The sequence below is a fragment of the Diceros bicornis genome, chromosome 6, assembly GCF_020826845.1.
Source record: "Diceros bicornis minor isolate mBicDic1 chromosome 6, mDicBic1.mat.cur, whole genome shotgun sequence".
Taxonomy (NCBI): Eukaryota; Metazoa; Chordata; class Mammalia; order Perissodactyla; family Rhinocerotidae; genus Diceros; species Diceros bicornis.
In genome coordinates this window covers 55,520,838-55,580,927 of record NC_080745.1, presented here as the reverse complement: position 1 = coordinate 55,580,927, position 60,090 = coordinate 55,520,838, and the positions used below count along the sequence as shown (strand labels likewise).

At 41.1% G+C, this 60,090-nt stretch overlaps 2 protein-coding genes and 2 long non-coding RNA genes across 5 annotated transcripts; 2 read left to right on the top strand and 2 right to left on the bottom strand.

The window, feature by feature from the left end:
* The first annotated feature begins 1,416 nt into the window (after positions 1–1,416).
* LOC131407238 (uncharacterized) lies at positions 1,417–6,347 on the top strand. 2 transcript variants are annotated; one of them, XR_009220467.1, is made up of 4 exons: positions 1,417–1,905; positions 2,467–2,611; positions 3,303–3,371; positions 3,591–6,347. It is a non-coding gene; the product is annotated as an uncharacterized LOC131407238 (long non-coding RNA). The 2 variants fall into 2 exon arrangements; XR_009220466.1 differs by having other exon boundaries at positions 3,543–6,347.
* A 7,679-nt stretch (positions 6,348–14,026) lies between these two features.
* On the bottom strand, positions 14,027–27,412 carry IFIT3 (interferon induced protein with tetratricopeptide repeats 3). The gene is made up of 2 exons (XM_058543499.1): positions 27,270–27,412; positions 14,027–15,890 (listed from the first exon to the last, which is right to left on the bottom strand). Exons 1-2 carry the CDS (start codon positions 27,272–27,274, stop codon positions 14,543–14,545), a joined length of 1,353 nt encoding a protein of 450 aa, XP_058399482.1. The 5' UTR covers positions 27,275–27,412; the 3' UTR covers positions 14,027–14,542.
* On the top strand, positions 16,008–25,659 carry LOC131407239 (uncharacterized). Its single transcript, XR_009220468.1, has 3 exons — positions 16,008–16,403; positions 23,361–23,487; positions 25,420–25,659. It is a non-coding gene; the product is annotated as an uncharacterized LOC131407239 (long non-coding RNA).
* Positions 27,413–32,144: 4,732 nt separating the features above from the next.
* On the bottom strand, positions 32,145–38,793 carry LOC131407235 (interferon-induced protein with tetratricopeptide repeats 2-like). Its single transcript, XM_058543497.1, has 2 exons — positions 38,633–38,793; positions 32,145–34,912 (listed from the first exon to the last, which is right to left on the bottom strand). Exons 1-2 carry the CDS (start codon positions 38,635–38,637, stop codon positions 33,511–33,513), a joined length of 1,407 nt encoding a protein of 468 aa, XP_058399480.1. The 5' UTR covers positions 38,638–38,793; the 3' UTR covers positions 32,145–33,510.
* Positions 38,794–60,090: the final 21,297 nt, after the last annotated feature.

Genomic DNA, 60,090 nt, shown 5'->3' with positions numbered 1-60,090 from the left:
GATGCCAGCTTGACTTTCTGAGTCACATACAAATGCATACAGGAAAGGGCTCTTCTCTGATTGGACCATCTGATATGCAGCTGCTGTTCAGCTCTGTAAAGATCTCTCAAAAATCTTTTTCCTCGGAGCCGTCCTGGTGGTGTAGTGCTTAAATTCGGCGCGCTCTGCTTCAGCAACCTGGCTTTATGGGTTTGGATCCCGTGAGTGCACCTACCCTACTTATCAAGCCATGCTGTGGTAGCAACCCACATACAAAATAGAGGAAGATTGGCACAGATGTTAGCTCAGGGCCAATCTTCTTCACCAAAAAAATAAATAAATAAAATAAAAAAATCTTTTTCCTCTACCCATCTTAGGCTCATTGGCTGGGGCTCTGCCAATTAGACAGACAAAAACTAGATTAACAAGAGAAAACCAAATAGAAGTTCATTAACATGTGCATCATGCATAGTCATGGGAGTTCCCAGTGATGCGTAACTCAAAGAGGTGGTCAGAACTAGGGCTTATATAGCATCTTAACAAAAGAAAAGTAAATTTGTAGAGAAGTGACAAGACAAAGAAAAAGGACTTTGAGCTTCTAGGAGCTGTGAAGGGGTTCAGAATAGGCCTTCCCAAGATGTGCCGCATTGGCATATTTTGAGGTAAAGGCAATTGAGACCCTATGGGCTCAAGAGAAACTCTTACCAATTTCCTTAAAGAATTTAAGTTGGGGGCCTTGCCCAAAATAAGTTATTACCAAAAAAAATTTTTTCTGACCTCTCTATATGTCAGGGCAAACCTCTAATTACTGGACATCTGCTCTTCTTATTGCCCTGTGAGTTGCCCTCCTTCCCTCTGAGGCCTCAGGCCCCTATCCTATTCATTGGCTCAAGACGGCATATATACCACATTTTACCTTTGTCTCTGAACCTCTTATGTATGTGGGGTTCCCATACATAGATAATTGAATTTGATTTTCTCCTGTTAATCTGTCTCATATCAATTTAATTCTTAAACTGGCCAGAAGAACCTTAAAGGGTAGAGGAAAATTTCTTCCTCCCCCATGCTTGGCATTGTCAGCAGGATAAACTTCCCTGGCTGGACTCTGCTCCCTCTGAGGCTGCTGCAGCTGAGAGATCCTGCGATATCTGACAGCAGAGGCAGAAAGTAAGAGTTCTTGCCCCATCAGTCTCCCAGATTTCTGCCTGCTGCAGGGTCTATTGGAAGTGCGAGTGGGGTACAGTCTTTTTTTCTCTCTCCTAAATTTAGATTCGCAGGAGAAAGTATTTGTGAAACTATTTCGTGGGAAAAAGTGACTCTGGTAAAGATTTGGGGTGAGTACTTTTGCTTTCTGTTGATCCTTTTCCTCTCAGAGATGGTCATTGTTTTCTTTTGTCTCTGCCAGCCAGAGGATGCATATGCATCTCTGCTGGATCAGAGCTTAGGGAATCTAAACACCCTGTTCTGTTCAAAAGGGTGGGAAACACATGAATTATACCTTTGTAAGCAAAATTGAAACATTTATCTTTTTCTCTCTACTTGATCCCTCCAGAATTCAGAAATGTAGTGAGTATTCTTCTTTTCATGGCAATATAGTTATTTGCATAAGTTCGGTAAGAATCTATTCTCCTTGTAGCAGGACACAATTGAAAACTGGTTATATTACCAAGGCTTTGACTGGAATGTCATATTTGAGAGAGAATTTTCATAGACTCAGATAGGACTAGACAGCTTTAAGGAAACAAGATTGAATTTGTGGAGCCAACAAAGCCCCTTGGAAATATCAGTCTGGTGCCTTTCTTATAGGGTTCCCAGGAGCCTTACCAGCTGAGTAAGAAAGGCCATTTCCTGGCAAGCGCAGGAACCTTAGGATGTCTTGGGAACCTTAAGAAGAGAGGAGTTCACCCAAATCTATAGGTATTGCAGGTGAGTTTGATGGCAAGTCCTTGGCTTGGTTTCCTGGCCTTTAGAGGCCTTAAAATTCAATCTAGAGATTCCTTATGAAAGGTTCCAGCAAAGTAGATTTAAAAGAGCGTATATGATCAATCTCTATTCTTGTTGAACTTATGAAAATAAATGGGTCAAATTTATTGAAACTAGACTTATTTTGCAAACAAATTAGTCTTAATTTGACTATCTTCAGTAGAAATGAGGGTGATTTTAGAGAGAAAAAATTATGTTGCTGTAGAAACTATAATATATACTTGTGGATATTAGATTCTAGTTCTGTTAATTGTCTTTGAGGTTTTGTTTTATACCTGTAAACTGGACCAGATCCTGAATTCTAGTTTCCTCAAATATTTGGCTACAACTCTCCAAACTAATGTATCCAATTTTCTCCCACCTTTTGACTTGGAATCACTGAGAACTAAAACTGCCCTTTTTCCTGAAGCCTTGCAAACTGAAGCTGAACAACTTGATATAAATTTCAGAGACATCACCACAATGGCTTATGTATGGACAATCTTTATATCTGTTGTTGTATAGGTCACTCAGAAGGATCATCAGAGACATTCAAGCTGCAAACTAGGAAAATCTGTCAGATTGCCCCTGCCTGCCCTCACTCCATCTGAAAATGCTTCAAGTCAGACATCTATAAATTTCATCTGATTGCCTTCAAAACTCAGAAACGGTCTGCTCCAATCATTAACTGGTGTTTTTCTTTTGTTTCTTAGAAATACCTCTTATTAAATACCTGATTACTTATACCATGGGCCTGACTTTGGGAGCCCACCTGCATGACTGCCTCCTGATATTGGACACTGCTGTTTAATTGGACTGACCCTGTTCTCTAAACTGAGAGACCAGTTCAGTAACATGGAGCAATCTACCAATCCAACTTTTGGAATGTGAAACTTCTCATGAAGTTTCAAAGGTGGGACTGAAGGGGTTCAGAATAGGCCTCCCCAAGATGTGCCACTTTGGCATGGGGACTATTTTGAGGTAAAGGCAATCGAGACCCTGTGGGCTTAAGAGAAATTCTTACCTCTCCCTTGAAGAATTTAAGTTGGGGGCCTTGCCCAAAATAAGAGTTATTACAAAAAAAATTTTATGACGTATCTATGTGTCAGAGCAAACTTCCAATTACTGAACATCTATTCTTCTTATCGTGCTGTGAATTACCCTCCTACCCTCTGAATCCTCAGGCCCCTATCCCATTCTTTAGCTCAAGATGGCATATATACTTCATTTTACATTTTTTGTCTCTGAACCTCTTATGTGTGTGGAGTCTCTGAACCTCTCATGTATGTGGGGTTCTCGTATATGTGCAATAAAATTTGATTTTCTCCTGTTAATCTGTCTCATGTCAATTTAATTCTTAGACTAACCAGAAGAACCTAGAAGGGTAGAGGAAAATTTCTTCCTCCTCCACAGTGGCAAATTGTAGGAAGGTAAGTATATGGGGGAAACTAATGGAAGATAAGGGCTGGTTAATAAAATTTGTTTGTGTAGGCTCTTTCCAGTGCCATCTCATCTCCGATAATAAGATTGTCATCCCCTTGCTGGTACAGGAAGTGGGGGGAGGGACACCTTCACAAGTGGAATTTATGTTCTGCTTTCAGGCAGATGGGGGAGGATACAGAGGTCATCCTGTGTCTGCTTTATCTCAGTTGTCTTCAGCTGAAAATAATCATTATGCCAAAGTGGCGTGTACTGGAGTGGCATACTCTGAATCCTTCATGATACAGCGGCTAATTGCATTCCTGACAAGTGACTCCTGTTGAAAGTTGCAAGTTGGGAGAGGACACATCACAGGGAATGTGACCCCTCCACCAACTCCTGACAGATTGGACTCTCGACTCCTCTCGAGGCTATCTCACTGCTGTTAACTTTCTGTTTTCAACTTTTCCAAATAGTTGCAGTCTGCAAGAATGGATTGATAGCCTGGCTCTATGTCCCTCCCCTTTCTCCTAATACACACACCTTAGTAATGTAGTTTGATTGTTAGATGCAACTGACCCCAGATAACGGTTGTTCTTTTTTAGGCTCGCTGTATAAATGATCAGGACGAAAGGGATGGGGAGTTATATCAACCATTGAGAAAATTTTTAAAAATTCATGATTTTGTCCTGCCCAATCCCTGAAAATGATGTCTCTTTCTGGTTAAGTCGTATAAAAATATTTTTCTGTTAAAACACTTTTGTCCCTCTGCATGTAGTCTTTCCAGTCAAAAGTTCTGGGTGAGAGTAGGAGATAATTAAAAAAATACAAAGTTATGATTGTTGAATGGGAAACTCTGATTTGTAACAGTGAAGAAAAATAAAGACCCAGCACCTGGGGAGGCATGGAGGAAGGGGAGAGGGCTGTTAATGATCTTTATTTTAAAACTGTTCCTGGAAGCTTTCTTTTCTTTTGGAAGGAAATCTCTCCATGCTGCCTTTCCAAGCCCCTGCCAGTGCTTTGAATTCAGACTGCTAAACCTATGAGCACAAGAGACAGCATGGGGGAGTGGGGGTAGGGGGAGGCATCTCTTGAACTTTCTACCCAGAAAACCTGCAATATCATCTTCAATCATGAGGCAGATGAACTGATGTCACGGATGAACAAGTGTTTGGAAACGTCAGGTAGTCCTTCTGAAACCAAGGACTCAACTGAATTTTTCAAAGTGGAAACCGTGGGGCAGGAGGCCCCACAGTGGAAGGCGACACGGGGGAAGCCTGACTAAGATATGTCCTGCTTGGGGTGCCTGAACAATTGTAAACTCTGGTTCCAGGGATACCGTGTGTGTCTTCTGGGATTGTACTTCTTATGTGTGTACTTGATAATCATGACAATACCTCAGCCCAGGAAGGCAGCCAGGTCAACTTCAACTTACTGGCCAGAGTTGTGCTGTGCCACCAGGTAAACAGGTTAAAAGCCAGAAATTTAAGGAGCAAGCCACCTGGACTTTCAAGATAGACGTTTATAATCAATAGGATTTGTTTACGCTGGCAAAATTCAGGATCCCTAAAGGGCATAACTGAGGTCAATACTGTAAGATCTCACCCTGTGTGTGGGATTCTACTGATAATACCTTTGCTGTAAAGACATCTTGGCTAAGGACCAAGGGGATGGGCTGTGCAGAAAAGGGTTAATATAGCAATCCTGAGACTATGATCCTTAGGAAAGCCTGCTTGCAAGATTGGCCCTTGGCTGGCATCTGGGAACTTGGATTTTTCGAGTATTCCCATGATTCCCTAATGATAAAGGTGGTTTACTGTGCCTAAAGTGTTTGTGCAAATGATGTAGTTAATGCCAGCACCTGCTTTCCTTTTAGAAGTCTGAAATTTTAGTATGTGCTAAGCAGAGGGTGGCTATGTGACTAGTCCTCAATAAAACCCTTGGGCATTGAGTCCCTAACTAGCTTCACATATGTTGTCACATTTTGATTCTGGAGGAATTACGCACATCCTGTATGACTCTACTGGGAGAGAATTCTGGGAAACTCGCACCTGGTTTTCTTTGGACTTCACCCCATGCAGTTTTCCCTGTGCTGATTTTGCTTTGTATCCTTTGTTGTAATAAATCTTAACTGTGAGTATGACTATATGTTGAGTCCTGTCAGTCCTTCTGGTGAATCTCCAGACCTGGAGGTTGTCTTGGGGACACCTCATGCCAACTTCTTAGAATTCTCCTTGGAAAAAACAATGCAGCAGGCTATTGGGGAATGATAACTCCATCTGGTGGAGCAAAGGAGAGGCAAGACAGGCCAAGACTGGCTGAGCGTGGATCTCTCCCCAGCCTCCCCAATTTCTTATGAGGATTCCCCTTTGTAAGCCTCTCCTTCCACAAAATGGATGTGCCAAGATTCCCAAACCATGGGAACACTGGCTGGGGACACTGTATCCTTCTTGGGCATACCTGGGTTAAGTGTCCATCCCCTGGTGGATCCCAGTTCAGGATGTTATTGCAGGTATGTTTCCACATAATTGAAGAGAGACAGAGGAGTAGGGACATCAAAACTCTTCTGTTTATTATCTCTAATGAGTCAAATTCTCTCTATAATCATGAGTGAGTTTGGGGAGAGGGGTTTGTGAAATGGTATTTGGTAGAGAATTCAGAAAAAAAAAGTCCTAACAGAGATGACAGTGACCCTTCTGCTCTATAGGATATTCATATAAGGGGACAATGACAAAGAAGTCATATCATTCATCAAACTATGGTTGAATAGAGCTTGGGTTACAGGGTCAATTATGATATTATGAACAAAGGGGTTTGGGGTAAGATTCTGGGTTGGATCCTGAACTGGAAAAAGAACATTAGTGGGACAGTTGGTGAAATTTGAATGAGATTTGTAGACTCTTTGATAATATTTTATCAATGTTAATTTGTTGGTTTAAACAATTGTACTATGGTTATATGCCAGCCCTGGTGGTCTAGTGGTTAAGATTTGGCGTTCTCACTGCCATGGCCTGGTTCGTTTCTGGTCAGGAAACCACACCACGCCTCTGTCAGTTGTCGTACTATGGTGGCTACATGTTGCTATGATGCTGAAAGCTGTGCCACTGGTATTTCAGGGTCACCCATGGTGGACAGGTTTCAGCAGAGCTTACACACTAAGACAGACTAGGAAGAAGGACCTGGCCACTCACGAAAAAATTGGAAGGGGGCCGTGAAAACCCTGTGAATAGCATTGGAGTATTGTCTGATCAAGGGCTGGAAGGTGAGTGGGTGGCGCAAAAAGACCAGGCAGGGTTCCGCTCTGCTGTACACAGGGTCTCTAGGAATTGCAATCGACTCGGCACTAACAACAACTATGATTGTATGGGATATTAACATGACGGGAAGCTGGATAAAGTGTATATGAGAACTCTGTGTACCATTTTTGCAAGTTTAAGTCTAAAATTATTTCAAATGAAAAAGGCTAAAAAAATCAAATTCTAGGCTGACAATTTTTTTCTCCTGGCACTTTGAGAATATTTTTCCACTATGTTCTGGTTGCTATTGAGAAATCAGAGCTTAATCTAATTATAATTTCTTTGTAGATATTTCTTTTCTTTTAGTTACTTTTAAGATCTTTTCCTTCAAAGGCTCTTAAAAGACACTACTATGTGTTTAGATGTGATCTTTTGTGAAATTCATGGATTTGCATTTTTCATTAATTCTGAAAATTTCAGCAATTGTCTTTTCAACTATTACATCTCCTCCTTTCTCTTTTATTTGGCCTTCTGGAACTCTGGCCACATGTATATTTAATTTTCTCACTCTGTCCTCCATGTTTCTGCATATCTCTTTTCAATTTTCCATTTCTTTGTCTTTCTGTGCTGCATTCTGAGTAGTTTCTTCAGATTTGCCTTCCAGTTCAATAAGTACCTCTTTAGCCATGGATAACTTAGTGTTTAAAGAATCTTTTGAGTTTCAAATTTCAATTATTTCAGATGTATTTTTTGAAGTTCTATTTGGTTCTTCTACAAATCTGAATAGTTAAATTTAATAGACTCATTACTTTGTCCCTTTATCATATTTAAATTCTCTTTTTTTAACCTTGAAATTTGCTAAACATATTATTTTATATTCTGCATCCAATATTGTCAATATCTGCAGTCTTTGTTGCTCTGATTTTATAGTTTATGTTTCAGGTAACTCCTACAAATTGCGAGTTATTTATTTGTGTGTACGTTCATTGATTTTGTATTGTGACGTCACGTTCCTTGGACTTTTTCCTTGGGAATTCTTTGAGAACCATGTAAAAAGTGTGTACATAGAGGGGAGTTTTTATTTGCTTTTTTTAGGTGTTTGGGAGCGCTACCAATCCAGAACTGCTTTAAACTAAATTTTCAACTTGAGACTTTTTAAGGCCATATAGGTGGTGAATTTCATCCGCAATTAATCATGCTTCTCCACTTAAAATTAGGAATTATCAGGAAAGACTTTTTTCTGCTCTATCCAGGGCCAAAGGCAGAAAACACATGTGTATCCCTATCATCTAGGTCTGCGAGGTGTTGGTTTTTCTAGTTCATCCTCTGAATGGGTCCTGGCTTTACGTGGGTTCTATGATATAACCTACTAAGCACAGGCCCCAGGCTTTGTCTTCCATATCCTTTACAATGGCCTGTTAAAACTCAGGATTTAGGCCACCAGCATGTGACATAGATCACCAAAGCAAATGAGTACTTGCTTACTCCTGGGGATTCTCATGTTCCTGTCATTTCTGGACTTCCTGGAATTCTCCACTCTCTTCCCAATACAACTATGCATTTATAAAGATATGTTTTGCATACTACCCAGCTTTTTTCATTGTGTTATACAGAGTTTTTTCTGTATATATCTGGTCTGTCTTAATGCTTATAAGAAAACCTATTTAATCTTCATAAAACATTGCAAGGTATAACTTATTATTCCCAAGTTTTATATAGGGTATCTTAGGATCACAGAGTTTAAGTGATTTTTCATAGCGCCACGGAGTTACTAAGTGGTACAGATGAGATTCAAACAGTCCTGCACCCAATACCAGGGCACTTTTAAAAATCTTAATGAAATTTGGTAAATGACTCTTGGACTAATTCCTGAATCAACCTAGAAATTGTTAGGAGTTCCTTCATTTGGTTAGAAAAAGCCCAAGTCAGAAACAAATCATGATAAAAATTGAGATCAGGTAGCCTCCTGAACACAGCTCCTGATAGCAGTGTTCCACACCTAGATACTGCACCACAGGGCATCAGAGAGGAACACTTGCTAGAGGTCAGGCCCTGCTCTCCATTCTGACTCTTGAGTTAGTTGAAAGTTCCCTGTATACTCAGTGACTCATCTCATCTGTCCTCATTGTAGTCTTGGAGCTAATCACGGTCTCTAAACTTTACATTTTCCATTCCTGCTCCTGTGTCTTTTGATGCTTTTCACAGGTCAGTAGACTTTCCAGGGTGAAATAGTTCCTGCTCTTCACCAGCCATTAAGCCAACTACAGGGAAACAAAAAAACACCATAGTGCTTTTTCATATGGCAAAATTGCAAAGGCAGCATCCAATGGCAGAATGCCCACTGCTCCTTGAAAAAGCCAATAGCTGATTTCAGTGCTTCCGATCCCTGCTTGTCAGTGACTGGAGTATACATTGTTATTACAGGCCCAGTCTGGGCAGTGAACATGAGTTAGGGCCATTTTGATTGTCATCTCCTGGTTCTGCAGAAAACGTGAAACTGAGCTAGACAAAGATGCTGGTCAGGAGCTCCAGCATGTAATTAACTTCACCAGCAGATACAAAGGTCTGGATCTCTTTCCTTACCACATCTGGAAGGTGGGGTGTTATGTCCAGCCTGTGTACAGAGAACAGGAGTCATTAGAAAAGCAACTTTACTTGTTCTAACCCAGAAATTGTACCTATCATTTCTTTTTGGACAATTGCCATAAATCTTCTCTTATTTGAGCAACAGGGAGATGGGGAAGCTACTTTTGCTCTCAGCAAAAGTCTTAGAGAGAACCGTGGTCTCTTAATGTGGAAGGAAGCAAGTAGGTCCCATACAGAGCTGGAATATAACTTGTGATCACCCAGGCAGGAGTTAGGAGTGGGGTCCTGCTTTTGGGTGGCATATTCTGTATAGAAAGTTTCAAATAGAATGTTTTGAATGGAGTATTCATTCTTAGTATAGTATAGACTAGAACTAAGCGTCTGAGGTAAAATTTATCTCACCTTCACTTAAAGTTTATAAGCCTGAATTAAAATGTGTACCTCAGAGTCTTGTCCATTAGAAGCTCTCAGTAAATCTTATCTATTATATTTTTTACAATCCTGTGAAAGAAGAGGTTTTAAAAATAACAAAACAAAGAAAATTCCAAGTCCTTTTCTTTTGTTTTTCAAATAATAAAAGAGGAACAAACTCCAAGAACATTTCTCCCAATTCTCTCTTTTAATTACGTCGACTTTGTCAGAATGGCCTTAAATATAGCTTCCCTTTCATCCTTGCTGGGTGCCGTGCTCCTCTCCCATCCCAGCCCCCAGCTCTGAGTTCTGAGTGGTTAGCCGTCCTACACACTTGTCTATTCTGATCCAGTCAAGGAGTCCTATACAAATCAGTATATCCAAGTAATTCAGAAGTAACTGAACTAACAGTTAAATATCTATTAATTAAGTCTATAAACAAATGCTGTCTTCTTCAAAGCAAGATTCCTTTGAAATTTGTGTTCAAGAAAACTAATGGGTTAGAACATTTCGACTCAAAAGAACGTGTCATGGAAGAAGAGAAAGAATTTTCCTCCTGGTTTTGGAAAGTGCTTGTTTGCCATGCTTACCCTCCAGAAATAGGCCCAGTCTGAGGATGCTCAAACAAATGCAACACATACACACCCAGCTTTTATAGGAAATTTTCCTCACAAAATTCCACAAGAGGGAGAGAGGCAGAAATCTCATCCGTGGGACAAGTAGGGAATGTGAACAAAGAAAGGCTGTGAGACGTACCTGAGGGTGATGGGATGGTAGTAAATGTGAAATGGAAATAGGGAAACAATCACAATGGGCAGAATTTCAACTCAAAGCAATGAATCTTAAGGACTGGATAGTGCATGTGGATGTCAGGAGCTGGGGTCAGCTCTGACCTGCTCTTCCTTACAAAAGCTGTCCCATTCCTGGCATTGGCCAGTGATACTGTATCCTGCATATCTGGAAGAGTGTTCTGGATGGTTTTTTTTTTCTTTTTTTTTTGGCTCCGGGAGACATTAGTGCAGCCATTAAGTGCTACAGGAATCTTTATTTTTATGCCTCCATCGGTAGAGCAGAAGTCTCTTTCATTTAAGCTATATTAGGTGCCAGTTTTCTCCCCGGCACTCGGGAGCTATGCGGTGAGTCACTTTCTATCCAATTGGTCATGCAATTCCTCCCCAGTCCTACCTGGAGGGAGAATCTGCAACAATGTCACATTCTTAACTCAAGATTTTCCAGGAATAGAGTATGTATACCATGGAAAATGGCAAATGCTACAAATTAGGGATTTTTTTTTTTTTTTAGGACCATTTGCTAAACATTTACCAGCACACACCTGGCTTTCTATCTCTTGCTCTTATATCAGATGGAGGATTTTCACAGAACAGTAGTATTTTCAGGTGAAAATATTTTCTGCAAGACACTAGCCCTAATCCCTCTATGAGAGAAAGGAATGGACACATGGTGATTCCTGAGTCCTGATGATATTGTCAACACAAATAATCCATAACCAATCTATAAATCTGAATTGGGGTGAATTTATTATGAGCCAGATCTGAGGACCATATACCCCAGGAGAGTCCTTTCACAAAGGAATGGAGCACTCCAAAGAAGTGGGGGTATATGGAGTGGTTATATACCATCAAAGAGCATGTATCACATATGATGGCAATGTCCCTTTTACAGTAGTCATGAGATTGCCCTGTTGGGCACAGCGATTGATGGACACAGCAGGTAACGGGTCTGTTGTCTCAAGCTGGGTGGTCACAGGGTGAGCGCAGCAATCAGTTCTAGGGAGAGATGCTTATCCTTAAGGAAATGCCAATGTGGCGCAAGTTACATCTTTATCTTAAGGGCATTTGTTCTTGTCTTTGGGACACAGCAAATAGTTAAAGCAGATATACAATGCATACTCAATGGCCATGTCAGGCTCTTTTGGAAAAACAAGGTCAGGCCAAATTAGTTTTACACCAAATGGCTCCCTCATATACTCCAGTATATCCTATTGCTTGCCATTTATTTCTCAATATCAACCAAGATTTCCAAGTCAGTGGCCAATGGCTTAGTCTTCCTAGAATCCAGCCAGTGGCTGAATTCAGGGCCCTCGCCTCTGCTTGTTTGTTATTGGAGGATAATTTATATTATAGGGCTAGCTAGCCAATGATTGAGGGCCAGGGACAATTTTAGTGATCCAACTACTAGTGCTGCAGAAACCTTGAAATTGAGTCAGATAGAGAGAGACCCAGAAGAGCCACAAGATCAGGAACTAGATCTGCCTGTTGCTTCACTGGCAGATGGCTCCCCTCAAATCCCTTTTCTTTTTATTTATTTATTTATTTATTTATTTATTTTGAGTGTGAGGAAGATCAGCCCTGTGCTAACATCTGCCAATCCTCTTTTTTTTTTTGGTGAGGAAGACTGGCCCTGTGCTAACATCTATGCCCATCTTCCTCCACTTTATATGGGACGCTGCCACAACATGGCTTGCCAAGCGGTGTGTAGCTTTGGGCATTTACTCTTTTATCTTCCCAGTATTCAGATTCAGAGAAGTTGTCTTGGAGGAGGTGATCCCTGAGCTGAAGGTAATGGCAGTGTCATAGTTCTGGAGTGGAGACAGTGTGTTCCTTTCTTCATCAGATTTTTTTGAGAGCCTTGTTCAATCCAGGCACTTTTTTGGGGGATGGGCATAAAATTGTGAGCAAAAGAGATGGGGTCCCTATCTCCCTGGAGCTGTTATGCTTGAGGGAAGGAGTCCATGGTTCCCCTGTAGAGATTTATCCCCATTCCTCCAATTATCTTTTTTGTGGACTGGCCTGGAATCTGCTAGGACATGCTGTGTGGCCACCAGTCAAGCCTGCCCTACACACACTGGCGGCAGCCTGGGTGGAGGTAAAATTGAATTGGTCTGGAAGCTCTAAGTCCCTACCAGGTTACTAACTGGGTAAGGCGGGGTATGGCCTCAGGTAGTAAGAAGGAGTAGATGACTGCGTAAACCAGCAATTTATGTGATTCCCTCTGAGTCTCCAGAGGCAGAGCTGTGGTGAAATCAGGGTCATACACCAGGAAGTGCAGATTGGGGGTGTCCACTCAGACAAGGGTAGATTGTAGATGCAGAGGCATCTTTTCAATAAAATTGACCAGGCAACAAAATAAATCATAGCCTAGGTAAGTAGGTCAGGACAAGTCAACTGCATCTTCTGGGCAGCCTCAACACTATCCGACGGTGGATGGGAGTCCGAGTGTGGAGGGATAGTGTTGGGTGGTGTCCATAATCCTTTTATGAGTCAGCTGTGTGTATTTCCTGGGGATGAGAACAGGTACCCCTATTGGGGTAGCAGTGTAGGAATCCTCTAATCTCTCCCATCACCACTGGTATTCAAAATCTTTGTGTCCTTGAGCATGTGTGTTTGCACATAGATAGGCAGTTCCTCACCTACCCCAGAGCTGTAGCTGTTTTTTGAGGGCAGGAAGTGGCTAGTCTCTGCCTTCCTATACAACTGCCTTTCTATCTCAGCCAACCTTTCAATATTTGTTCCCATAGTAATATCCCTTATAGGGGCCCAGCAGACCCATCTGGAACTGGTCACAGGAGAGGGTGCTGCTCCAGGTCGTGGCTGGCCAGGAGTCAGGAATTCACTGCTGGGCACCTGGTGGCTCCCCCCAGCCTTGCTAGAGCCAGCAGACACCTCGGGTGGAGGGTCACTCTCACGAAAGTCTACTGCTCCTACAGCCAATGTAGATTATTAAGAAACTTTCCAGGATTCTCTTGCTGCATGAGGAAAGAGTCAAATTTTTGGGACTCTACTCACAAACTAGATAGGACTGCCAGTCCCTCTGTCTTCTTTGGGATCTGGTACATAAGAATTTTCCTCTGCATACAGACAATCAGATGATATCACTAGAAAAGTATACGAGTGTGGACCTTGTGGTGGGGTGGATAGAGGTTGATGGGCTCTTACCTACACTGGTTGGTTGCATGGTGTAAACAACCCTTATGGATTTCCTCAGCTGGGAGGAGAATATATGAATATTTTTATTCACCCTGGAGGGTGAAGATCTTTGTCTCAATGGCCAGCCTGGTACTAGTGCCCCTTATACTCTGTCAGGGAGGCAATTGCCCAGATGTTCCTGGGTGCACAGCAACCCTGGTCAACAACAGCAGCTGCTAACTGGGCACTGGGCTCAGCTGAGGCCTCTGGGCTGGAATGAGAGTCATAGTTCCCACAACCCAAGGATGGGCTGGCTACAGGGTGAGAGTATTAGCTTCAAGGAGGAGCTGAAATGGACATGTTGAGAATAGCATGGTATGGCTGTAGCAATTACTCACCGTCTCTAGCAAGAGAAACTTTGGGAATTAATATTACTCTTAGTCACACATACAAACCACACGATTACTTCTATCCTGAGTTGAAATTTTCAAATTTATTGTAACACTGTTATCAAGAATACATATTTATTGTAGTATCACTATCAAGAATACATATAAATACATGGCTAAAGCCAAGAGCAAGACATAAGGAATTTTCCAGGGTTAGTCAAAAGCTAGTCTTCCTGGAGGCCCAGAAGGCTAGATGGTAATGGGATGAAGGATGAAATTGTGTTCATAGGCAGTCACCAATTATGACTCCTAGCAACAAGGACAGAAGCGGGGCATATCTGGTGAACTGAGTACAAACGGAGAACTCATCAGCATCACGCAGAACTGAAGCACTGTTTCTACTAATAAGTAGTTTTAAGATTTGCAGACTAGAGAAATATGTGTGGCTGGTATGGACAGGGTGGACAAACATGAGAAAACAGCTCTCTAAAAGTGTACCTTAAAGCAATAAGAAAGGCCGCCTTGCTCAGCAAGCTCAGATTGGGGAGCCCCTGCCTTCCCACCCCTCTCCTCATCATGGCCACCATTCCAGGCTCCCTGACTCTCTGTTCCTTTCCCTCCTCTCTGTTTCAGCTCAGGGGTCAGGGAGCTCTCCTAGAATGGAGATGTCGGCTCCCTGGCCCATTTCCTCACTGTTTTCTTCAAGCTCAGATGCTGGCAGGAAAAATCTGCCTATGCCGGAAGGGCTGTTCCTTAGTAGGCGGCCCAGTTCCTTCTCATAACATTCGGCTGCCGGCAGCAGATCTCCATTCAGCTTGTGAATTAATCCTTGGCAAAACCAATAATTTGGCGCATTTTGTGGAAGCTGATTTTCAGCTACGTTCTGTAGTTGCTGACGGTGTTGTTGCCTCTCAGTGTCAGGGAGCTCCTTACTGAATGGTATCTGATAACGTTCGTCTGCTTCCAGGAGCTCAGTGAGATCACAGTATGCATACAGAGAGTTTGGTCTCTTCTCAATAGTTTTAATAAAATAGTCTATAGCTTGTTTCTTTAGTTCTTTAATCTTTTCTCTATTTTCACTAGCTTCAGATTCTCCTGTATTCTGAATTTGTTTGATTTTTGCCCGATAGCAGCACCCAATCTGGTGATAGAGGTAGCCATTGTTTGGTAGGAATTCCGACGCCTTTCGAAACAATTCAATAGCTTTGTCTAGATCACCTTTTTTTTGATAAAATTTGGCTGCCTCGCGAAGGACCTCTGTTTGGCGAGGAGCTTTCTCTAGGGCCTCTTCAACCAACAGCTCCGCTTCAGCTTCTTTGTTCACCTTCTGCAATTTCAGGGCAAAGAGAACTTTGACGTACTGATTGTCAGGACACAGCTCAATGGCCTGCTTCAGAACCTCGGCAGAGAACTGCTTCTGTGGTTTTTCGTCCAGACAGTACGTCGCGATGGCCAGTCCAGAGGTGAATTCCGGGTTGTTGGGTTTCTCTTCCAAAGCCTTCTCAAAATACACCTTTGCCCTTTCATTTTGCTTTCCTCCACACTTTAGCAGTGTCCACCCTTCCTCACAGTCAAGCTCAGGACACTCAATACTGTAAGGATTTGAAAACTTCTCGCACACTTGTTTCACCTTGTCTACATAAATCTGGGCTTCTGAGAGTCTGCCCATGTGATAGTAGACCCAGGCATAGTTTCCCCAAGTGACCAGACTTCGGATTTCTGCTTGGTCAGTGTGCTCTCGCTGGATTAACTCCTCAGCTTGCCGTAAGCATTCCAGGGCTGCCTCGTTTTGGCCTTTCTGGTGTTTTATGTAGGCCAACAAGTTGTACATTGTAGCTCTGAACTCAGTGTTTAAAAATTCAATCTGTTTACACACTCTATCTTCTAGATCCTGTGAGACACTTTCTTCCTTAAATAGGTTCCACGTGAAATGGCATTTTAGCTGTGGAAGGATTTTCTCCAGAGAATTTCTGTTAACTTCACTGTGGAGAAAAGAAACATGGTCACTGTGATGTGCACCTGCCCAGCACTGCACCCTGTGATGCAATTACAGGTTAATCTTGTGTGTCAACTTGACTGGGCCACGGTATGCCCAGATATCTGGTTAAACATTAGTTCTGGGCATATCTGTGAGGGTGTTCCCAGAAGAGATTAGCATTTAAATCAGCAGACTGAGTAAAGCAGATTGCCCTCCCCAGTGTGGTTGGGTATCATCCAACCTGTTGAGGCCTGAGTAGAACAAAAAGGCAGAGGGCAGGTGAATTCGCTCTCTGTGACTTGCTCCTGAGCTGGGAAATTCATCTTCTCCTTCCCTCAACTGGGACTTGCACCATAGGCTTTCCTGGTTCTCAGGCCTTCAGACTCAGATTGGAACTTACACCATTAGCCCTCCAGTTCTCAGGCCTTTGGACTCAGAATGGAACAACACCATTGGCGTTCGCGGGTCTGCAGCTTGCAGACAGTGGATCATGGGATGTCTCAGCTTCTGTAATCATGTGAGCCAAATCCTCATAATAAATTTCTGTATCTCTCATTCTAAATATATATATATAAATATTTTATTTAAATATATATAAAGTATATATTTTTATATTTATATTTCCCTACATAGAAAATATGTAAAAATATTTTATTTAAATAAATATATATATATATGTGTATATATATATATTTTACTAGCTTTAGGTGAGAATCTTTATTTTAGCAAATAAGGGCAGTATAAAAAAATTTGACCTGAAAAGTAAAAGAAGAAAAAAGGATAAAAATAAATATCTTTACAAATTATTGTAGAAATAATACAAAAGCGAGTTAAAATTCTCAATGAGGAAAACCAAAATGTGTCCAATTGTATAAAGGCTCTTCCTTTGCAAGAAATGGGGAAGAAGCTAAAGATCCACTTTGGTTTCACTGCTGAAAAATGTACAAAACAGAAAAACCAGGTGAGGTCAAACGTTGTGAGCCCACCACTTGTGCCTGCCTACTTTTGATCTGAAGAAAGTTGATGACCACAGTGCAAGGCAGAGCTGATGGTAAGACAGCCAAGAGTTCTCCACCCAGGAGTCCATCCTCCATTAACCTTCAAGTAAAAGGTGAAGAAAAACAAGTGAAGTCTAAGCTCTGCAGCTGGCTGACTCAATTTCCTCCATTGTAGTGCTCAAAATAGTTTACTTCTTGGCTAGCAGGAACACAGAAGAGCCTGGAAGAACTGCCTTCAGCAAATGCCTGCTGCCTCTTCCCAACCTTCGTGGGTTGGGCCCGACATCAACCAGCAGCATATATGTATATAGATCTCCTATTGGTTTTGTTTCACTGAGAACCTTGACTAGTACACACCCCTAAGTCATCCTAGAAAGAAGAGGAGGTACTTTTCTCTTGCTTCCTAGATTCGCCTTTCTACAGCTAGGGTCTGTGCAAGAACCCGCAAAGCACATCACTGTGTGAGCAAATATGTAAGAGGTAAGGTAAGGCGATGAGAGGAGAGCACTGCTGTGATAAGAACTGGGAGCTCTTGTCCTGCTCAGTACTAAGTCAGGGCTCAGCCCTCACACCTCCTGGGTAAGGTTTATTTAGTCCTCCAAGGATCCTTTACAGGGTTACCTCTTTGAATCACTTTGTTAGTTTTGGGGGACACTAAGAACAATAAAGGTTATCCCGGCCCTCTCTGTTCCCAGGAGCTCACAGTCTGGTTAGAATGAGTCATGTAAAGAAATGAAAGCCCAGGGATGTTTGCCACCATGCTATGTGATTTCCCTTCTTCTCTCCCCGACCCCCGCCTCCCTGCGGTCATGCACAGACCCATGCAGGCTTAGTTTCAGTCTGACTGAATCAGTCTCCCTGTGTTGTCCATATTTTTGAATTTCATAGACTAGCACAATTTCAGAAAAAAGTTATGAACCAAATAGGACTGCCAACTTAGTTGGCAATACAGTGACATGGGGAGAAAATTCATCCCAAAAGACAACAACCATCTATTCTTACCAATATTTTATTTAAAAAATGAGAAAAAGAGAGAAAGGAAGCATTTTTATTATTATTGAATAAGTAAAAAGGATATAATCTCAGAATAATGGGAAGTTCTTTAAAATGTCAAAATACATTTTGCTCTATGAGGAGCCACTGACTTTATTTGCAGTTTACCATGGATCAGCACCGGCCCCCACACCACTGCTACAAGTGCTCTGACCTACTTCCTGTCTCTCTCTCCAGCAATGGTCATCTAAGCTGTTTCTGACCCAATATGATTACATGTGAAATGCTTTATAGTGAGAGACGCAGAGGCAAGGGAATCAACCCAAAGGCAAGGGAAGAGGGGGAAGTTGCTGTCTATGTAGATATCCTTTTTATGTGTGTGCCTCTTTTCTCGGCAGCGTTTTTTATTCTCTTGGTCCCTGGCTAAAGCACCACAATGCCAATGTCTTCCCTCTCCATTCTAGGGTTTTCCAATTCGGCTTCACCTGGGGATTCTAACTGTCCTATGTAGGACTACAGGTCATAACTTAAGGTAGCAATTATTACAAAATAAAGTAAGTTATAAAGAAGATCACTGAACAAATCTGTTTATAACTGTTATGCAACTAAAATGTGATAAAGGCGTTTTAGTGTCTCAACATTAGTTAATCTTGCTGATTGCCCAATTAGGAAGTTTAGAGGGTGGAAGTGATACTGGCTCAAGACAAGGTTGACATAAGGGAAGCCATATTGTAGAAAAGAAGCCCTATTGTAACTTTGAATGACGTCTGACAAACTAACCCAGCTGGATATGCACCCTCCAGGAGGTCTAACTGTTCTGTAGATTTTACAACCCCTGCTTGTGCACGTACCTCCCAGCTGTGATAAGATGATAACTTTGTTCTTTTGAGTTCCTTAGGAATGTGATGACCCCTGAACAGAGAATCTACGCTAATAGCCATCATCAATGAATACTAAAAGATCTGGTGTGGCGACTCCTACTCTGTAACACCAGAAGGTCAACATTCCTAACCTCCTCCCCTATAACCCAGCAGCCTATATAACTGCTGTAAGACTCTGTGCCCCTTAAGATGGTTTTTTTCAGACGTTAGTCGGCCATCTTCCCTCTTGCTAGCAAGCTGTAATAAAAAAGTCCTTTTTCTCCTACCACCTTGCCTCTTGACTATTGGCATGTGTCGTGGCGAGCAGAAGGCCCCTCGTTGGGTGGTAACAGAAGGAAAGTGTGGATTCCAGATAAATAGACTGTGTCTGCAGATCTGTAGGTGTATGTAAGTGCCTGGAAATAATAGCTGAACATTCTAAGGATTGATAGAGAGTATTCATCCAACTTCTCAGTGAGCCTACAGAAAGACAGGTGACTGGATGTTTTTGCTTCAACAAAAACCAGAAATCACCTTGCCAGTTTGATGACACTATCTCTTTTTATCCCATGGTGGTAGTGTAGGCTTTGACATATCAGTGTAGGGGAGCAAAATTTTCCACCCCAAAAGATGCCTCTTTGGCATAAGGATTATTTTAAAGAAACTGCAGACACAGGAGAAGCTCTGAAAACTGAGTAGAAGTTACCATTTTGTAAGAGACATTTACATTTATAAGGGAAATCTCCATTTGAGGGTGTATCCCTCCCCATTCCAGGAAGAGGGGGATGACTAAATCTTTAAAACTCTTACCAAGGGAGAAGGCAGTGACTTAAATTTGCATAACAACCTTACCATTGTTTACTATGCCCTTCCTGGTAACCACCCATAACTGACTCCCCACCCCCAACATCTTCTTTTGTCCTCAGCTGAAGATGGTATTTAAGGTGATGGTTTCCATCATTTCTGAGAGGTGATCAGTTTTCCTGGATCTCTCCCATGTATACATGTTATTAAGCTTTTGTTTGTTTTTCTCCTGTTAAGCTGTCTTGCGTCAATTTAATTATTAGGCCAGCTGGAGAACCTAGAATGGGAGAACGAAAATTATTCCTCCCTAACATCAGTAAACCAGAGAGATCTTACCAAACTAAACTTTTAAGCATTTATTGATAAAGAATCTCTCTCCAAGATGAAACATATTCCAACCCTGTCATAAGCTTTAGATGTCAATTGCTCAAGAAAGTGAGAACAGAAAAGCTCACTCAACATTTCTGAACCTATGAGAGAGCCTGAGTGTGGAACTCTTGGGGACATTCCATCCATAGCACCACTTCACCAATGCTAGAGCTGACCATGCTAAAAAATTTACGATAATGTTGAACAGTTTATTCAGGAAGATAGCCTACTATGTATGTGGCTTCATGATTATCAAACCTATTGCAACTGGGAATTCAGATCTGTTGATTTTTCCTAAGACTTCCTCCTTAGATCTCCAATTTGATTAGGTGTTTGATACCTGACCTCTCCCTGAAGTAAAATTTGGAACAAAGTATATTGGACTCGGAGTGCTGAGATCTGGATAAGAAGAAACATGAAACCCAGAGCCAGAGTCCAGGAGGTTTGCCTTAAAATACTATTGCCTTGGTGGATGAATTGCTTATAAATCTAGTATAATGGTTAAAAGATGAAAGTTTTAAAAATAACTATAACTACGATCATTTGTTAATGTATACACAAGATAAAAAGATGTAAATTGTGACATCAAAAACATAAAATGTGGGGGTAGGGGCGAGTAAAAAGGTAGAGTTTTAGTATGTGCTCAAACTTAAGTTATCAGCTTAAAATAGACTGTTACAAGATGTTTTATGTAAGCCTCATGGTAACCACAAAACAAAAACCTATAATAGATACACAAAAGATAAAGAGAAAGGAATCTAAGTGTACCACTACAGAAAATCATGAAATCACAAAGGAAGAGAGCAAGAGAAGAAGAAAGGAACAAAGGAATTACAACACAACCAGAAAACAATTAACAAAGTGGCAAGTCCATAACTATTAATAATTACTTTAAATCTAAATGGACTAAATTCTCCAGTCAAAAGACATAGAGTGGCTGAATGGATAAAAAATAAGACCCAACTATATGCTGTGAAGGGGTTCAGAACAGGCTTCCCCAAGATGTGCCACTTTGGCATGTGGAATATTTTCAGCTGAGGCAAATGAGACCCTGCAGGCTCAAGAGAAACTTTTACTTCTCCCTCAAAGAATTTAAATTGGAGGCCTTGCCCATAATAAGAGTTATTACCAGAAATAAAATTTTATGACCTATCTGTATGGCAGGGCAAACCTCTAATTACTGAACATCTACTCTTATTATCCTGTGAATTTCCCTCCTTCCCTCTGAAGCCTAAGGCCCCTACTGCATTCCTTAGCTCAAGATGGCATGTATACCTCATGTACCTTTTTGTCTCTGAACCTCTCATGTATGTGGGGTTCTCATATGTACAAAATTAAATTTGATTTTCTCCTGTTAATCTGTCTCATGTCAATTTAATTCTTAGACCAGCCAGAAGCACGTAGAAGGGTCGAGGAAAATTTCTTCCTTCGCCACAGTTGCCTTCAGCTTTTCAGTCACACAGGCTGAAAGTGAGGGGATGGAAAAAGATATTCCATGCAAAACAAAAGAAAGCAAGGGTAGTTATACTTATATTGGACAAAATAGACTTTAAGCCAGAGATTGTAATAAGAGGCAAAGAATGTCATTGTTTGATGATAAAGGGGTCAATCCAACAAGAGGATATAATATTTATAAATATTTATGTACCCAACACATGAGCACCTAAATATACAAAGCAAATATTAATAGACCTGAAGAAAGAAAAAGCCAGCAATACAAAAATAGTAGGGGCTTCGCAATACCGCTTTTCAACAATGGATAGATCATCCAGACAGCAAATCAATAAGCAAACATTGGACTTAAGCAATATGTTCAACTGGATGGACTTAGACATTTACAGAACATTCCATCCAACAGCAGAAGAATGCACGTTTTTCTCAAGCGCACGTGGAACCGTCTCCAGGATAAATCATACGTTGGGCCCCCAAATAAGTCTTAATAAAATTTAAGAAGATTGAGATCATATCAAGAATCTTTTCTGACCAGTATTATTCAGACATAAAAATAAAAGAAATCTCGGGCCGGCCCGGTGGCGCAAGCGGTTAAGTGCGCGCGATCCGATGCAGCAGCCCGGGGTTCTCTGGTTCGGATCCCGGGCGCACACCGACGCACCACTTGTCAGGCCATGCTGTGGCGGTGTCCCACATAAAGTGGAGGAAGATGGGCACGGATGTTAGCCCAGGGCCGGTCTTCCTCAGCACAAAAAAGAGGAGGATTGGCAGATGTTAGCACAGGGCTGATCTTCCTCACCAAAAATAAATACATAAATAAAATAAAAATAAAAATAAAAAAGAAAGAAATCTTGCTTTTTGCAACAACATGAATGGACCTTGAGGACATTATGCTAAGTGAAATAAGCCAGATAGAGAAAGATAAATACTGCATGATATCAGTTATATGTGGAATCTAAAAAAAAACAAGTCAAACTCGTAGAAACAGAGTAGAATAGTGGTTGCCAGGGGTAGAGGGGTGGGAGAAACAGAGAGAGGTTGGTAAAAGGGTATTCAGCTATAAGATGAATAAGGTCTAAGGCTCTAATGTATAACATGGCTAGTTGATAACACTGTATGCTATAACTGAAATTTGCTAAGAATGTAGAACTTAAATGTTCTCACCCCCCCCAAAAGAAAGATAAATATGTGAAGTGATAGATGTGTTAATTAACTAGATGGGGGGGCATCCTTTCACAATGTATACATATATCAAATCACTATGATTTACACTTTAAATATCTTACAATTTTATATGTCAGTAATACCTCAATAAAGCTGAAATTAAAAAAAAATTATCTTAGCAATTCTTGTCACTTTTTCTTCTACATAGTTTAGGTACATGAAATACTCTGGGTTTTTCTCCCCTTTGGATTTTCATTACATATTTATTATATATTAATTGACATGTTTACCTGTGTTGTAATTGTTGTAGTTATGATAACGTTAACATATTTAACTGAGTAGATCAAAATAAAACATTTGAAAAGAATTCTGATTTAATAAAAAATATTATTGCCATTTAAAAACTAATACTCCATTTGCCAAGGTTTACTCAATTACTAATTTATCTCATATGTGTTTTTGGAAGTCACTGTAAATACTCTTTATATGTATATGTATAAAATTTAATAAATTACTGAACAATAATTAAATTCCGATATCTAAAGAGTGGACAAACAAGCAAGTAGCATGATGGCTGCAGTAACTTGATAAAGAGAGTGTCTAAGTTTAGGTGAAACGTGAGGTGTTGAATGCCCTTCCTACCTGAAGATTCTGTATCTAATAGAAAACGTTGGGGAGGTGGGAGTCCTTGTGGCCCAGGAAGAGATTTCTCACAGCCTCAAGCTGCAGCTATGAAGTTTTGCTGACCAAAGCAGATAAAACCAGCATTACTGGTCCTGAGGAAATCTCATTTATAGCCTTTTATAGTCTTTCCTCCTTCTGCTTGCCTACCAGGATGGTGACAGCCTGTTGGCGCTGCCTGCATACTCCAGCGTGGATGCCACATCTCCTTCCAGGGCTTAATCAAAGCCATTACTCGAGTAGAATCTTGAAATTTTCAGAAAGAGGCCCTGTTTAAATGGTAAGTGTAGGAGTTTCCGGGGAAATCTCCGCCAAGGCAGCTTGCATCACAGATGCTCTGGTTATGCTCCAGCTGACTACGTGAAGGGACAGGCAGACCTCATGCCCAGTCAGTTGGTCAGAATAGGCACAACCCAAGGAACCCATCACTTCAAAAAATGAGCCAAGGAACTCTCCAGAGCAGTGCTTTTCACACTTTAATGTGCACGTGGACCAGATCACCTGAGGATCTTGTTAAAATGCGGATTTGTATTCAGTAGGTCTGGGATGCTGCCTTCGTAACAACTTCTCAGGGGGTATTGGACTGGACCACATTGTGAGTAGCAAGGTTCCAGGACAACTTCACTTTTTGGAAGTGATTTCCAATCACCAGTTTCTCATCTCTAAAATATCTCTTAAATAGGCAAGGCTTGCTTTATGTCAGCAACATCCTTCCCACCCATCCCACTCCCCACCCACCTTGGGCTTCCTTCACTCACATTTACACACATACAATGCAGGGAGCGTTTAGTGTGTATATAAAGTACCCTTGGTCCTCTTTAAAGATGTATTTTTTTTCTAGGCCTTATTTCTGATCTACTCAATCAGGATTTCAAAAGGCAGGGCCCAGTAATTTGCATTCTAATAGAGCGCTCATGTTGGTTGTGATAGAGGGCATCTGCAGACACTTTCTCCCTGTTCCTAGTTCACAGGGGAGGGCTAGCAGTCAGTAAAAAGAAAGCTAGGGAGACATATTCCTCAATTCTGAAAGAGCAAATTTCAAGATAGAAGACCTTTTTATGAAACTGGAGTTTGGCAGTGCTGAATTAGTTATTAGCATGTTTGCTGAGAAGTAAGCATGCTTTTAAAATAATCACAACAAAACTCACAAAACTCTGATTTAGTCCTTTCGAATATAAGAAACAAAAGAGAGACCAGGACCTCCAATAACTATCCTCCAGACTCCAGTCCTCATTGACTAGATTTTGCCTGAAAGGATCGAGCACGCTGTCCCTCTAGCCTGTCTCAACAACCCCCTTCCCTTCCAGGCTGCCAGCTTCCAGCTCTGCTGGAAGCACTTCCCTTACTGTCCTTACGCTGCCTGACTCTGTAAATCAGAAAGAGCCACAAAAATAAAAATGCAAGAATTGGTAAGATAGATTTATGATTGAATTAGATAAATGCATATTTAATTTATAAGCAAACACTGAATCAGCATACTTTCAGGAAGCTGCACATAAGTACAAGATCTGTGAGCAATTCTCAACTTCCTATCAGAGAAGCGGGGAATATTTACCTCATGATGGCTGTTTCCTTGCTATTCTGAAAAGCTGGGGTCCAGGCTGACTTTATTTTCTGCTTGTGGATTGCAAGCAAATGCTGAAGAGATTTCCCCCCAGGACGCTAGCCCTTAAGTGTGTGCTTTCATGAAGCAGAAAAGGAAAATGAAACTGATGCAATGTTGTCAGTATTTCTGTTGAGGAGAAGCTGAAACTGAACCTGTGAGAGCTGTGTTTACTCTCTGCTGGGAATATTGTTCTACACAGATTCTCAACTGTGTTTGAGAGTTTGTAAAAAGGCATTATAGATGCCTTACAGATTATAGGCCCTACTGCCAGAGATTCTGATGCGATCTGGAGGTGGGCTCAGGAATCTGCATTTTTAAAAGCACCCTTGAAATTGTGTTGCAGGAGTCCTGTACCACATTTTGAGAAGCACTGTTCTAGAGGTATTTTGAAAAGCAGTTTCCCATTTACTTGTGGGAGATAATGTAATGTATCAAAGAGTGAGTCAGATGATCTAGAATAGAGGAAAATAACCACAGGACACCTGGATTTTGGTTCTCTCTCTGACCAGCTCTGGGATATTTCTTGAATCACATCAGTTAGCCATATTTTCTCGCTTTTAAAATGGCCTGGAATGAATTTCCTTCTTCCTTCCATCCGACGTATAGGAAACAATGTCCTGGGGAGATCCACTTTTACCTTCTTCTAAGGTGTGGCTCTGGGCACTCTAAGGAGTGGGTCGCAAGAGCATTAGGACATTTCACCCTTTCGGCCTTTGTACACGGAGCCAGAAGATGCTCAGCACTCGAGTTCCGCACCTTGGAAATGACCTTGCTCTGAACCTACGCTCCATCTGACCTCCTAGGCACGTAATTGGCCTCTGAGCCCTCTTTTGCTTATCTAGAAAATAAGGCTAATAAAAAAATAATAGTTCGTCCTTTCTGGGGCTACGGGAGGATGATAAGAGACAATGCATGTGAAGCACTTAATAGAATGCACCACTAACTACTGATCACATAGAAACTGTTACCACCATGATCACTGGTATATTAGTGTTATAATTTTAAGTGAATTTTGAGTATGTGAAGGGAAAAACAGAGTTTCATAGTGGATGGGGCAGAGGAGGCAGCCATCAGCAGGCAGGTCCAGGAATCCTTTGGCAAATTTTAGCACTGCTGGGAGGAGCAGCCCAACCTGCCTCTGTGCCTGCAGCCTCTGGGAACAGTGGCCCCTTGATGTGAGCTTAGTCCAGTGTAGTCTAGAGATCCTCTCTCAGGCCTCTTCAAGTCACGGGGCTCTGGCACACCCAAGCACAGGTCACTGCAAAACCTCTTGAGCAGACTGGCTACCAGGGCACTGGGCAGGGCCAGGTTTTCTGGTCAACCTCACTCATGCAGGCACAATTAACATCACTCATGACCAGGAAGCCATTATGTAGAAAAGGGTAACCTGAGGCACTTGGCAGTGAATTCCTAGTACCATCCCCAAATATGAGCCTGCAGAGCATTTGGGAACCCTTGGTCTTCCTTCCCTCACTCTCTGAGTGGTCACTGGGATCCTCCCTCCCCAGGCAATCAAGCCCTCAATCCCTCCCCATAGATGTTTGGTGGGAAAGACTTCTTTCTCTCTCAGCTCTGCTCTATCTGGTGGCAGATCTTGAGCAGGTCTACATGCATTTTTTAAAATCAAGTTTACGAAGATTACACTTTGCATACAATAAAATGCACCCATTTTAAGTATACAGTTTGATGAGTTTTGACAAATGTATATACCCATGTAACCACCACCATCTCCTTGTAGGTTCTTCGTATCACCCCCAAAGATTTCCCAGTGTGCTTTCCTTCCTAGCCTATCCCACCCCCACCCTCCACCATCCCCAGGCAACCACTGATCTGCTTTCCATCACTAGAGGTGAGATCAGTATTAGAAAAGAGATTAGGTCATTATGTTTTGAAGAGAAATTATTTTCTGCTGCTACCCAGCTCTCATCACAGCAGTATAAAGCAAACTCTGTGCTTTGGGTTTTGTTTTCAGATAAGAAATGGAAAATGCCCATCTGTGAGAATCATCTCTTCCACTTCCCACCTTGAACTGATCAAACTTTCAGGGCAAAATTCCCATCAACGTGAGTTGGATTTGCACTACCAATTCCATCTGTAATAATATCTGCCGAAAAGAAATGCTTTCCTTTAAAATGACAAGAAGAGAGCCTCTTAGTTCTTTCGAAGAAAACAACAACAGAAAAGCCCACAAAAAGCACTTTCCTTAGGTCTCACTTTGAATCAGCAAACTTTGTGCTTGAGTGGATCTAACCGCTCCTGCCAAGCCTCCCTCACATCCCAGCTTCTGGCTCCCAGCTCCACCCAGTGAACAGTTCTAGAAGCTTGGGGAGCCTGAGTGTGTACACTAGAAAAAGCCACAGGAGTAAAAAGTGACCATACTGATAAAGGCACGTTTAGTCCATAAACAACAGGACAACTCAGGAACTTGCCTTCACCAGAGAAACTCTTTCACTGACCTCATGACTGCGATCTGCTTCTCTGCTGGTCTGAAAAGCTGGGATCCAAGCCGATTTGCTCTTCAGAAATCTTCCCAGTCCGCCTCAAGTAAGCGCTAAAGGAACTATATAAAGGGAAACTGAGGGTGGGGTGCATGCATCAGCTGATGCTTTATCCCTGTTTCTCAGTGATTGCCTTTATGAAAGTGAGGAGGAATTGGAAAGTGAAACTGATTTAAAGTCAAGAAGAGGAAAAGAAAACTGAAGATTGAGATCTGTGATGACTCAGTTGAAGTACAATGTTTAAAATCATGACTCTGAAACTGCAGATTGAGGGGATGTGCAAGCACTGCCAAGAATTTGACCAAAAATCTGGGGTGGATCCTAGGAAACTGTATTTTAATAAAGTCTGTAGGGGATGCTGATGTAGGGGTTTCTGGGACCACATGATGAGAAACACCAATCCAGAAATGTTTTGTAAAAAGTAGTTTCTTCCAGTAAATTGACTTGTGGGAGACAATTTGCTCCTGGAGACCTGGCTTGACTTGTGTGTGTTCAGTTAACTAACTCTGGGATTAACCCTGAGTCCAATCACTTAGCCTAAATTTCCTTTTTGCCCCATACTCCACATAGGAAGCCAAGCCCTGGAGTGAAGCCCAAGCAGTTTAAATCTCTGAGGTCTAAGGCCATCATTCCCAGCTGTAAAATGGGAAATAACACATTGTAATATTGTTTAATGGCTGGCTGGCTAGCTGATAAATTTGCATATTTATGCTTTGAGCTCTGAAGGAGTAATATTACCCTGAGAGATTCCTTTTCCATTTTTTTAAAACTTCCTAGCCATGATGTAAACATCCATAAAAACCCAGGGAGTATAGTTTTCATACTGTTTTCATAGCTGAGTTGATGATGAAGTAATTGTCAGTTAGGTAGGAGAAAGGCTGTATCCATTCTGAAGCTGCAGAAAGAAGAGACTCCTGTGTAACAAAACTGACACGTGGTTTTTCCATCAGCTGGAGTATCATAATATACGTTAAGGTTAGAGGTTGTTATGTCCATTGAAAGTAACATGCAACTTGGAAAAATCTGTAATTCTGATGGGCTGTCTTCCTTCACAATTTATCCTGGAAGTAATAAAGTGACATACCTTGCTAAAAGGTATAAATACTGTGATACTATAAAAGGTATAAATACCACCCTTACACCCAGGTAAGGGGAACCCCTACCAGTGGTCTTGTACTTTAGGGGCACCACATATCACAGACACAAAAACATGTAAATTTTTAAAAGAACACATGGCATCTCTCTTGCTCAGAGTCCGTTGCTTAATCCTGGCACAGTTGGACTTGAAACCCTGAACATCCAGCGCAGGGAAAACGTATCTCTATCTCTTGACTTCTCACCTCAAAACAAAAAGAAATTGTGTCATGAAAGTTTCTGTGTTGTGAGGATGCGGGTTTTAGAGACAGACACTGCTTGGAGTGCAGAGATCTGAGCAACAGAAGTGGTTAGATCAGAGATAAGGAAAATTTACTGCGCTGGTCAAAGCCTTCTTTTCAATCTGAATGTAATAGATTCTTGCCTAATGAAGAATTATTTTCCAGTACAGTAGCACCAGCTGCCCATTTTTTTTTTGCTACTCTTCTAGTTCTAACTCCTGGCTCAAGAAGTACACATGAATTAGCATGGTATTTGCAACAGTTGCATGTGGTGTTTCAATAACATTCTGCATGTTGAGAAATTCATAGTACTCTAAATCTGTGCACATGTAGATTTAGATTTACACATTGAGTCAAATTTTCTTCTGCATTTGGACTCTTCCTTTGTGGGAATTGGCTGATGAATAGTTCCTGGGTATGGGTATTTAAAAATAAAATCATGGGGGACCAGATTTTCATACCGATACTCTGTTCAGAAAATAGAATACAGAATTTCTCTAACATATCTGTTGAGTGTAAAAGCAATGAGAGTATTGAAAATGCTAGTGAGAAGAAGGGCACAATGCAATGCAAACAAACTTAGAGTGAAAAATAGGAGATGAGGGGCCGGCCAGGTGGCGCAAGCGGTGAAGTGCGTGTGCTCCATTGCAGCGGCCCGGGGTTCGCCGGTTCGGATCCTGGGCTCGCACGGACGCACCGCTTGGCAATCCATGCTGTGGCAGCGTCCCATATAAAGTGGAGGAAGATGGGCACGGATGTTAGCCCAGGGCCAGTCGTCCTCAGGAAAAAAAAAAAAAGAGAGAGAGAGAAGGATTGGCAGATGTTAACACAGCGCTGATCTTCCTCACACACACAAAAAAAGACGATGAAAGAAAAGCTTGCTTTCTTGCTTTCTATATATACTTGAAACAAGAGTGCTCCTTCTTTTTTCTAAATGGTTATATTGAAATATAATCACATACCATACAATTCACCCATTTAAAGTGTACAATTCAATAGCTTTCAGCATTTCACAGAGCTGTGAACTGTCACCGTTATCAGTTTTAGAACATTCTCATTACCCCCAAAAGAAACCCCACACCCGTTTGTTATCACCTCCTATCCTCCCATGTCTCCCAGCCCTAGACAAACACTAATCTACTTCCTGTTTCTATAAATTTGCCTACTCCGGACATTTCCTATGAATAGAATCATCTAATACGTGACCTTTTGTGCCTGGCTTCTTTCATTTAGCCTCATGTTTTCAAGGTTCATCTTTGTTGGAGCATGTATCAGTAAGTACTTCATTTTTTTGTATTAGCAAATAATATTCCATTGTATGAATATACCTAATTTAATATATCAATTCATTGGTTGATGGATCCACTTTTGACTTGTATGAATAATGCTGCTCTGAACATTCAGATACAAGTTTATGTGAATATGTTTTCATTTCTCTTTGGGTATATACCTAGGAATGGAATTGCTGTGTCATATGGTAACTATGTTTAACCATTTGAGGAAGTGCCAGACTGTTTTCCCAAGTCACTGTGCCAGTTTACATTAAGGATTTTGGTCCGTTTCCCTGTTTGCAGCCTCCCAAGAAGGTGTAGATTACCAGCAAGGAGGCAGCTGCACTGTAAATCATACGGACAATTTCTAATTAGTCAAATTAAGTTACTCCCGTCCCCAAAATAAATGATGGGGGAAGTAGTGGAGGAAGGGAGGAAACAGGAGTATATGGTCTCTAGCTGAAACCCACATTTCCCAGGTTGGCCTCAAGGTTTGGTGGTGCACGTGGTAAGGATCCTAGCACAGTCTTATTTGTGTTTACCTTCAGGATTCTAACACTTCCATGCTTCTGGTCCTACTGGATGCAGATTGTGCAGTCAGTTGACATGAGGTGAGAGGAAAGATGAAAGTAGAGCCTGGCTCAAGGTCGGCTGCCCCCAGGGACTATGTTTGAGCTCTATGGAAAAGGGGCTACTATCAGAGGCTGGTGAATCTTGCACTGAGGACGCTGAGGCTGAGAAATAATTAGTACTAATTGGAACCCTGACAGGAATGAGAGAAATGCTCCTCCCTCCTTCATGGGCGCTGATATGCTTGAGAGCATCTTTGGCAGGGATGTCGGTACTCTCCAGGTGGCAATCAAATACAGAGAATGATGAGATATATTGCAGCAGTTTTGTGGGCAGAGGACATTGATGGGTGTGGGTGCTGGAGCAATACCAACAGCAGATGTCATCAGATGATTCTGACAGACTTGTTCATCGACACCTAGGAGATGCCTGTTGGGGGCTTGTTATTTACCTGGGTGAGGATATGAGGGGAGTCAAATGTCCTGCACTGGGCGATGTGGTTAAGAGCCAGGGAATTCCAGTCATTCCAATTAATATGGCTCATTTCTTATCCCTGATAGAGAGATTTCAGGAAACATGAGCTAGATACATAATTTTCTTTATTGTTTTCCAATCAATTTTGTTAGCTTTAAGTCCTCGATTAAATATCAAGTATAATATATCATATATCTCGTCCCTACCCTTTCCTCCTTTTTCCTTTCAGGGTCCTGTTCCAGCAAGGGTTTGGGTGGCATTACATGTAGGGACAAGATTACATACACTTGGTGTACCTTCTTTAGCCCTCTACAGGTGCAGGTGGTCCTCTCTCAGGGTCAGTGTACCTGCCCATCTTACTTTCCACTCAGAACATTCCTAGTTTTCCTCCCCAGGCACCAGCTCCAATAATAAGTTACTCAGGCAAAGTGAGCTAAACCTTCCTCTGAGACGGACACTTGTCCAATTCAATCCAAAGCATCGAGTCTACCTTTGCAACTGGTGTGAATTATGTTTTCCACCAGAGCCCTCTTGAAAAACAAGAGTGACTTCAGGGTTTTGTGTCTCTATTTTGTACTCAATAGGGAGAACTCTGCAACATGCATTTAGATTGCCTCCAGAATGGGGCATATAACAGAATGGGCCACACTTGCTCACTTCTCATTTCGGAGGTCAGAAGAGGACAGAGAATGTGGACAGAAGCACAAGATGTTAACAAGATTTAACAGAGAGAGGCAGCAGCCCACCCACTATCAGTGTGGGGACAGGGTGTTTGTGTGCATGGGGGTGCATGATGGTGTAGGTCGGCGTGTAAGCTGTAGCCCTGCACTCTTAAGGTTGTAGACAAAATTATTTGTTCTATTCAGTGGTTAAGATGGTAGACCAGTCTGGGTTATACGGAGCCAGTTCGTACCCAGTGTAACATTTCATTCATCAGTAGCTGAGTCTGGAAGACTTAAGGTACAGCAAAATTTCAGAAAATCCAGGACACCATTTATGGTCCATCACATGTAAGTTATTTGTTAATGGAATCTATGACTTTGTTTCAGAAATCCATACTGTACATACTGATGATCTCCAGTGCACACAACACTTTATAATAGAAACAGAAAATGAGATAAAACTGTATGATAGTAGTTGGAATTTTTAATTTACAAACACCTTGAATTTTATAGTATAATGTTTTAATTGCTTAATAAAATGTTAATATCTACTTAAATTTATTGAAATATACTTGACATATAACATTGTGTAATTTTAAGGTTACAACATGTTGATTTGATGCGTTTATGTATTATAATATGATTGTCATTGTAGCGATAGTTAGGTCCTCTATTATGCCGTATATTTCTCTTCTCTTTTTTGTGGTGGGAATAATTAAGATCTCATCGCTTAGGAAGTTTCATGATTATAATACAACAGTGTGGCTGTAATCACTGTACTGTGCATTAGATCTCCAGGTCTTATTTATCTCCTAGTTGCAAGTTTGTACCCTTAAACATCTCTCCCATTCCCCCACCCCTCAGGCCCTGGTAACTACCATTTAAATCTAAGCTAATTCTAAGAGGCAAACATTTTGCAACCCAGAGGGTGGCTGCTGATATCATGCTGGGTCAGCTGACTCTGTTTGGGTTCACACCGACCTTGATGTTGCAGGCTATGCAGTATTTACCTAGAAAATCCCATTTGCCTCAAGCCTATCATGAATTTTGTAGTTTCCCGGAAGATTTGAATCCTTTTCTTTGTTCTTCACCTGCTGTATTATGATTCTAGGGAGGGCAGAGAAGAGGTGAAATTTCCCCGTGTGGCTCCTGAAAAATGGTACTGTGATTGGCTGGACCTCATTGCTTCTCCTAACTGTGTTCCTTCCAGATTTGACCTGTTCTCTGCTCTTATTTTCAAACTATGTTCCCACCTCAGTTAATGAGACAATTGAACCCATGTTGTGTAGGGGAGTCTAGATTGAGGATTGTGTGAGGAGGAGGAGGGGGAAGAAGGCAGATGTCAGAGAGAGGGGACACCCAGTCCCATCTAAGCTTTGGTCCCCTAGCCTTTGGATGGACACAGGACATTTGTGTCTATGCAGGGCCGAACTGTGGAGGATCTAAAATGACTCTAAGGATGGAAAAACATTGCAAAAATGGACCACAGTGTTACCGATGTGAGCAATCTGGCTGCTTTCTATCAACATAGAAACAAACCCCACGCGTGGGGGGTGACTAAGCAAATGTCCCCGTGCAAACTGGTCCCAAGAAGTCCACTGGGAAATAGCCCCCTTACCAAGCCCCAGGACCTGTCCCAATCTAGTGCCTCTCCCAGAACGCCCTGAGCAATTCAAGTGCTAACACTTGGCCTGGTAATGTTCTCCATATCCCTGATCCAGTCCGGTGGCCAGTGTCTTAGTCCATGCCTATGCCACCCCAGTTGTTAATATTTTGAATACCAACTTGCTGGCGGGGTTTCAGCTCCCTTCCAGCAGTAGCCCTGAGGGCACCATGTCCCAGTTCCTCATTCCTCAGCTAAAGATGCTGAAGGGAAGAGGCCTCCAGAGTCCAAAGCCCCCTCAGAATTTTCACCTGCTTGCCCCGATTCTCCGTTCACCTCCTGAAGAAACGCCAAGAGAGACAAAGCCTCAGAATCTGCTCCATTTCTAGAAAGTCTACCCTGGGCAATTTTTTTCAGCTTGTCTTTCATCTTTTCTTTCTCCTTGGACTCCTGGTTTATTTTCACACCCTCTATAAAATGGAGGATGGCCTTGTCTTCACACTTCATTTGGTACCGCTGAAAGTTGCCATATCGCAGATGGAGCACTTGTTTGGCTACAGGAGTCAGCTCTTTGCTGAATTCTTTTTGGAAGTAATACTCTGCTTCCTCATACTGACCTGCTTGTGCATAGAAGCAGGCAAGGTAGGAGCAGGCATCGGGGAGATTTCCATTGATCTCATCAGCTCTCTTTAAATGAGCCACAGCTTGTCCTATTAGTTCCTGTACCTTCTCTCTTTTCCTATACGTTTCATTCTCTCCTACCTTCTGTATTTGGAGGACTTTTGCCCTATAGCAGCACCCAATATGGTAATGCAGGTGGGCATTGTTTGGCATGCGTTCTAGAGCCTTTCTAAGCAGTTCTATAGCTTTGTCCAGGGCACCTTTGCTTCGATAGAGCTTTGCTGCACTGCGAAGCACATCTGTTGCATGCGGGGCTTTCTCCAAAGCTTCTTCCACTAACCTCTCTCCTTCACCTTCTTCACTCATCTTGTGAAGTTTCAGAGCCAGGAGGACTTTAACATATTGGTTGTCAGGATTCAGCCGAATGGCTTGCCTCAGAGGGTCAATGGGATTCTGAGGCGGTGGCCGGTTATCTAGACGGTAGCTCGCAATTGCCAGTCCACAGATGACTTCTGGATTCTTTGGGTTCTTTTCCAGAGCCTTCTGAAAACACACCTTTGCCCTTTCATTTTGGTTTCCTCCACACTTGAACCGTGACCACCCTTCCTCACAATCTATTTCAGGTCTCTCAATTCTATAGTGGCTGGAAAACTTCTCGCACACTTGTTTTACCTTGTCTACATAAATTTGAGCTTCTGCGAGTCTGCCCATGTGATAGTAGACCCAGGCATAGTTTCCCCAGGTGACCAGACTTCTGATTTCTGCTTGGTCAGCATGCTCTTGCTGGATTAACTCTTCAGCCTGTTGTAAGCTTTCCAGGGCTGCCTCATTTTGGCCTCTGTGGTGTTTTATGTAGGCCAATATGTTGTACATTGTAGCTTTGAATTCATTGTTCTGGAACTCAATCTGGTTACACACTCTGTCTTCAAAATCATCCAAGGAATTTTCTCCCTCTAACAAGTTCCAGGTGAAATGGCATTTTAGTTGCCGTAGGCTGCTCTCCAAGGAGTTCTTTGTGGTCTCACTATAGGGGAAAACACAAAGATGGACATTTTGAGAAATAGCACAGATTTACCAATTCTTTTTTTTTCTTTCTGTATTTTGGTGTGTGTGTTATATGCTGGGGGAAGCAGGCATTGGGTAACTATGGGCAGCAGAAGAGTTAGGGAGAAGGAGTGGGCAGGTCTCTGAGCCTGGGGCTAGGTTTTCTGGAATAAGGCAGTGTTTGTGAGGTGGCGCTGGTCCTCCGCTCTCTGCTTGTGTCGGCCTCTGCAGGGGCTGCCAAATCTATGGCAACTGATTTTAGCGGAGGTTGGATTTTATGCGATGTTTAAGCAGTAATTCTATTTACTTGCTTTTTGTTTCTGTTCTTCATTTTTACCTAGAATTACTTTTGTATTTTGAAATTTTAGTTGTAAAATTTTCTACTCTTTTAATGGTTTGCCATTCTGATTTTAATCTCTTGTTATCCCTCTGAAATTCAACTCCATTTTATCTTCTATATTTTTAATTCCTTAGTTCTCCTTAATTTGTCTGTTTAAATCTTTATTAGTTTCTATGTCCTGTCTAATTATTTGTGCTTTTCATATATCCTGAATTGATTATTTTTGTTTTTCCAAATTTTGCTATCAATTTGGTTTTGTTTTGTCTTTTTATTATTTTGACATTCTATGTTCTCATTTTTTCTGAACTTTTCCATCTTAACCATTTAAATCTTAATTTCAACCATTCTTAATTTTTACTCATTTCCCCTGCTTTTGTATTATTCTGCCTCTTAACTTTATTATTATTATATATGTTAGCAGTGTCTTAAACTTTCATTTTGGAATAAAATATAATCATTTTTTCCTCCCCTCCTCCCCACCTCTACTTCTTAGACTGGTGATTTCTGTTTTTAACATGTCTCGTTGAGGTGATCTATTAATAATTTTGCATTTGTTGCTTTAATTTTCTTTTGAAATTTTATTTTTCCTCTCTTGCGGTTTGCTTTCGTAACAGGGGGTTAGAAGTGTGGCTACAGGAGGAGGCCCACAAGACAGCTAGCATCTTTTCTTGTGGAAAATGGTCTTTTTCCCTTAGGGTGCCCCTACAACTCTTCTGGAAAGATTTTCCATTCTCTCTAGTGTTCGTCCTCAAAATAGATAAATAAATAAATAAACAAATAAGCAAAACTAACCAAATAGAAACAGCAAACAGACAAATAAACAAAAAGCCTATCTTGAATAACTTTAGAGATGAGTAGGTTAAAAATCATTAATTGCCCAAAAGTGTTTCTCTACATTGCCTATGTGTTAGAAACTCTGAAATGTAGCTTTTTCTTACTTAAAAAATTTTTCTTCATGGCATATATGAATTAGCTCTTTTATCAGGAGCTGATATTCTAAATATTATGGATTATGACATAGAGAACCAATAGATATCTCTGAAGTCATGTAATGTGGCAAGGCTCACTTTTGAAACACTTGTCCAAAGTATTTGGACATTTTCTTCCTGCCCCCTATCTTTCACTTTTTATAGCCCCCTCCCACCACCTAATTTGATTGGACCAGGGCTGGGCACCCAAACTTGAGTGAAAGCTGGAAATGGAACTGAGAGGTAGTGAGGGAGCTGGAGCCAGTTTTCACATGTTATGAAGAGTACTGTGCACGCTGGGGTCTGATGGTGACCATATTCTGTAATATATGCTGCGAGTGAGTGACCCAGATGCACATGGAGAAGACACAGAGTCTGGAACCCTCAAGCTCTCCAGTGCTCTATTCTAGTCCTCCTGGGGTTGCTATAGTCCATGGGTCCTGTCAGCCATTCTAGGAACTTGAAATCAGTTCCTGGGCATATCTGTTACTTGAAACAAATGGAGATTTAACTACCTCAAGTAGAATAAACAAAAAATAGGATGGAAAATGGGTAGGAGTTTCCAGTCAGGGAAGGGACCCTCTGTCCTTTCAAAGCCCTGGGCAGGTCTCAGTGAAGAGCCAGGCTGTCTAAGCCTCTTGATATAACATGGGGGGAGGGGGGCAGGGAGCCCAAGAGAGTGCCTGGCTTGGTATCTGGCATTGTAATGACAGGAGCCTCCCCTTGAAAAGTTCATGTCCAATCTGATCTATTTTCCTTCTCAGTGAGGCTACAGGAAGATTCCCTTAGCACGTAAGCTGTTTAGCTCCTTTCTCATTTTATAAAAGAAACAGAGAGAGTGAATACAGTTGAAATTATCTCCAATATATAAAACATATAATCAATTGTGTATTTGCAGGATAGAGACATTTAATATATACACTCATAAAATCCCTTTGAGCAGCCATTCAAAAGGCATCCAATTTCACTGTGTGATTATGGGTTTTTGTTTCCACTGGTAAATCAGAAGCTGGTCCCAGATACTTGATTCCTGGACTCAGACTTGTGAGACTTATGCTCCCGATGCCTCTAGAAGTTCCAACTGTTTACACAACAACAATTTCTTCCCTTGCTTTTTGTCTGGTTGAAAGCCACAGTATCACCGTTCACCAGGCTCAGGTCTCATGCTGCCACTACAGTGTCTTAGAGCAGTACCAACACCACCAAGGAGCCTGTTAGAAATGCGCATCCTTGGATCCAAACTCAGAACTACCAAATCAGATCTAGGGGAGGAGCTAGAGCCCAGGAATCTGTCTTGTAAGCTCTCCAGGTGTTTGTTATGCATGCTCAAATTTGAGAACCACTGTCTTAGAGCATAGGGGCAATGCCTGGTGACAATGCTTATAGCTAAAGAATCAAAGAAAATTAGAAGAGAGCTTGATCAGTCTGTATTATTATGGGAAAGATTCTAAGAGAAGACCATGCTAAAATTGTAAGAATTAGGAACAAGGATTCTAAAGATTCTGAGTTACCATAAAAACAGGCATCCGGAAATACCTCAAATCTTTTTTTTTTTCCTATCAGGCAGACATGCAGACTAGCAGAAAAAAATATCATTTCTAGAAGAGAGATCAGGAAACTTATAGAAGGAGGGCACTGTGTTCTCTAGGAAGTAAGTGTCCTCTAGGCTGGTGTCACTGCATTCTGGAGCTCCCAGGACTGAAGCTTAGGCATCCTTACCCTCAAACTGGAGAAAATAGAAAGCTCCCTTCCTCCCCAATGAGCTAACACTTCCTCCCCAGGGCAATCTTATGTTTCTGGGTGTGAGAGGATGGGGACTATTTTCTCTAAGCACTCTATATCCAATTCATAATTCAGATAGGAGGACTTTAGCCAATCAGTGGAATTTTGGGGTAAAATACATTTCTGTTGAATGAATGAATACATTTTATGAGACGTAATACAAATCTGAGATGATGAACACATTAAACGTAATATCCACCTTAGCCTGAAGCAGGGTTGCTACCCTGAGTACATTTTTAACAATATCTGCTAAAAAGAGATCTTTTGTTAAATAAGAATCTTATTAAAAGCCCCTTACTTAATCCTTTCCGATAAGAAACAAAAGAGAGACAGTCTACAGGAGCTACATCTTTAGACTGTGGACTTAGTCTGCAGACCCCATCTTTAAATGAAGCACCTGCATGATTAATCTTCTCTCTCTCTGCCCCCTTCCTTCCTACCTCCTTTCTGACCTCAGCTCTCAGCTTCTCCGGTAGGAGGTAAGGCTATAAACAAACACTAAAGCAAAAGAATTCAGGAACTTGCCTTCATTAGAGCTGTTTAGGATTTGCCTTCCACATCAAGATTGATTAGACATTTTCAACACAATCAGAGAAGGGAGAATTGTTACCTCATGATTGCCGTGCACTTCTCAGCTGTTCTGAAAGGCCGCCGTTCAGGCTACTGTGCTCTTCAGAAATCCTCCTCCTCTGCCTCAAATAAATGCTCAAGAGACCTATATATAGAAGCATCAGCTAGTTCCTTTGCTTTGTTTCCCCTGCAACTGACATAAGGCAAGAGAAATGGAAACTGGAAAGTGAAATTGGCAGGTCTCTAAGAGGAAACGAATCCTGAATAAGAGGTAAGCTATTTGGTGCCCCTACCCCCACTCTGTGCAGTGACTCAGAACTTCCTCTTTGTGAATTGTATTAATGTCTTAGATCAGCTGACATCAATGGAGCCCAACTCGGAGAAGCATACATTTACCACGCACTCTGCCTCATTGTTGCAATGTTAACCCATCCTCACCCTGCCCACCCTTATCACCAGTGTGACCCTGCAAGCCACTGTAAGGAGCAGTTGTGTAAGCTCCACAGGGTAGGGGTTTTTCATCTGTTTCTTTCACTGCTGAACCTCCAGTCCCTGCAATAATACTTGGCACATGGCAGGCATTCAAAAAGTAGTTGTTGAATGAATGAGTATATGATTAGAACTGTGGGCTCTGATGTCAGTCTATCTGGATTTGAAACTAGGCTCCATTTATATGCTGTGACACTGTGGAAATTATTGAAGTCTCTGTGCTCTACTTTCTTCTCCTGAGAAATGGGGATAATACTACTGATGATTCATAGTGCTGTTGTGAGGATCAAATAGATTAATACATGAAATGACCTTAGAATAAGGCGTGGACATAAGTAAATATTAGTTTTTATTCTAATTAAGAACTAAAATCATTACCCAAAGAGACAGAAGGGAAACTTTGGATGTTTGCCTTTTCCAGAGCTTTAGCTCCTCTGACATTTGAATGACAACATCCAGTGTTGGATCCTCTAACATGATGGATGTTGTCATCCATCATGACCACTAACCTGAGCCAAACAATCCCTGACATCTCTGTGCATTCTTGGCTTCCTTGAGTTCAATAACATTTTAAATCTCCGTGGGTCACCCTGGTATTCAGCACTAGTACCTTGCAATTTGCAGCCATAGTGGCTTGTTGTGTTAGGGGAAATGTGCTTTCTTTGCTTTTTTCTTATTCACCCCCTTGATCACAAAGGGATTACAATGTACATAAACCCAAGGGGAAAAAAGATAATAGCACCAGGTGTCTTTGAGGTCAGGAAATTACACAGAGTGTAGGTGAAACATACTCTCCAGTAAACCGGCGGTTGGTAAGGCGGGTTATTCGTCTTGGAGAGAGCATTCTTGCTTGTGGGTTTTTCTGCCTTGGGCAGGGTGGAAGCAGAAGCTATGCTTCTGACAAGCCTCTACCCTTTTATTAGGATACACAGCTAAGACCATCCCAGTTGGAAACCCTTACTTTTAGGTCTCACTCAAGAGTTACAAGTTCTAGTTCTATTTACAAATTCTATTATGTATTTATAGAAATGTATGTTAGATGTACAAGAAATGTTGAAATAGGAAACTAGAAAAATTGTGAGTTTTGTTTTGTTTCTTGGAATTTGCATTCCGGAAAACTATTGGATAGAAATGTTTACATCTTACTAACAAAGGTACTGGCTGGGGAGAAGCACAGAGAAAGCACATGGTCACTGAGTTTTGAAGTGCCTAAAGGTACCGATTTACTCTTCAGAAATCTATATGGCCAGTGCCTGCGTATAATGCTACGACAATAGGGTTGTATCAACTGTGAGAGTACACGGTGTGCTTGCAAAATAGAAACTGGAAAGGAAAACCGGTTTTTCCTGGCAATATTTCTATTTTGAGAAAAATGAAACTTACTCAATGACAGTTCTGATTACTCTGGTTGTTACAAATATTTATGTGTCTGTGTCCTAGAATATAGACCTAGGGCTGGCCCCGTCTCAGCTTAACTAACGGAGACTCTGTATTTGCTGTTCCTGGAATGAGGAAAGCCACCTTGAGGGGCTGTATCAGCTACAAAGTGGTATAGTACACGACCTCTCACATTGTCATCAACCACCAGCAGTACCAGCATCATCTGGGAACCTGCTACAAATGCAAATTCTCAGGATCCATTCTAGACCTAGTGAATCAGAAATGCTAAGGGTGGGGCCAAGCAATTCCTGGCCCACTTAGATGTCAAGGGAGGTTGGGAAATGTAGTTTCAGACTGGGAAGCCCCTCTGCCAATGACCACTTCATACTATGAAAGTGGGAGCACTCGTTTGGGTGGGCCATGAGCTTTTTCTATCACAGTATCCTACTCTGGCCCTAAATATCCACAGTGCATCCTCCTTCCCAAGCACAGAGCATACTCAGACCTTCCCAAGGGAGTCAACCCAGAGTCAAAGCAATCATTATACCAGCTCATGGTCAGGGATCTCTGGGCGATGCACTGTTCTCCCCACTGGTGTGGGTATGAGTCCTTGTGATCTGGTGATAAAAACACTAAAAGACTAGATAAAGTTAGATAATTCATGTGAGCCACGTGCAATGGTGGGGCATGATAACCATCATACACAGTCCAAATTGAAAAACGGGAACATTTAGGCACTTCCGAGGTCAGAAGTTGGTAGCAATGATGAAATTCTGCTGGATAGGCATTTTGAAGATCCTCTAATGGTGGCAATGGTGGAAGTTCCTTATTTAGACCCTGATTCTGCTCTCTGATGGGAACTCTCTTGCTGTGATTCTCCACATCCCTGACTCCATCCTCTGGGAGGTTCTTTTTGACATTGACTCTCTTATTCTGATCTCTTCTGCCATGAGGTGGGGGTTTTCTTTTTACCTTGTTGGTCCCAGATAGGACCAACGTATAGGACCTCTGTTGATAGTATCCCTTAGGAGAGCATTTATTCAAAACATTAGTGCCCTCAAAGAACGCCTCAAATATTTGTCAATGTTTGAGTCTGAGAATAAAAAGAGTTTTAGAAGTAGATTATCAGGGAAGCATTGGTAGGTAAAAGAGACGTGAAAAAAGGCCACATAAAGGTACAAGGGACAGAAAGGGTAGTCAGAGGAAATGTGTGGGAATGTTTACGTGTTCTCTGAATGTATATGAATTCCGGATCTTTTTTTTAAATTGACAGTAGGAATATTTCCACCTCTCTTATCAGCTGCCTCACCAGGTCTTTGGGAGCAAAGCTTCTAGGGTTTTTCACAGCTTCCAACCACACTTTGCACCTTTCTTTAGACTCCTTTTGTACTTACTAAAGGGCTACAGGCAGAGACCTCCATACTCATGCCAGGCCAACCAATGCAGACTAAAATTGCCCCTCAGTGTCAGGGCAGGTATTTATCACTATGAAATAAAAACCCTTGTCTCTGCCTTTCGGAAGTTCCTAATCTGATCGCAAGATTAAACTTTCAGACATCTAACAACAGAGAGGAAAGCTCTTCAAAACTGGAAAGCACGTGGAATGGATGAAGCTATTATTGGGACATGAGACAACTGAGGTTGTGTGTGCTGTCAACAGAAGCACCATATTACAGTGTGAACTGTTAAAGATGTGTGCCTTTCATTTTGGTACACTCTCACTTATCATATTACTTCCATTACTTCCTAGAGCCCAGGAAAAGTTGGTTGCACAAAAAGTAAATTTCCTAATACTGATGGCAAAAGAGCCAGAGGAGATTAAGACAGATGGAGGAGAGTGGTCAGAGCAAACTTCCAGGAGGCAGTTCAACTTTCAAAAATCAATTTTGATGAACAAAGTTATGGATTGGTGAAAAGAGTTGGAGAACATTTTGTGTATGTTTGAGGTGGGGTGAGTGGGTGGTGGTGGTGGTAGAGATTCAGGCATGGGGAAGGACCTGGAAATAGAGACTAGTTGGTTATGTGCAGAGATTTTCAAACATTGATTAGTGTGGTTTGCACACACTAGGAACTATTTTCAGAATGGACACCAATGGGGTGGTCAGAGCATTCTGGCCTGACCATCTTTGTTTTGAATTTGTTTTGTTACTTTATTTGATTATGTAATATTTGCTCTTGGTATCAAATTCAAAATTCAAAAAGATATACAATCGAAAATAAGTCTCCCTTGCATATGGACTCCTAGACAACTAGTTCCTTCTCTAGAGGCTACTCCAGACGGAATATATCCTTCTGCAAATATTCTATGTGTATTTGTGATCTGATATTTCTTTTTTTCTCCCTCCTGCCCTTCCTTCCTTCCTTTGAACAATGTTAGCATGTTGTACACACCCTTCTGTACTTCTATCTTTTCATTTTTTAATATATCTCGGAGATAGCGTTCTATATTTTTACATGTAGAACTGCCTTTTTTTTTTTTACAATAGCTACATGCTATTTCATGGATGAAACATTAAATTGAATTAATGAGTCCCCTAAAGATGGACACTTGAGTTGTTTTCAGTCTTTTGTGATTATAAACAGAGCTTCATGAATATCCGTGTACATGTCTTTGCATGCATATGTAAATAAACAAATTAGCAAGAGGGGAATCGCTGGGGCAAAGGTTTATGTACACTTAATGGCCTGCAACAAATTCCCTCCAGCTATACACTTGACCATCTCATTGGCAATGCACAATAAAGCCTATTACCCACACGTTGTTGGTACACTCTTAGGAAAGGTGTTTTCTTTATTGACCTGAGATGGTTTCCCTTGTAGTATTGGTTTGCTTTGCTCTAAATAGGAATGACATTGACAATCATTTCATAGGTTTAAAGTCATTTGCATTTCCTGTCTGTTCCCGATCATTGCCCATTTTTCAATTGAGTTGATTTTTCCTTATTGATTAACAGGAACTATGTCAGCATTAAGGAAGTTAATCTTTTACCTAGTAATCTGTTGAAATAGTATTTTTAAGTTTGTCATTTATCTTTTGACTTTTTAAAGGTATCTCATCTGTGCAATGTGTTTCTAATGTAGTTGAATTTATTAATATTTTATGCCTTTGTGTTGTTTCATATGGAAAAAGAGACAGCAAAATGAGGAGCCCAGCCACTGGGCCCTGCTGCTGTGAGTTGCGGCTTCTCTGAATCCCCATTTCCCTCCCCTTCGTGAACACCAAACAGGCCTCCTACCCCTCTCTCTTGCGCTCTCTCTTCTCTCTCTGAAGCTCAGAAGCCTGGTTATACACTCTTTCTAGGGCCTTCTGCTCTTGGGAGGTTGGCCCCACCTGTACCCTCTACCATTTCCTTACTGCCCTTCCCAGCCAGAGATGCAGGGGGACAAATCGGCCAGGGTCTGAGGCTGGATCGTCCAGCAGGCATCCAGTCCTCTCTCCGAGCCGTCAGCTGTTGGGTGCCCTTTTCTATCAGTTCACGAATGAATCTGGAGAGTTGCCAACCCACAGCGTCTGAGGTGTTTTCAGAGTTATTTCTTGGCAGTTCTTCTTAAATTTATGATCAGTTTTTCCTTCTCAGTCACTGTCCCGTTTCTGTTCAAGCCCTCCAGGTAATGGCGGATGGCAGTGTCATTGCACATCCTCTGGTCCTGCAGAAAGTTGCCGTACCACACACGGAGCGTTTGTCTCTCTGCTGGAGTCAGATCCTTACTGAATTCTTTCTGGAAGTAATACTCCGTCTCATCATACTGACCTGTCATGACATAGAGGCAGGCAAGTTCCAAGCCGGCACGGGGGAGGTGAACATTCAATTTAACAACTTACCAAAAGTGATCCAAAGCGTTTTTCATTATTTCTGTGGGTCTTCTTCCTCATTAGTCGAGCACTTTCTTGACCTCTGTCTTTGTCTGGTTTTTGCTCTGTGGCAGCATCCAGTCTGGAGATGTTGGTAGGCATTGTTTGGCCCTGATTCTAAAGCCTTTTAAAGTAATTCTATAGCTGGGTCCAGTGTACCATTAATTTAGTAAGATTTGGCTGCACTGCAGAGTACATCTGTTGGACACGGTGTTTTCTTCAAGGGCTTTTCCACTAGCTTTTGTCTTCTACTTCCTTCTTGATCTTCTGAAGAGTGAGAGCTAGGAGAACATCCATATACTGTGGTTGTCAGGACTGGGCTGGATGGCCCGACTCAGAGGGCGAATGGTGTTCTCTGTTGATGCTTTGTCATCCAGATGATAGACTGTGATCACCAATCCTAGGGAGAACTCTGCATTGGTGGGTCTCTTTTCCAGAGCCTTCTCGAAGCACACCTTAGCCTGTTCATAATACTTTTCTCCCCATTTAAAAAGCACCCATCCTTCTTCATAGTCAATCTGAGGGCATTCAATTCTATAGGAGCTTGCAAACTTCTTGCAAAGATTTCCCACCTTCTTGGTATAAGCGTATGCTTCTGAAAGTATGCCCATGTGATAGTAGACCCATGTAGTTGGTCACTAGACTTCTCATTTTGCCTTGGCGGGCCTGCTCATGCAGGATAAACTGGTCTGCTTGGTGTGAGTATTCAGAGCCGCCTTGTTCTGGCCTCCGAGGTGTATAACATAGGCAAACAGATTGTACATGATAGCTTTGAATTCAGTCTTTGAAAATTCTACCTGATCACACACTCTGTCTTCTAAATAATCCAAAGGAACTGTCTTCATCATATAAATACCGGATGAAAGGGCATTTCAGCAGTGGCAAGATATTTTCCAAGGAATGTTGGTGATTTCACTGTAGGAGAAGAAAAGTGAACACATGGGATGTGAGTGAGCAGATGTACAAAGCGGCAGGTTTGGAGCATGGCCATTTGACCACTTCTGAGAAGAGGTTAGACAGGGAGAAGACAGCAACTTTACAGCCCTTCAGCAACCCTCACATGCTGGTAACCTAAGCCGTGGAGCTCATGGCCTCTTTTGCATGCTATTTCAAGTTACCTCAGAGGAAGTGGTGAGAGGATATTTTCTGATGGAACAGACATGGGAGACGGATAAACTCTTGTTATGCTAGTATGGGAAGCTGGCACTCAACCTGAACAACACTGACTGAAGGTTTACTCAGCAGTCCTAGCCAGACCAACCTATGTGCAAGAGACCACTTCTTTCCACCCAGATTAGATTCACTCCTAGATTTCACTGAACAGTTGACTCAACATCCTGCCAGTCTTTCTAAATGCATGCATATCAGTCAGGGGGCAAGAGGGGCAGAGAGAGAGAATGAAGACAAACACATATCCACCCAGAGGCAGGAAGAGGATAAGCAAAGGGGAAGAGGGTGAGAGAGAAGCATTTGCTTTTGGCAAGTGACCATCCCCAAGGAAGATGAGCACAGTTATCAGTAAACAGCAAGAGCTCATAATTTCATTCTATGCCCAATATATGACTTTGATTTTTAATGTTATATTTGAATCTAAGTTGTTTTATAATGATTTTGAATTCTTTCACCTCCTAAAGTACACAGTGTGCTCCCTTCTCACCAATAGCAGTTTTGTAGTTCAAAGGTGTTTATCAAACATGCAGAAGCACATTAATTGGTATGAGGAGACGATCAAGCTCTATGGCTAAGACAAATGCAGGCTATCATGTGTTCTGTCATGTGTAAAATATAATGGAACCTTGGGAAAGAAGATAGATAATGATAATAAAACACGAGCTAACATCGATTGAGCACGAACCATTGAGCCAGGCACTGTTCGAGGGGCTTTCCATGTATTAACTCACATAATCATCACAACACCCTATGGGGCAGAAGCTATTATTATCCCCACTTTTCAGATGGGGCATTAAGTAACTTGTTCAAGGTCATATAGTTTATTAAGTGGCAGAGGTAGCATTTGAACCCAGGCAGTCTAGCTTACAAGCCTACACTCTTAACTAGTAGTCTAAAGCTGTAGATAGCAGCTATGTAAATATAATTCACTTGTTAAACAAGTATTTGAAATACACACACGCGTGAGTATGTGTGTATGTACATATACATATCCACAATGTTTGTTGAACAAATAAATGAATTTATGTATCTATCTATATCTCTCTCATTCACTTGTGCAAGAGATATTGGGCCAGGTGTCATTTTTTTGCGGTAGAGATAAAGCAACGAAGAAACAGACAGGTTCTTACTCTCTCTCAGCTCAAATTTCAGTGGGAGAAGACAGCAATAAACTACAAATATGAGACAATACAGGAAAATATCCTTGTGTCACACTACCTTGTCATGATTATTGCTGTCTTGATGAAATTAAAACTGAGAGTATGAGTCAGGATCTGCCTGGGGTATTTGGTGATGATGAGAGGGGAGCTATAGTTACTTTAAGTAGGATAGTTTAAAAAAGACTCTCTGAGGAGGAAACATTTAAGCTGCAACCTAAATGACAGGAAAAAACTAGGTCTTCAAAGATCTGGGGATTGAGGGAACATTTCAACACATAGAAAGGAGCAACTGCAAAGGCCCTGAGGCAGGAATGAACTTGGCAGGTTTAAGAAAAAGAAGCTGATGTGGCTGATGCAGGAGGAGGGTCATGTGAGATATGTCTGAGGATTAGACAAGGATCAGATCACATGGGGCCTGTCAAGTGGGATAAGGGGCATGGATGTTGTTCTAAGTCACATATAAAGCAATGGGCAGGGGTGTGTCTTGGGGGAGAGAGTTTAAGCAGAGGAGTGACTTGCTTTATATATATTTGGACAGAATCATTCCAGCTGCTGTACAGAGATTGGATTTTAGGAAGTCAAGTGTGGAAACTGCTAGACCAGTTAGGAAGCTATTGCTGTGGTCCAGGCAAGGAATGATGGAGGCCAAGACTAGTGTGATAGCAGAAGAGATAGAGAGAAGGCAACAGATTTGGGGTATAGTTTTGAAGGTAGGGTCAACAGGATTTGCTGATGATTGGATTTGGGGTATTGTAAAGAGAGAAATGAGGATTATAGTAAGTTTTGGTTTGAGCAACTTGGCGGACATAGAAACACTTACTGAGTTGAGGAAGACAACAGGAAAAATAGGTTTATGGGAGAAGCCAGGAGTTCTGTTTTGGAATAAATTGAGATGCCTATTCAATTTTCAAGTGGAGCCATTAAGGCAATAGCTGGATAGATGAGTCTAGAGTTCAGAGGTCAAGGCTGCAGTGATAAATCTGGAAGTCCTGACCATATAGGTAGTTTTGAAAGCCTTGAGTTTGAATGCCATTACCTATAAAAAGAATGTAGACGTAGAAGAGAGGGCATGCCCAGCGAGAGCCCAGTGACTTTCAGAGATTGGATAGAGGGTAAGAAGCAGCAGAAGGAGGCTGAGAAGGAGTGGCCAGTGAGGAGGGAGGAAAAGTCGAAGGTGATGCTACCATAAGAACTAGTTAAAAGAAAAGAAAGTTTTCAAAGAGGAAGTTAGTTCTTGAGAAAGGACTAAAATGAGGATATAAAAGTGACCACTGAATTTGGCAACATGTTCATCCTTGGTGAGTTTTGTAAGAGACATGTGTCAAGAGTGAGGGAGGCAAATGCCTGTTTGGAATGTCTTGGGGAGAAAACAAGAAGTGAAGAGGCAATTCTTCTAAGAAGTTTCACTGTAAAAGCAGAAAGTCGGGTGGGTATAGCTGGAGATAGATGAGGGGAGATTATTTTGAAACTGGATGATATTAATGTATATGTATATGCTGATGGGAGGGATTCAGTAGGGATGGAAAAACTGATGATATAAACGGAGCTGATAATTACTGGAGAGAAGTCTTTGAGTAGGTGAAATAGGAAGTGAACCAGAACAACATTGTGATGCTTGACTTTTTTTTTCACAATAGGGATAATTCTTCCAAAATTGTGGAAGGGAGGCAGGCGGAAGGCACAGATTTAGGCAGAGTGAAGATTTGGTAGTGACAAATTAGGATGGTTTGATAAGTTTGCTTCTTAGGGAAGATATACACCAAAATGTTAGCATTACTTTTCATTTTTATCTAACTCTTTGCTTTCTCTCTCCTCCACCCCTAAGTGTTTGCTTTTGACCATGCATTTCTGAAAATCAAGTAATGTGTATGTCATAAGATCATGGAATCAGTACTAGATAGTTCCCATTTGTCTCTTCAGATCCATTCATCCTTCTCCACCCACCTTTGTAAATACCAATGATGTCCACTGAGTGGCTTTCCAGTGAGTTTGGCGAAAAGGAAACACAACGAGATCAGAGAGGGAGCAGTATCCTCAAATATTTACTTCTGGGGCTTCCACCCTCCAGAACTTTCCTCTGATTAAAGTCCACAGTTGCTGTCAGTTGGCCCTCTATTTACAGTTCTCTCTTTATGTTCCTGTAACTTCTCCCTTCTCTTGCCCCTTGAGGCCTAGTCTGTTGTTACCCACAGGGTATTACATGGGCTCTTATTATCTCTAAACTCAACCACCTCTTTATTCAACTTTCTTCAGTTGCTCATATTGATTTTGACAACAGTTTCCTGCTAAGAAGCTGACTTATACAGAAAAAAAGAGGAAACCTAAAAAATCGGAACCCAGGGCCTGAGGACTTACTGGGAAATGAAATTAGCGTGTTCTCTTTGTGACCTTATGTAACTTGTTTTGCCATTCTGAGTTTAGAGTCTTCATATATTTTGTGAGGATTAAATGAGATAACATATAAAAAGTGCCTGTAACATTGCCTGGTACATAAGAACCATCTGAAAATGTTATTTATTAGTATTATCATTCTGTGTAACTACAACTTACATTAATCAAATGAGGCTTGCACAGGGATCATCTCATTTAATATTTACAGCAGCCCCAGGAGCTAGGTGGTAAGTATCCCCATTTACCGATGAGAAACTGAGAGAGCTAGTTTCTTACACAATATTCCACAGCAAGTACAGTGCTATATCAATTAATCAAATGTGTATATGTGCATATGTGTGACTGCACTCCCCGATCCCTTAACCATTAAAACACACATGGCATTTTGTGGCTAGTCAGAATGTAAAGAAGAATGTTATGGTTTCAATGTTTGTCTCCTCCTAGTACTCACATATTGAAAACCCAATGGTCAAGGTGGTGTTATTAAAGGTGAGGCCTTTGGGCGGTGCTTAGGTTGTGAAAGCAGAGCCCTAATGAATGGGATTAGTGACCTTATAAAAGAGGCCCCAGAGAGCTAGCTTGACCCTCCCACAATGTGAGGATACAAGGAGAAGTCTGTGACCTGGAAGAGGGCCCTCACCTGACCATGCTGGCATCCTGATCTTGGGGACTTCCAGTCTCCAGAATTGTGAGAGATAAATTTCTATTATTTATAAGCTACCCAATCTGTGGTATTTTGTCATAGCAGTGCAAATGGACTATGATAGAAGGGATGGCCTGGAAGGAAGGGGAAGTAGAGGAAATTTATTACCAAGGGCCACCCTACTTTCCACTTATCTTAGAGAAGGATGTGCTCAGAGGTCCTGGAGCTCCTACTGCAAAGGGAAGTTAAGTTCTCAGCATAAATGCTGTTGGAGAATGGTGTGGTAGTTGAGTAATAATGTTTAGTGAGGTCTATTTTTTGTTTGTTCTCTCAAGCGTGGAAACCAGGGTGTAAGCCTAAACTTCTGATCCACCTAACTAGTCAGAGGAACTAAAGGAAATGCTGGGGCCAAGATATCAAGAGAAGATGAAAAGGGAATAGTTTGGGGCTGGATATGAATAGATGTCCCTTGGGAGACCTTTCACTGGGATGGTATCTGCAGAGAGAGCTAGTTCATTCAAATTGGTCCACAGTGAGCTTTTTATTCATCTGAAGTTGGGCCAGTAAGGGTAGTACTGTGTCACTATCCCACTTGATGGGGGATTTTTTTTGCTTTACTGAGCTGGCTCTTAGAACAGATTCAAGAATTGTAACAATAACTCAAATTCTCCCCACTCCCTTACCTTGATAGTTACCACCTGATGCCATGACCCACCACTCTTTAGCTTTGGTCAGTGGTCAAGTTCCCTATAGCCACAAAAGCCATAGTCAAGTTCCCTACAGAGATAGAGAGAAATCTGGAGCAGATGAGAAACATGACAAAAAGAGGCCACATTCAATTTCTATTCACAAAAATCAAAGGGCAAACTAGAAGACAGAAAACAAATGATTACAACAAGTATGACAAGAAATATCATTTTTAATGTGTAAAGGCCTCTAACAAATCATTCAGAAAATAATATGAACAGGCAGTTTAAAATTTACCAATATACATGTGAAAATGGTCACTAATAATCAAAGAAATGCAAATAAAATCAACAATATTTCAATGCCATTTAAAACTATTCAATTACAGAAAAAAAAATTTTAATCAAAGCTGGCAAGGATATGGTGAGTTGGACACTCCTATTTATACATGAGTGTTTGGAACATATTTGGGTAAAGAACTTGTGGGGCATTGTGGCAAGACATACTAGGAGCTTTTGACATAAAAATTTGAATTTCAGGAATGTATAGAAAATCAGATATTCAGTCAAAGGTTGTCATGGTCTTTTGATGTCTCAACTTGGCTAGGCCACATATAGTGCCCAGGTATTTTGTAGACATGATTAAATTAAATTCCATAACCAGTTAATTTTAAGTAAGAGAGATTATCCTAGATCATCTGGGTGGGCCTGATTCAGTCAGTTGAAGGGCTTTAACACAGAACTGAGGCTTCCCTGATGAAGAAATTCTGCCTATGGACAGCAGTTGCAGCCCATGCCCCAGAGTTCCAGCCTGCCTTTCTTGATGGTTTGTCCTATGGATCTGGACTTGCCTAGCCAGCCCTTACCATCACATAGGCCAATTCCTTGCATTAAATCTCTTAATATATATCTCCCACTGCTTCCTCTTCTCTGGTTGAACCCTGACTGGTACAAAGGTTTATGAACAAAGGATGTTCATTGCAGGATTAGTTATAATTGCTTAAAATTTTAAACAAACTAGATGATGGTTCATAAAAAAAATGTTTAAAGGTATTGTAGGACTATCAATCGAACACATGAGTCTGTTTTAGTTCCCTCCTCAAATCCTACTAAAATGACAGAGTTTATGAAGGCTTAAATCCGTAAAGAAAAGAGAATAAAAGAGAATACAAAGGCAACAAAATCTTGAAAACTCTGAAAGAAATAGACAAGTGGTAATTCCTTATACTAAACCTGAAAAAACCACATCTGTTAGCAGTGGGGGAAATCAAAAAAAAAAAAAACTCTACTTATAATGCTGAATTCCCCAAAGGGTCAGGAATCAGTGGCATGAGGTGCTGCAGAAGTGTGTGTGTGTGTGTGTGTGTGTGTGTGTGTGTTTGCATGTGTAGGGGTGAACTGGAGCTAAGAATCTGATGACTGATTAATAATTTAAGAAGCTACTCCTATAGATTTTGCCTCCAATAAAATGATACGAGATCACCTTATAAGGAAGACGAGTCATCGAGTGCCATACATGTGCGCCAAACTTCAGGTCATCTTTTTAGTGTTTCACTATTAATTATGAACTCGTGTTAAAGCATCCCCAGACATTTTAGGAAAGACTGTCACATGGAGGACAGCAGCCCAAACAAGCAAATGGTAAAATTGACTTGAAGGGAGAAGAAAACTTAAAACAACAACAAAGAAACTATCATCAATAAATTGAGATATTGGAGAAGACATTACATCCATAAATAAAAACAAATGCTATGAAAAAAAAGGAACTTTGAAAGAACTTGGAAGAACCCTTGGACATTAAAACAATAATTAAAGAAATGAAAAACTCAAAAGAAAGATTGGAAGAAAAATTAGAAAAAAATCTTTCAAAGAGTCAAAAAAACAGATAAAGAAAGGAAAAATAGGGTATGTAAGACAAGAAAATTAGAGGATCAGTCTATGAAGACCAACATCTGAATAATAAGAGTTCTAGATAGGAAAAAGAATATAAAAGGAAGAAAAATTATTCAAGAAAAATCCAATTAAAAAAAAAGAAAAATCCAATAATATTTCCCTGAACTGATAGTTGTAAGATTCCAAATGGATAAAAAGAAACGTTTATGGAGGACATGATGGTAAACTTTTAGAACACTGGTGGCAAAGAGAATTCTACAAGTTCTAGGAGGGAAAAAGGATTTATACAAAAAACAAGAATCCAAATGTTATTGGGCCTCTCAACAGCACCACTGAAAGCTAGAGGACAATGGGAAAATGCCTTCAAAATGCTGTGGGGCTACAGTTTGTAACTTAGCTTTTGGATGGAGTACCAGGCTGGAATGTTTCTTTACGTGGACTGCGTGCCTCACGGTCCGGAGAGCAGCGGGGCATCGAGTGGAACTGAGGGCGTCGCCCAAACCCGCAGGCCAGCCAGCCTCCGGGTCCAGCCTCAGCCTGAGCTGCCCCTTGGGTCTCAGCGTTGTGCATATTTCTTGCCTCCACTTCCCAGTTCCGCCGGGGGACGTCCGATCATCCAGACCTACGTCTCTTTACAGGGCCATCCGTGACCTGGCTGGAGACCTTGAATGTACATCAACCTCAGCCCAGGGCCTGGTGGGAAGGCGGGAGTCCATGTCTGTATCTGAAGCGCTTAGCAATAAAGCAAAGGTTGTGAATTGATTCTCAAAAATAAAAAATAAATAATAATTTCTAACTTAGACTTCTAAACATAGCCAAAAAATTATTTAAATGTGAGGAAAGAATAAAGACTCTTTTATATATATAAGTAAAAAATTGACGTGTACTGTACCTCAGGGAGCTGAGAGGAGACGTTCCATCAAAATTAGGAGTAAACCCAGGCAAACAAAGAAATGGGACTTCGAAAACGCAGGATCCAGTGTAAGAGAAGGTCTCCTACAAGACGGAGGTGAAGGGAAGACCATGGGTGAGGGGAAGGGAAATACTTGCTGCTTTGCAGCAGGCCTAGAGAGCAACCAGAGTAGACAGGAGAAGGTCAAAGGTCCTGTGAGTGATTTCCACAGAAATGTGAAAATGAGAGTTTACCTAATGTTTGAAAATATGGAGAGGAGATTTAGTCAGCTAGAGGAGAATTTGGGGCTGAGATGGTGATAAATACTTGGAAACCTAAGAAAAAGAAACAAAGAACAAAATGACTTTTTTTGCTTGTTTCCTTTAACTTCAGAAAAAATGAAACAAAATACAGGAAAAGAAAGGTCATTGTAGAACAAGACATGGCTCAGTTATGAAAAGCGTTTATGTGGTTGTAATAATCTAAATAGTGAATATTAATCTAACCAAAGTTACAAAACAGTATTGGGATGGGAGGATGTGAGAGAGGAGGGACGTGTGTGTGTGTGTGTGTGTGTGTGTGTGTTGGGGGAGAGGGTTTTATGGTAGAAAGCCAATAGATAATACCTAACATTAAAAAAATCAAGAACTTCCAATATAAGCATATTATTTAAGTATATGGCAAGAAATAACACAACAGTCACTAAAAGGATTATAAATGGTTGTCTCTGAGGAGTGGGAAATAAGGTGGGATGGTGATGGGGAACTACTATTTCTCCTACCTTGTAGATCATGTTGATGATTTAAATGGTGTGAATGTATAAATTTGATTAAACTGTAAAGGAAGGTATCAGGAAGGAAGGAAGAGAGGGAGGAAAGAGGGAAGGAGGAAAGGAGGGAAAGAGACAGGTGGAGAAAGGAGGGAAGGAGCAAAGGAAGGAAGGAGGGAGAAGAGGAGGGAGGAAAGGAGAGAAGGAAGGAAAAAAAGAAGGAATGAGATGGGGAAGAAAGGAAGGAGAGAAGAAAGAACAAAAGGAAAGAAGGAAGATAAAGAAATCACGATACATCCATATTTTGCAACATTATTATGAAGCTCTCAATACTCATGGTATTGAAAAATTTTCATAACATGGGAAAATAGTCACAATTTAATGTTAGTGAAAAGATAAGATGAAACTCTATGTGGGCCCGCCCTGGTGGCCTAGTGGTTAAGTTTGCCACGCTCTGCTTCGGTGGCCGGGGGTTCGGTTCCCAGGCATGGACCTACAACGTTGGTCGGTGGCCATGCTGTGGTGGCCCACATACAAAATAGAGGAAGATTAGCAACAGATGTTAGCTCAGGGCAAATCTTCCTCAGCAAACAAAACAAAACAAAACAAAACTATGTGTATATATACCCTCAACTTTGAAAAACTTTCTCACATAAAGTACATATATATCACATGTTGAAATATTTTATTTCTGGTTAGTTATATAATAGATGATATGACTTTTCCCCCTGATACTATCTGATATTTTTCCAAAGTTTTTTAGTGTGCTTATAGTATTTTTATCCTGAAAAACGTCCTTCATGATTCTAGGTAAGTTGTGTGTGTGTGTTTGTTTTTAAAGATCACTGAGGATTAAAAACAAAACAGAAAAGGAGAGGGTGGGTACTGGGACTGATCAAGCCCAGCTTTCCTGGAGGCTTTGGGGGACCTCAGAAATGTGGATTCGGGTTTAGTGCCCAACCACGGTTCTTTGGAAAAGAATTGGCTAAATCCAGCCCATCTTTTACTAAAGCATCCAATGCTGAGCTCTCATAAAGAGTATGCTTCCCTTAAAAATTATAATTAAATAACCCCATGCTCCTGACTTTTCCTTTCAAATGAAATACAGAGAAACAAGCTGGTAAGAACATTTCTGTCTGGTCTTGATCCTTGCGTGTGACAGAATGAAATAAACTTGCCCCTCCCCCATTCCGCAAAGCCTGCGGGGCCTTCCTTCCCTGCTCTAGCCACTGGCCACTTCCTGTTTAGGATTTCTAAAAACTTCCATTAGGGAGAGCCTGTGGGAGCGCAGAAGTGCTTCAGAATTTTAAGTGCCTGAAACAATTATTGTCTGGATTAAGGTATGTTAAATATTTAAACAGATGCTGAAGTCTAGTACTTAAAAACAATCTGCCTTGAGATTTTCAAAGACACTAGACACAATTTAAAGGGCTTAGTGTAAGAAAAAAACTTTTACCTCATGGTCATAGGCCGAGTACTGCCCAGCTGTCCTGCAGTGTTCTGGAAAAGGCTGATTTGCTGCTCAGAAAAATGCCTGAGCCGACTGCAGATTCTGAGGACAAGAAGCACAGTGCTATTGACAAAGGACACTTTTATGTACTTGCAAACATGACATGGAAATTTATCCTGGCAAGCACAACTAACTTGCAGCTACGCTGGTTTCCTGCTGGAGGAAAAGAAGACTTTAGCAAGGAGAGCTTTGGTCTTTCTGGTTGGGAACTCAGCTGGGATGAAATGTTTTGGAGGAAGTATGTGTAGGAGGTTCAAGGTAGAGGAAAATTTCCTAAAAGGTAGACCAGAGATGTAGCAGTCAGAGAACGAGAGATCTAAATGACCACTAGACTTATGTGGCTTCAGGAGAACTGCTGTCACCGGAAACACCACTAGCTAATATTGATTGAGAATCTTTGCTCAGGGCTTTATAGGACTCATCTAATTTACTCCCTTTGACGCCCATGTGAGAGATGGCCATTTACCAGATGAATAAGAGAAGACTCAGAGAGGGGCCGGCCCGGTGGTGGCGCAAGAGGTTAAGTGCGCGTGCTCCACTTCCATGGCCCAGGGTTCGCGGGTTCGAATCCTGGGTGCACACCGAAGCACCACTTGTCAAGCCATGCTGTGGCAGCATCCCATATAAAGTAGAGGAAGATGGGCACGGATGTTAGCTCAGGGCTGATCTTCCTCACAAAAAAAAAAAAAAAAGAAGATTCATAGAGCTTAAGCAACATGCCTAAGGAGGAAATCCAGGTCTGTCTGACTCTAGATTCTCACTTGTTCAATTGTGGGGCTTAAGAGCAAGGACTCTCTGGATATAAACTACATGGATTCACTTATACACTGTTGGTAGCAATGTAAATTGGTTCAGCCATTATGGAAAACAGTATGGAGTTTCCTCAAATAATTAAAAATTGAACTACCATATGATCTAGTATCCCACTTCTAGGTATATATCCAAATGAATTGAAGTCAGTATCTCAAAGAGATATCTGCACACCTATCTTCACTGCAACATTATTCCCAAGAGCCAAGATATGGAAACAACATAAGTGTCCATCATGGATGAATAGATAAAGAAAATGTGGTATATATATACAATGGAATATTATTTAGCCATAAAAAATAGAAAATCCTGACATTTGCAACAACATGGAGGGACCTTGAGGGCATTATGCTAAATGAGGTAAGTCAGACAAAGACAAATACTGTATGATGTCACTTGTATGTGGAATCTAAAAAATCTGAACTTGTAAAAACAGAGAGTAGAGTAGTGGTTCCCAGAGGCTGGAGAGGTGGCACAATTAGGGAGATGTTGTTTAAGGATACATACATACTTGCAACTAAGTAGATAAATATGTTCTGGAGACCTAATGCATATCATTGTGAATATAGTCAACAATACTGTATTATGTACTTCAAAGTTGCTAAGGGTTGAGGGGTTGAGTTGGTTAAGAAGGTGCTCCTGGAGAGAGACTGTGAAAGACATTGTCTGCCAAGTTGAGGAGAGTTAGGCTATGGTCTGTGTTTTCTTTCTGAGTTCCCGCATAATAGAACCGGTCTTGCTGAGCAAACTAAGACTTGGCAATATAGCATCCAGAGTCAAGGTATTCTTTTTGGAACTACCTACCTACCATCATCATTCTAACTGAACTATTGATGATACCCCAGAGTGTGTGCGTGTGTGTGTAGAGAGAGAGAGACAGATACATAGATAGATAAATACATGTATATATAAATAAAAATACAGATATAAATATTAATATACATACATGTATATCTGTCTATCTGAGAACTTTTAGCTCAGACTCAAGTAGTTCTTCCAATAGGTTGCTGGACATCTTCACCTGGGATAGTCGTAAGTCAGGAGCTGGCAAACTACAGCCTGTGGGTCAAATCCATTCCTCTGCCTGTTTTTCGTATGGCCTTCAAGTTTATTTGTTTTTTATAGTTTTAAATAGTTGCAAACACACATACACACAAAAACATGTGACAGCGACCGTATGTGGCCTGCACAGCCTAAAATATTTACTCTCTGGCCCTTCATAGAAAAAATTGCTGACCTCTATCATAAATGAATTCAATAAGTCTAAAATGGAACTTACCTTTCCCCACAAAACTCCTCTTCTTCTTCTAGTCCCCATATTCATGAAGGGGACTATAATTTACCCAATTTACCCAATTAAGCTGCCTCATAGATTAGTAGAAAATCTGAAGAAATGTTTTATATTTACTGGCCATGACCAGATTTGCTTAGGGAAAAGTTGCCGCCATTAGATTATGTTTGTCTCAGTGGGGTGTCTTGTTCCCTCTTCTCCATTCTGCTTGTCAGTGAACCCCAGGACAGCCCACCCTTCTGCTCTGTGCAGATAGCAGTCTTCACAGTTTATTTCATGTGGCAGAAAGCTGCTATCTTGCAGATGGGGCAACTGTTTCCCTGTAGGACTTAGCTCCTTTCTGAATTCTCTCCAAAAGTAACATTTTGCTTTTTCATGCTTTACTGTCTTCATGTAAGTGTACGTATTGGCCAGGTGTTGGCAGGCTGCAGAGATAGTCTCACTGGACTAACAGCTGCCTTTAAAGAATTTATACCGCTATGGAAAACAGTATGTAGGTTCCTCAAAAAACAAAAAATAAAGCTACCATATGATCCAGGAATCCCACTTCTGGGTATACATCTGAAGGAAAGGAAATCACTATGTTGAAGAGATATCAGCACCTTCATGTTCACTGCAGCATTATTTACAATAGCCAAGACATAGAAACAACCTAAGTGTCCACTGATGGATGAATGGTAAAGAAAATGTGATATATATACAGTGGAATATTATTCAGCCATAAAAAAGGAAATGCTGCCATTTGTGACAGCATGGATGGACCTTGAGGGCATTATCCTAAGTGAAATAAGTCAGACAGAAAAATACTAATGTTGTGTGATCTCGTTTATGTGTGGAATCTAAAAAAAACCCAAGCTCATAGAAAAAGAGATCAGATTTGTGGTTGCTAGAGACAGAGGTGCAGGGGAATTGGGTGAAGGTGGTCATAAGTGCAAACTTTCAGTTATAAGATAAATAAGTACTAGGGATGTAATGTACAAGATGTTGACTACAGTTAACACTGCTGTATTATATATTTGAAAGTTGCTAAGAGAATAGGTCCTAAAAGTTCTCATCACAAGTGAAAAAAATTTTTTTTGTAACTATGTGGAGGTGAGGTGATGGATGTTACCTAAACCTATTATGGTAATCATTTTACAATATATATGTATATGAAGTCGTTATGCTGTACACCTTAAACTTAAAAAGTGTTGTATGTCAATTATATCTCAATAAAACTGGAAGAAAAAATAAAAATAAAGACATCTTATAGAAAAAAAAGAATTTATAGCACATTTTAAAGTCCATATGATTTCTTCATTCTCATTTGATTCATATGTTTTGCATTTTGAATTTGTTTGGCTTTTTCCGCAGAGTAGTTTCAGATCTGGTGAAGACAGTAGGCTATTTTTGGTGAGAATTCAGAAACGTTTATAAGTAATTCAGAGCTTTTTCCAGATTTCCTGTTCTGTGTTAAAATTTGCCCACACTATAAAGTATATCTGTTAGTGTGAGGTTTGCTTCAAGGCCTCTATTAATGACCTCTCTACTCTGTTTCTTCATGCTTCTTCTGAAGTTTCAAGAACAAAAGATTTAAAGTATTGTTTGTCAGGACTCAGCTCAAAGATGTTTCTCAGAAAATGGAGGGATTTCTCTATCAGTTGTTCTCTGTCATTCTCTGTGGTCTGGCTAGAAGCCCTTGTCTCCAACTCAGGGTCATGGCAGAACCTTAGCTGTACCAGTGCATTTGGAAATCTGAAAGCCTTCGTGAAGATGGGAGCCTTCTTCACTCCCATCTTGCCTGTCTTCCACCACTTGCCACTCAGATAGAAATCCCCTGATGCTTCTCCAAAACTCTCCCCCAACCTCACGGCTGCTCACTGCCTGCCCACACTCTTCACCCATCCTTTTCCAGAGAATAGTTGCTTTAGACTAAATTCGTTGGAGATTAAACTCGCAGTAAGCTAAGAGGAAGGGAAGAAGGTGGGATGTATCATAGAAAAGGGCAGAGAGTGGTGGGAGAGCCAGGTCTCTGTTCGTCCTTAAAGCACTGGAGTCTCAAATGGACACATTGCACCAAACGGAATCTTATAACCAAGACACCTTAGAACACTTCTCATCTCCCTTTTTTTGGCTACTCTACTTCTATTAAGCTAGACAAAAATGGCAGTTATTTTTCTGGGGGCATACCATTTCCTTGATACCAACTGACCTTTCACACAAGCAGTTCTTTCAAGTGTATTTTATATGAGCTGCAGTAAAGCAGTTGACAAAAAATCTCTCCTGTTCTCTGTGTTTCCATTATATATATATTTTTTATAATCTATTTTATTTATTATAATATATTTATTATTTATTTAGAACATATTTACATATTATTTTAAATTATATAATATATAAAATGAATATTATTTTATATTATATACTGTAAATATTTATATGTAAATATATCATAGCAGTATTAAATGTAACAAATGTAAATATAATAAAATATTTATATGAGTATATTATACAGCATTTATATATTATTATTATATATTTTCTATATAATATATAAAAGCAATATATTCCATCATAGATTA